The 70,126-nt window shown below is 37.0% G+C and overlaps 4 protein-coding genes and 1 long non-coding RNA gene across 9 annotated transcripts; 4 read left to right on the top strand and 1 right to left on the bottom strand.

The window, feature by feature from the left end:
- The first annotated feature begins 18,804 nt into the window (after nt 1-18,804).
- Nucleotides 18,805-20,859, top strand: LOC113697291 (uncharacterized). 2 transcript variants are annotated; one of them, XM_027216846.2, is made up of 4 exons: nt 18,805-19,285; nt 20,141-20,251; nt 20,364-20,444; nt 20,559-20,859. In XM_027216846.2, exons 1-4 carry the CDS (start codon nt 19,037-19,039, stop codon nt 20,631-20,633), a joined length of 516 nt encoding a protein of 171 aa, XP_027072647.1. In that variant the 5' UTR covers nt 18,805-19,036; the 3' UTR covers nt 20,634-20,859. The 2 variants fall into 2 exon arrangements, with proteins under 2 accessions (XP_027072647.1, XP_027072646.1); XM_027216845.2 differs by having other exon boundaries at nt 18,848-19,285; nt 20,364-20,453.
- Nucleotides 20,860-36,953: 16,094 nt separating this feature from the next.
- Nucleotides 36,954-41,463, top strand: LOC113697012 (uncharacterized). Its single transcript, XM_027216426.2, has 3 exons — nt 36,954-38,480; nt 39,365-39,575; nt 40,501-41,463. The coding sequence occupies exons 1-3, from the start codon at nt 37,569-37,571 to the stop codon at nt 41,037-41,039; spliced, it is 1,662 nt and encodes a 553-aa protein (XP_027072227.1). The 5' UTR covers nt 36,954-37,568; the 3' UTR covers nt 41,040-41,463.
- A 5,422-nt stretch (nt 41,464-46,885) lies between these two features.
- On the top strand, nt 46,886-48,656 carry LOC113695265 (UPF0481 protein At3g47200-like). Its single transcript, XM_027214290.2, has one exon. The coding sequence runs from the start codon at nt 47,072-47,074 to the stop codon at nt 48,470-48,472; it is 1,401 nt and encodes a 466-aa protein (XP_027070091.2). The 5' UTR covers nt 46,886-47,071; the 3' UTR covers nt 48,473-48,656.
- Nucleotides 48,657-54,368: 5,712 nt separating this feature from the next.
- LOC140009356 (uncharacterized) lies at nt 54,369-60,050 on the top strand. Of its 4 annotated transcripts, none has more exons than XR_011816756.1 (5): nt 54,369-54,775; nt 54,878-54,993; nt 55,141-55,852; nt 59,414-59,534; nt 59,683-60,050. It is a non-coding gene; the product is annotated as an uncharacterized lncRNA (long non-coding RNA). The 4 variants fall into 4 exon arrangements; XR_011816757.1 differs by having other exon boundaries at nt 55,086-55,852; XR_011816754.1 differs by having other exon boundaries at nt 54,878-55,852.
- Nucleotides 60,051-63,385: 3,335 nt separating this feature from the next.
- Nucleotides 63,386-64,000, bottom strand: LOC113695737 (ethylene-responsive transcription factor ERF024-like). The gene has a single exon (XM_027214874.1). It carries the CDS (start codon nt 63,998-64,000, stop codon nt 63,386-63,388), a length of 615 nt encoding a protein of 204 aa, XP_027070675.1.
- Between the last annotated feature and the right edge of the window lie 6,126 nt (nt 64,001-70,126).

The raw sequence follows: 70,126 nt of genomic DNA, 5'->3' as shown, positions 1-70,126 counted from the left end.
GTCAGTCCCACGATCAAAAGCATTTTCGGGTCAGTCCCAAGATCAAAAGCATTTCCGGGTCAGTCCCACGATCAAAAGCATTTCCGGGTCAGTCCCACGATCAAAAGCATTTTCGGGTCAGTCCCAAGATCAAAAGCATTTTCGGGTCAGTCCCACGATCAAAAGCATTTTCGGGTCAGTCCCATGATCAAAAGTATTTCCGGGTCAGTCCCATGATCATCTCCGGGTCAGTCCCACGATCAAAAGTATCTCCGGGTCAGTCCCACGATCAAAAGCATTTGCGGGTCAGTCCCACGATCAAAAGCATCTCCGGGTCAGTCCCACGATCAAAAGCATTTTCGGGTTAGTCCCATGATCAAAACTTCTTCGGGTCAGTCCCGCGATTCAAAGCCTGTTCGGGTCAGTCCCGCGATTAAAATCTTATTCGGGTCAGTCCCACGATCAAAAGCATTTTCGGGTCAGTCCCATGATCAAAAGCTCATTCGGGTCAGTCCCACGATCAAGAGCATTTTCGGGTCAGTCCCACAATTCAAAGCTTATTCGGGTCAGTCCCGTGATTAAAGCCTGTTCGGGCCAGTCCCATGATTTGAATTTTCTATCTCTAGTCAATCCCAATTTTATATTTCTGTCCGGGTCTATCCCGTGGGTCTATCCCAATTTTACATTTCTGTCCGGGTCTATCCCGTAGGTCTATCCCAATTTTAAATTCCTGTTCGGGTCAGTCCCGATTTCAAAATTCCTGTTCGGGTCAGTCCCGTTTAAATTCCTGTCCGGGTCAGTCCCGTTTAAATTTCTGTTCGGGTCAGTCCCGTTTAAATTCTTGTTCGGGTCAGTCCCGCTTTAAATTTCTTGTCTCAGTCAATTCCTTGTTAAAATTTTCTTTCAAAAGAGGTCAGTCCTCATTTTCAAAAATGGCAGTCGTTCGAGTCATTCGTGACCGAATGACACAGGTAAGTGTTTGGTGTCTACTTTTTTGTCTCAAGTTTTTCCAAAACTCAGACAAAGAGGGGCAAACTGTAGACACCAAATTTTTGGTGTAATTTCATTTTTAGTTTTTTATTTGTTATGTTAGTTTCATTCGTTTTTAGTTTATAGTTTTATTTTTATGTTTAAGTTTTTAGCATAGAATTTCTTAAAAAAAAAAAAAAAAAAAGAAAGAAAAAAGAAAAAGAAAAGCATTCAAAATATGATTTAGTTGTTTGTGATTTAATTTCAATGTTTTCTTGAAAAAAAGAGAAATCAGAAAGAGGGTGGACGGCGGACAAAAAAAAAAGAGAGAAAGGTTACGGAGAGCAAGAGGGGACGGCAGAGAAAAAACGGAGAGCTTTGTGAAGAAAGAGTGAAGAGAACAAAGGGGAGAGCTGAGTAGAGTTGGCGGCCGTGAGGGTTTAGAAACAAAAACCAAAGAGAGACGGGCCAGAAAAGGAAGTCACGGCCAGGAGGGAGATCAAGTGAAACCCAAGAAGCTATTCATCAGAATCTGCGGTTAATCTCCTCATCGTATCTAAACTGAAGCTGCAAATCCAAAGTTGTTGAACAGGTAGCCTTTGATCCTTTCTCTGTTCTATTTTTCATTCCATATGAAATCTGATTGCTAGATATATGAAGTTTCATGTGTTTCCCTTTCATTATAAATCCCAAAGTTGCTGTTTTTTTTTTCGTTGCTATTTTGTTTTTCTTCGTACCATGAGCTTCTTGTTCGCTTGAATGTTATGGAACCTGGTTTGGCAGGCGGCATGTTCTTGATTATCAAATGAATATGCTTCTGTTTCAGTCTAGAAATGCATAGTCCAAAGTCTTTTTACAGAAAAATGAAATCTTGCTTGGGATCGATTCATTAAAACTTTGAATATGATTTTCTCCAATCTGGCGAGCCGAAGGTTGTATCTTTGGTCCTTACTTGCGTAGCTTGGGTCTGTTTTTGTCTTTGGGAATCCGTTTGAAGGTTTTGCTTTAATAAGTTTGAAAGCCTTGACTTATTGCAGCAGTTTTTTTTGTTGTGTTTGGGCTGTTAGATGGCTTTCGGGTTGTGATAATCTGATTTTTGCTGGTCACTTAGCTAGAACTCCATGAACAACATTTGGATGTTTAATGGCCAATGACGTTGCTGTCCGAATTTAAAGTATTTGATAATCGGTTCTGAAGGTTCAATTGAAGCATGTGTTTGAATCTTAAAGTTGAAATGGCAGCAGTTTGGAATGGCCGAAAGCCTTTATAGCTGTTGCATTTTTCTGTTTCCTTTGACAAAAAGCTTAGTTCACATTCTTGTTTGCATGTAGATCCTTAGTGTTTCTGATTTCATCATTCCCCGGCATGCATGATATGAATTCGAAGCTGGTTTTGATTTGAGAATGAGTCTGCCATGCGAAAATGCCGAATCATTGGGAGCATTAATTGCTAAAGTTCAAGAACTCTATTGCACGAAAATTTTCCAGAACTGGCATAAACTCTTGCCCAGTTTTCTCGCATGTTTAGATGCTAAGGTCCAGTGGCCTTACCTGGTAGATTGGAGCTTTGATGTTTAATTAGGAAAGTTCGATCACAGCGTGTGTTTGAATCTGAAGTTTTAGTGCAAAAGTGAAATGACAGCAAGTTTTGAGCTGCAGCAACCATCTTCATGGGTTGTATGATGTTGCCTTGAGTTTTCTTGTACAGATGTCTGATATTTCGTTTGCTTTGTGGTCCAGTTTTTAGTATGTTTTGTTGAACGTTCTGGTTTGATTGTTTTGAGCAGAGGTTGAGAATTTCTGTTGTTTCTTTCTTTGTTCTATTGTTTGGATACTCTGTTGGGATCACTAATGATAGATGATTATGGCCTAAAGTTGTTGATTTGGGATTCCTATGAGTTGGGCTGGTAAACAAATGAACTTTGTGCATTTTTCTGGATTGAAATACGCATGGTTTGAAGCTGCAAAGGATTGCAGCAGGATTTTGCAGAAGCTTGTTTCTTACTACCTTGCATAGAACTTGCATGATTTCCTTATAAGTTGGGCTGGTTAGGATATGAAATATATGTGTTTTGCTGTGTAGTTCAAGTTTCTTTGAAGATTAGATGAGAAGTTGTGATCAAAGAGCTCCTGAAATCTTCATTTGAAACCAGAAATTGCCGCACCTTTTGCATAAAGCTCTCCAGTGTTTGAGTGATTTTTATGTGTTTTGGTTTGTTTGGAAGTTGAATTTGTGTGTCATGCTGCTTAGATTAAGTTCCTGGCCACGTTGGTTGAGAAGCTTTGATCAAAGTGGTGGTTAATGTTGAAACCTGCATGAAAAAATGGAAGTAGAGGTTGCGTTTTTAGTTGCAGGAAGCTTTCAGCAGAAATTCTTGTTGCAGAATGCGTGTTTCACGTAGCTTGCATGAATTTGCATGAAATAATTTTCTAAAAATTGCATTCCAACCCCTCAAGTCTCCTTTGGTTGCATTGTGGCCCAATTACATTCCATGTTCTTACAATTAGGTCCTAAAACACTTGCATTTTGACCCCCTAAATTCCCCCTTGCCTTGTTATGGTCCAATTAGTTGAATAATTTAATCACTTTTGTCATTCTAGAATCTTAATTGCTTTTGGTTTGCTTTGACATGATTTTGGGTAAGACGTTTAGTGAGTTTTAGGATGCATTTTGAGGTTCAATAAGTTTTAATAGATTTTTTTTAGTTTGGATTTGTGTTCTAATCGCATTTTTTGCATTTGATTTTTTATGGGTCTCATCTTAAGTCATCAATTTTGATATTTTATTTTACTCTCTTTTAGAAATTTTCATGTCCTTCTAATTAAGTCCCTCTTGCATTAATTGCTTTGTACATAGTTGGTTTGTCTATGTAAATACTTTAATTGACTCAATTTAGTGTTTAACTTTCATTTTTCATATTTAATTTTTGTCTCATGTGATTATTTGATAATTTAAGTGGTACCTTGACCTTTTTATTATTTTGGAGGGTAAATTAGTAATTTCACTACGTTAGGGCGTCGCTTCAAGGGAGGTACACTCTATCCTTCATTTGCACTTCATTTGACCCTACGTGCTCCTACGTGTTATGTGAATATGCATGCCTACTCCGCTTTCCTTACCTCCTTGCGTGCATTTACTTGCTTTTACTTTTATTTAAGTTTTATGGGGTATGTGTACACCTCTTGGCTTGTAATAGATAGGGCTCGGAGAGCATCTTGTCCATTTCCCCTTCCCCTTTATGCTTTTATGGGGTATGTGTACACCTCTTGGCTTGTAATAGATAGGGCTCGGAGAGCATTTGGTCCATTTCCCCTTCCCCTTGGTTGCTTGCTTTTGTTGCTACATGTTTAATTGCTTTATTAGGCTCTTGCATCTAGTCGAGCATGCTAAATGCTATGTGCTATGTGTTTACGAGTATTTTGGCATGTCTACTTGCTTTTATAGCCATGAATGAATGGAATGGATGAATGTACGTTTCCGCTAGTCCAACGCTAGTCGGAATTCATAGAATGGGCTAGTCCAACGCTAGACCCTTAGGGATTTCCCCTCATTAGCATATCATTTGCTTGTTCACTACATATCATGCATTTTTCCTTAGTTTTATCATCTGGCATGCTCCTCGAACCCCTTTTCCCCTCATTTTTGGATTTTTGCATCTCATACTAGTTATAGGGTTCATTTGCTTGAAAGTCCCCTTCTGATAAGGGAAACGAGCGAGTGTGGCTACTCGATAGCCTTAGCACGCTAGTTTTGCCTTCTAATCAAAGGGAAAATCGAAGTCGACAAGTTAGGAGTCATTCCCATACCCGACCTGATGCATTCCCTTAGGTTCATTCATTCTCATTTATCACTTACTCATTCTTTTCAATTCACATTTTCCTTACTGTTCATTTTGATTTCTACTTCACCAAATTGCACTTAATTACACCTATATGCACTTATCACTATATTTCATACACTTGCACACAAACACTTGGATTTTTAATTTCTTTCATACACTTCCACACTTGCACATTTGAGTCTCATTTGCATTAATCGACCTCTATGAGGTTTTCCTTTGTTGGCCGCCACAATTCATGTGGTTTGGGACCAAAGGCCTCACGAGAGACATTTTAGAATCTAGGATTGCATTTTTTCTTCCGTTTTGCATTCATATAGTCATATCCAACATGCGAACATACATTGGGTAGAAAAATTAGGAAAAATTGGTTTGAGTCGCGCAACTAGCCTTGGCTAGGTCAAAGGGGTGTCTTGGATTCTATCCTTGCCTTCCCCTTTGTCAAACGTGACCCCCGAACCTTTTTCTTTGGCTTACGTGGACTAGGAGTCGTTTTAAAAAGGGTTTTGCTACTTTGTCTTTAAAAAACACTTTTTGGGTGACTTGGTACACCCCAAATCTATACCAAGTGGCGACTCCGTTTTCATATTTAAAAAACCCTTTTTAAAATTTCATTTGGCCAAATCGTCGCTTTCTAAAGTCCCATGGCCTTTTTACTTTTCATTTTGCACACGTTCACACCACACTTCACACACACATCACTCACATTCACAATTCACTCGAATCGAAAAGTGGGGCGCGACAATTTAATAATTAAACAATATGAATATAAAATTTTGAACTAAGTACTATAAAAGTTAACATAAAAACTTAATCCAAACATTTTGAACCTCTAGCATTTTTTCGTGTGTAAATTTAAAATTTCATTTTGAAAAAGTAAGAAAAGATGCTAAAATAATTGGTAATGCTAAAAAATGAGTAAGTTAACAAGCTAAGAGAAAATAAAATGATAAGATAGAATCATCAAATAATAATAATAATAATGAAACAGAAGTAATTAACATCATGACAAAATGAAAATTTTGAAAAAAAAAAAGGTGGGGGAAGAGAGGAGGTTTGGGGGAAGACAATTCTAAATTGGTTAATTGGGTTTGATGGATTACCCAATAATATCCATTTAATAAATGGGTATTATTGGATAACTCATTTATATCCATATACAAAATTTTAAGATACTCATATCCATCTATTCATAGACAGATGTGGATAAATTTAGTTAAATGGGTTTATTTGACAGCTATACTTGTAAGTAAGAGATTACGAAGTTAAAAGAGTGAATAAGGAATCATAATTCATTTTCTTAAAAAAAAGAGAGAAATAAAAGGAAAAACATATATATCTACGAAAACTTATACAAGAGTGTGTAGAAAAGAAAAGTAAAACTTCCGTCACTAATATATTAAAACTTGTAAAGAGCGAGCATCTTTGCAAAATGCATGGGAACCCCATCAGCTAACTTGCAAGCGTCTAGCTTAAAGAATAAAAGAAAAGAAACTTGTATTTGTCTTATTTGTCAAATTTGAAAGAAATTCATATAGTATATTTATTCATAAATGAGTTTGAAAGAGTGAAAAAAAAATGATTGGAAAAATGTGTTTGAAATTTATTTTTCCAAAACACCTTTATATAGGTAAGAGTAAGACATTCCCAAACAAACTGAACTAATATAAGTTGCCTTTGTCTTCTGATTTGCATGCGCATAATGCCAATTAATGAAAGAGCATGAGATCAAGTAACAACTAGTTCACTTATATAAAATATAGGATATTAAAATGTATATTAAAAAATACGTGTCATTCTAGACACTAGTTTCATTGTTGTTATAGTCACTAGTGGGCCCCGCGTGAATGGTCCAGCGGTAGCGCCTCTCACCGGTGATCCTTGAGGTCCCAAGTTCGAGTTTCCGCTCTGCTGGATTCCTCCGCGCACTTATCGTGTTCGGGTCGGGTTGGGGCGCCGGGCCCGGTCCGCAGGGGATTAGTCGGGCCCCGTAAGGATTGATCAGGACACCCCTGTGTCGACAAAAAAAAAGTAGTCACTAGTGTATTTGGGTATGTGATTATTTTTAAACAAAAAAAAACTTGCGTCACAAATATGAGTTTTAGTAATTTTTTATTGCTTTAATTATTTTTTATTTTATATACATCATATCACAAAAAGTGCTATAATAAATATTCTAAAAAAATTTTAAATAATCTTTGGTGCACACACATTTTAGGATCATTGTCACGCCACAGTTGACATTTGGTGGACGCTTTAGAAAACATTCTAATTAGAAGGCGAGGGCACCACCATAGTCTTTAAGGCTTAATAGGACAGGAGGTTAAAGTTTCAAATTTTACCTTCCACTACTTGTCACTTTAAGTGCCTTAAATGTATATGAATGCGCAGTGTACCCACCTGGTCCAATAGTGATTCTCCAATAGGTTCAGTTGGATTCTTCCTTTTAAATTATATGTTAGAATAGATGTAGACTAAACAAGTGAAGATTGACAAAAAAAAAAAAAAAAAAAAGAAGGAGAGGGCAAAAATGGTAGATGAAGAAAGAGAAATCAATAAGCTGAGGGCAAAAGAGTCAAAATATCTGACGAGTGTTAAAATAGCACTCGATGTGATCAACGACCGTTTCAATGCGACGCGACTACTCTTTACCCGCTTTATGAATATGTATGTATGTATGGGCCCTTCTCTGGGCTGCTTTCTTCTGTTTTGTACTACACAACTTGCCCTTTTTTTTCGCACAAGGCCGCAAACCTTTCTTTAATTTGGCGTTTTTCATTTTCCTTTCTCTTTATTGGGAATAAATTCATAGTATTCGTAATTTTACCAAAATATACTATTTTATCTTTAAAAAATCATTCAAAACGTCCATCATATTTTGCTTAATAAATTTTTCCATCTTTCATTTTTAAAATATTAACTTTATGTAAGTTTTCGATCAATTTTTGAGCTAAAATCACCACGTGACCTATGTGCACTCATTTTTTACGTATAAAAGGTTAGATCCCATTATTTTAATGACAAAAAATGAATACGGATTGGATGCGATTATACTTTTTTAAGGAAAAATAAATATGGTTCATATCAAATATTTTTTCTTTTTGTTTAGAGATAAAAATGAATATGGATCGAGTCATTTGTTTAACTATATTTAGGATCATGTGTGGGTCACGTGCTAAATTGGAGGTGCTAAATTGGAGGTGAAAAGTGATCGAAAACCTAAATTGGGATCAAAGTTTACGTACTTGATTTTATAAAAGATATAAAGTTAACATTATAAAAGTAAATCTTTTCTTTATCTTATCTCATTCGGCTTTAGTACGGTAGTGTCACTATGTTGAGTATCTCTGCCTTAATTGCTCAATATTTATATTTGCTACTGTTAGAGGTTTGATATTTTGATCATCAAAAATTGCCAATCCTACCTCAAACACAGCGCTATTATTAAATTGAAGGTTGCATAATTTTTTCTTTTGTAGTGATTCACAGCAAAGGTTCCTATGTGGGATAAAAAAAATGTAATTCAGAAATGAGCTTAAGAAATATGTAGTGAAAAGCTTAAAGGTGCATTCAAAATAATTATAAGTATATTTAGAAAGGGGTAGGTGACTGGAGTCTCACATGCATCTCTCTTGAGTTTGACTGAAATTTCTTCCGCTGATTCGCATCAATAAAGAAGAAAGGATAAAAGAGAACCGTGCTGAAAGGAAAAAGAATGGCAAAGCACACTGACATCCTTTCTTGCCCTCGGCGAAGATTTCACGTCCAGCTTCTTGTAACTATTAAAGCAAACTGACATCCTTTCCAATATTGGAAAATATTTTAATTAGGGCCAGATAAGGTAAGCAGGCCAACTCATAACTCCTTAATTTCAAACATAAAATCTCGCCCATCAATTCCATTCACCTCTTTAAACAACTACCTTTTACCCTTGGAGTAGTTGGTCACCGGACAGAGTTTTAAGGCTCTTCTTGGATGTAGGTCAAGGAATTCGATCCCTTTCTTGCAATCATCTTCAAGATTTTCTTAAAGTTTTGCCAATGGGTACAAAGACATCCGATTGCTTTAATAGTTACAAAGACATCCAATGGGTTCAGTCTCTTTTAGATTCTTCCTTAGCCCACTTGGACCCGCCTCATCCCCATAGTACAGAGTAGGAATATGAGCAAAATAGCAAAGTTATCGGGTCGACCAAAAAAAAAAAAATTCCATTCAGCTCTTTACCCCACACTCCATCATTCATTATTGTCACTGATTTTCTTGTACCAAAAAGAATTTTTTTTTGGGTTTGACATTCATCTCAATGCATAACTTTTCTTTAGTTGGGCTAAAGGAAGCAGATGCTACGCTCTTTGCTCTTTGAAGTAGAAATCAATGGCAAACAATTGTAGCAAGCCATTAGGTAACAAAAATGAAACAGGAAAAGATATGGGTTGGCTTCTTTATTACTAGAGTATTTAGGTAAAAAGGAAGAACAGCAAAATACTGTGGGGGGCGTACAACTAGTACGATTAAAAGGAGAAGACGAAGAAGAAGAGGTAAAACAGAGAAGTGTAGGAAGCAGCAAAGAGAGAGAGCGGGATTCCTTGGATCAGCTGTTGTTTGGTACGGTCCGTCTATGCTAGCCGTCCAAGTCACCTATTTCGTCCTTATTTAATTAATTCAAGGAATGGTACTAGTACTATCTAGCATAGCAGTGGTAATTTCAAAGAAGTAGTAAAAGAAAAAGAAGAGGGCCCAGCTCACACCCAGGCGGGAGAGGTACAAACTCTCTTTCCTCCGACGTCGACACTGACGCCCTGTTTGGTTATGTCAGAGAAAAATGTTTTCTTTTTTGTCAGAGCAAATGGAGAGAGACAGCTGCTCACGTGGGTCCCCCGTGGACCTTTTGTTTTCTCTCTGTGTTTTTTTTTAATTTAAAAAAAACCTGAAAGATAAAAGCAAAAGCACGCCGGCACGCGATCTATCGCCCAGGGATAACTCACGTGAAAACACGTGACTCATCTTCTCGAGGCACTCACCATTTCTTTTCTTTTACGACTAGCAAAATGCACTACTGTACTATCATCAATTCCTCATATCCCAAAAAAAAAAAAAAAAAAAAAAAAAAAATCCTCATATCCTTCGTCCCTACAAACTCACGTTAAGATGCGTGGGCTGAGAGTCTTGACCTCGAATGTCTTTATTGTTCTAGCAAAGCCCAATATATTTGACCCCCGAGACCCAATGACTAAGCGTCCAACACTCTGATTGTCGTGGGCTGAGATAAGTTTAACAGAGTCCGACAAAAAAAAAAAAGAAAGAAAGAAAGGTACTAAACCATAGGCTACAATATTAAAAGATCTTTCCACAAACAGCTTGGGATCTGGGCTTCAAGCATGCCGAAGTGGATCCACCAGGGAAGCACAAGTCATCTCCACGTACTGTCAACAACCTAGGACTTGGCTCCTCTTCAACGAATCTGTCAACATATTGTGGAAAATCAGGAGAGCTTTTCTGTCGGGTTTAGGATTTGCAAGTTATAATCACTTTCGGAGGGAGGAAGGGAGGGAAATTCCTGTGCGGATGGTTGGGCTAAATGATCAAGTGTTAATTAACATGCAAAAGTAGGGGTGAACTTGACTTGACCGGCCACGCCAGTCCGTAAAATATGGCCAGGCCATCATGCTTAAGAGGAGGTCCAGTAGGCCCAATTCTCCATGGGCCTTCGGTGAGTGCTTTCTGGATTAACTTAAAGAGTGTGTAGTGCGTTTTTTTTTTTTTAACTCGTTGATTTTCCGTTTCTTCCGGGAATGATGTTTGCTTGAATTGATACCCCCATATTATTGCCTGCATTGTCGACTCGAGCATGAAGGTGGGGAGGGTACGTCGTCGCCGTCGGCATCCGACTACAGAATCCAGCTTAACTAAGTTAAATTATTTATACGAGCTAGATAGACATACATAATATTTGGTCAAAAGCACAAAGGCTAGCTATATTCGATTAGAAACAACTGAGACAAATCTGATATGTTTTCTTGTAGTATATTTTTGAAATTTTATTTTATGCAAAACAACTTAGAGTGGAATAATTCATTATGATAGAGAGTTAAAATTAGTGGTTACTAGAAATTTATAATATCATCATCCAACTTACATCAGCAATGAAGAAAAATATCATAGAGTAGAGTAGACAAATAGGAATGCAGCTACCACCACGTAAAGAATTTTTTTTCTTTGTGAGATGAATATCGGTACACTCGGAACTTCAAATTTTGTTTGGCTTTTGGACAAAGTAAATTAAATGTTTTTGAGGGGTTTTGTCTTATACCATTGATAGATAGGACAAGAAGAGTACCGACACACACATGTACATCTATATATATAGATGGCAACGAGGCGGATTTAGGGCGGGGGATCCCTCCCTCGTCCTCCGTCTTGTTGCCATAAAACTCCTCTCGCCCTCGCCCCGTCCCCCACCTCCGTTTCCCCCACCCCGCCCCGCTTCACCCACTGGTATCTGCAAGTGATAATTTGATTTTTTTTAGAAGCTTTTATTCAATAGATCAAAATTAAATTTAAAGAATAAAATAAAATACGGAACTGAAAAAAGTGAAAAATGAAAAATGAAACAAGAAAAGTGTTAAAATAAAACACTAAGAAAATTAAGAAACTTAATTGGATTGTATAAATAATATTTGTGAATACTCATAGAACGCGTAATATGCTTGTGCCAAATATCAATTAAGAATTTGGATAGAAATGAGATAAAAGTTATGCTTAGTTGCCATTCCTACATATATATATATATATATATATGTATGAGGAAGGTATTGGATGTAGGTAACCAAAGAATAGAAATTGTCGGATAATGTGACGGCAATTGCAGGCCACTGGAATCCGGAATCTGCTAATTGTCGTTATTAAATGTATTAAAATTCGGGAGGGGCAACCAAAAAAAGTAAAGAAAAGAAAAAATCGCTATCTGATGGATGAGTCCAAATGGATGCAGGTACTTGCACAACGTCAAATGAATGCACATCACTTTCCATGTTACGTCTTTCAGTTTTTGAGTAAGCCATACTCTTACTGCCTTTACCTTTAGTAGTATAACTATAATTAATGCATCAGCGGTGAATGATCTCTGGACCTTCCTTCCGGTATCGAAGAAGGCTTTTGCCAACTTGTTTGGTCAACTATAAGTTAGCTCTCCACTGAGTATTAATTGTTTATAGGCATATTGATACTATTATACATGCAGGACTTTGAGACGCGAGAGCATCAAAAACTCAACAGTTCATCCATCTGGTGTAAGAAAGAATCTCTTCTTATCAACATTCAACAACTTGATTTGCCCCCAACAAAACATGTACCTTTCTAAACCCCACAAAACGGTCCAATCCTTTTTTCTTTTTCCTTTCTTTTTTGGCAAAGAGACAGCTAAGATAACAATTATATGATATTCAACGATAGCTATTTCTGAAAAATCACCAGAACGTTTCTGCAAGAATGTCCAGAAATACTTGCATAGCAGTCCATCTCCGGGACCCCATCTTTACCCCCTCCCCCTCCCCCTCCCCCAACCCCAACCAACAAAGAGAAAACACACACACACTCTCTAATAAATTCTGCTGTTTTTGAAAGGAAATATAATAATTTGTCATGCTGTAGGTGTTATTTGTGGCCGTGATATTTTTTATGGTCGCTTTGCTTTTATCTTCTACCTATGGTTGGAGCGAGCATCTTGGTGGCTTGTGCTGTGTGTTGTTTTTAACGTCTTATCGGGGCATAGTATAGTCTTCGTACATCATAGCTCTTCACTTGCCAAATAGACTTGGAGGGCCCATGAGGAGGGTATTTCCAGCTCGGATAGTGCTGGGGTTTCGCCCTGTGGGGTTTCGCCCTGCCGCACTACTGGAACCCCCGCCCCGGCAGTCACTCGGGCCATGACTTCGGCCCAGTTGTCACCTCGGCCTGGGTCTTCTATCATAAGGCCGAGGCAAAGTATAGAGACCTGACCACCGGAGCCGCGAGACATGACCTCGGACACCTCTGACACTTCTGATAAAACTGCCCTGACATGCGCCGCCTGATTCTGATAACTGTTCCGGCGCGCCTTTTCGCAGAAGCCCATCACATCAACTTGATATTCTACCATGGCGGATCTCTAGGGACCCGTGCCAGCAGTCCCTCTTTCCTGCCCATCCTTTATAAATACTCAAGACTTCTACTGAGAATAGGGATGACTTTCTTGGTAAAAAATCATACACTGATTCTCTCTATTAAACTATTTCCCAATCCCGAACTGACTTAAGTTTCGGAGTTCTACCGGGGGATTCAGCCCCTTTTGTAACTTAAGCAGGTGACCAAGACCGCTGTGACCTCTTCAGCTGCAGCACTTTCAGCCCTCAGTTCACTATCGCTGGTCAGAATTCACCTCTTCAATTCACCTCTTCATTTTGTTCCAATTCTACAAATTAGTTGTTTTTGGTAATGACTAGTAAAATGACTCGCAAAAGTATTACTAGTATTGAATCCATGTGCTTCCTTCTTTGGCTATAAATTTGTGAAAGTGCTAAAGACTAGGACAGCAATTTAATGTAATGTTACACCACTTCAATTTCCAGCGCTTAGCTGAGTTCAATTAATGGTTTCAAGGGAGCCAGCATGCACGACGTATGTCATTGTTTATTGGTTCTATAAATAGAGAATCCTTCTTGTTACTTATAAGTATATGGTACCCTTGAAGCAATCATGAGAGGCTAGGCAGCAAAATTTATGATAAAACCGCCTCCAAGCCCTATGACTCCGAGGTAAGTGCTGGGGTGGATGATATATCAAGAGTGATTACTTTTTTACTTTACTTTCCTACCAAATTGTCAAAAAAGTTTTAGGCAAATTTCTCTTCAACTGTACTTTTGAGATTGGCCTGAGTCCGGACAAACCCCGAATGATTATGTCCGATTGCATATGTCCTTTCCAAACTCTGCAGAGTCCCTACTAATATGATACAAGCAACTACATTAAATTTAATTAGGTACTTGCTACGGGAGTAACCAATCTGCTACTGTTAGCACGCGAATTGACATGATTACAACCCCATAATAAAAAGGGTTAATTCCACTTTGTCCCCCCAAACTTTGGACGATTATCCACTTAAGTCCCTAAACTTCAAAATGGGACACTTAAGTCCCTGAACTTATAAATACCTCCCACTTAAGTCCCTGAACTTATAAATAGGGACACTTTAATCCCTAAACCCTCATAAAATGGGACACTTCGACCACCAACGGCATTCATGATTTGTTAACAATTTTCCTTAAGTGGGAGGTATTTATAAATTTAGGGACTTAAGTGTCCCATTTTAAAGTTTAGGGACTTAAGTGGGTAATCGTCCAAAGTTTGGGGGGACAAAGTGGAATTAACCCTTATAAAAATGGTCCAGACATGATCGCATTTGATCGCGCAATCGCAACCGTATAATCCTCAGGCTGGCTGCCTATCCAGAAAAGAAACCTTCTTGAAAAGGTCCCCCCACAGAAAGAGAGAAAAAAGAGAGACAAAAAGAAAAGAAAACCAAACCCCCAATTAACTTTGTGTGATTTTAACGTTTTAAAATTTCTAAAAGTAACGGCTTGACCAAATCATACCAACTAACCCGATGTACAATAAAGCTCCAGATGATAACAAATTAGAATAGAAAAAAATTACCTATGCTGCCACCCAATTATTCTCGGGGCAACATTTTGGTCGATAAGTTACTAATAATAAGCTTTTGATCTCATCTCAGCGGACGTTTGGTTCGCATATTGGAATTTGATACAAATTTGAAATCATTCATCTTGAATTTGGAATAAAATCAGTCATTCAAATACATCTGTTTGGTTTAGTATCAGGAATGTATATCATTACTATAATTGATATTTGGTTCGTTGGCTCTTTCGAAATGGGATATAAGAAATTTCCACTAATTAAATGTATTAGTAGAAACTAATTAATAATTTTATTAGTAAACATATATAATTATTAGTATAATTAATAATACCAATTATATTACATATACTAATATACATTATATAATTATACTAATGCTTTAATAAAATATATTATTATAATTATAAATGCTATTTATATATGTATATAATTACATATTATTTTTTTTAATGGGTGGCGGAGTAGGCCCAGTTTCTTCCCCTCCCCAACCCCATTAGCTCCCTGTGGGGCAGGTGCCCCAATTACCATCTCTGGTTTTCGATAAATTAGATAGGAATCAAATTTGGGTTTTGTTCAAAACCCTTTAGGTTATTAGGGAATTCCAAATTTTTAATATATGATTCCAAAATTTGAATTCCGATAGTAGCAATCCAAACAACAATTATAGAATTTATTCAAATTCTCCATTCGGAAACCCTCATAACAAACTCCACCTCATAAATAAATAAATGGTCATTCCCTCTGTTATAGCCGTTACATTTCTTTAATTAGAGAAAGTTCGCGGGCATTAATGTCCATACATCCCCAATTTATTGGTTCAAATATTTTTCTGTATTTACACTTCATTCTTTTTGTGTTATACTTTGATATGTCTAGGCGTGAGCGTCACTAGACTTAATGGAATAGAGGAGACTTAATTGCGAAAATGGACGGAATGGCCAGTAGTTTACGAGTCAAGAAGAAGTTAAGTTTTATTGAGACTTTTAATTAGTTAATAATGGTTAGAAGTACGGGGATCGTAATAGTCTTTAATGCCCTCTGAGATGTAGCACACCTTTTTCAATTAGTAAATCATAATAAAAGAAGAGATTGGGCCTTGGAATTTGGATATCGAAATTGGAAAGGGCACTCTCCTATTTGTCAAAAGGTAAGCAAAGTCGCTGTCTGCTGGAGCAGCTGCTCCGCTGCTACTTGCTTCTTAAGGCTTTCTCCTTTGTATAGTATCGTATTGTATCAGCGTAGGTGGGAGTCAGATAACCCTTTCCGTCCACTCCATACCAAACTTTTCGCTTAAGCAAGTGATAGGATTAAAAATTCATCTGTACAAATATCTGAGGGTCATTTTAGTGCGAAATTCTTCTCCCAGGCCAGGGCCCAGGAGTAGAAGAAAACCTTGAGCGGTAAAAAAGAACTGATCAACCTACAATTCGCTCTCCTGAGGGAGAGGATTTGACGTTGAGTCGCTCGAAAGCGCTCACCAATAATTTGTTCAAATCCGTAATTATTTTTGAATGGATCTGAATAGATATCCAATTAAATTCATTTGATGATGGATAGTGAGTTAATTCGAGTCATTTATTTATACTCATTTAAAAATAATTATACATTTAATATCAACTTTTTAATGAATGTCGAGCAAATAAATATCAATTTTTTATCAATTTAATAATAATAAAATATCGTTATTTTTTTTCATCAAACAACATGCCAAAAAAAAAAGAAGAAAAAATAAGTAGAATTTCAAGTGACCATAAATGAGTAATTGAACATACCCATACCTACTATTTATTAAATGAACATTTATTTAAATACATATAAATAAAATGATTCAATTATATCTATTACTCAATTATGATCCGTCCAGATCCACGACGAGCCACCCGTTTTGACAATTCCATTTGTCTTTAATTAATAAGGATAGATCTGTAGCTTTTCAGTCCCTAATATAGTAATTCCGTACCGTACTTTTTTCCTTAGGAATTGATGATGTTCTTGAGCACGACTCAGAAATGGGCGGGCGTTGTGGCCGTGTCTGTCGAGAATCACTAGTACTGCTTTGTCACCCTAACAATCACTATAGCTCTCTCTTCTGGCAGAAAAGGAAGAGCAGAGCAGCAGACAGACGAACTGGTTTTATATATTGGAAGGTGAAGTGAGCTGCTAATTTAACACATCAGATTAGAGGAAGGAGGCAATCGATCTCAAGAAAAAGAGGAAGCAGGTAATCCGGCGGGATTATTAGCACGGAAAAGAAGGAAACAAGAATTTCAGTAAGAATCATCAACCTTTAGACTTTGAAAGCTTTAGCAAAGACGGAAGCAGAACACTCAAGTGCACATGTCAAGCTGCCCGTCTTTTGGGCAGGCAAAAAGATTGCGTCGCAAAATGGTTTTCCCTTTAACTTGTTGGATCGGTAGAAGATGCCTATTTATGCAGATTTTTACAATAAAAAGCAAAATACTAGTGTGTGTGTGAGTGTGTATATATATATATATATATAGAGAGAGAGAGAGAGACAGAGTATACCGCCATAATACTAGGTAAGTGTAATGAGGATAAATCAAGGGCTTCTGTCAGTGGTGACACCAAGTGGAAAGAGCAGAGAATAAAAAGTTTTAATAATAGTTGAAGTTGCCATGGTACCAACTCGTGAGAATAACTGCCTAGCATAGACGCACTCATCATCCATGATCCAATGTGCATTGCTCAACAAGTTTTCTTTTCGTACGAGCAGAAAATGTGACCTCATCTTACAGATTTTAATCCTTCTCTAATCTTGAAAAGTTCCTCTAATTTTTATTTCTTCTGCAATATGTGAAATGTTTCGTGGTGTTGTTCCGATTAGAGAAATCCAATATTTCTTTTAATTTGTCGGTAACAATAATATTTGTATAACCTAATCTATAAAAACTGAGTAAGAGATTAGTAGGTTTACAAATCTGACTAGATCACAAGAACGTTCTAACACCACATTTAAATCTTTTTTATTACAAGAAAATTTTGATTTCAAAAATTTGATTTCCCGACTTATAACTTAAAGAGGAACTCTAAGCCAGTTTTTTTTTTTTTTTTTTTTGTGTGGCCATTGAGCTTTTGCCTAGTGGTTAATTAGAGAAATCCAAATTAGGAATTGAACAGTAATATCATCGCCGCCAACAGTCTATGACTTGATTACTGTGCCCTGCCTTATCTGTACGAACAATGGGTGCTTCCCGTAAAAGAGAAAAAGGTTGGAATTTATAGTTCCAATACCTTGTACTACCTCCGAGGTTGAGCTTCCTTTTGGTCTGTGTTACTCGTGAAAATTGGGCCGACATTCGTTAAAATATATTTTAAATGTTATATTTTTTAAAATATAAAATTAATTAAAAAATAAATAAATATAAAAAATATAGATTAAATGGAAAACATGTATAAATGTAAGAAATGATAATAATTTTAATATATATGTATATAAATATGATAAATTATGTGAATATTTTTGTGTTAACGGGTGCCCAAGGCACTTGTTAGAAAAATCCACGAAAATCTTACAAAAACAAAAAGTTTCCAGTATGTTTTTAAAGCTACCTCTTTATTACACATATTAATTGATCTAGAACGCTTTGAAATAATATATGTATGCTATCCAAACAGATAATAAAATTCTGTGTCATCAAAATGTCCTACGCACATTTGTAACGTCTTTGCTTTGAGAGGGAATTTCCCATTGGTTATCAAAATTTAACAAAATAAAATAGTATATTAAGAAACTTGAAATCTTTTAATAAAGTTCGATTTCTAAAAATTAAAAATTAGACACGCAAATCCCAAATACGCAAAGCACCGTGAAGGCTGAGTAGAACATTTAGACCTGCCCCACCACCACTCCTACCACCTCCCCCCTCCCCAGCCCAAAAAAAAAAAGAAAAAGAAAAAGGCCTTCATTCATTGGGGGATTTTTATTTATTTATGTTTTCCTCAGCAACGGTAACATCCCTTCATTCATTAGGGATGAGCGGCGGCATAGACACATTTCTGGGCAGTTGAGACTTGGTGGTTGGGTCATTTCACTTTTGTGCTTTAGCAAATGACAATATGACATTACAACTTTCGTAATTTATATAAGCTTTATTATGAAAAAAGAAAAAAACAAAATATTTATTTAGTAAAAAATATTTTAGACTAGTACTTTGGGGAGGGGGGGGGGGGGGCGGGGTATAAATAAAGAAAGGAAAGCTAAGCTGGCTTGACAACTTTAAACGCCAAGGCCAGCCAGCCAGCCAGCCAGCCAGCCAGCCTGACTTGTTCATAAGCACTTGCAAACAGGAAAGAAAGAAAAGATAAAACAAACCCACAGGCCCCGGCCCCCCCTTTTACCCCCCACTCTCCACACACCACAACCCCCCCGCCCCCCCGGTGTAGAAAAGCAAAAGCAAAAGAGAGGAAAGGAAGAAAGGAAAGGAAAGGGAAAAAAGACGAAGAAGAATAGCAGAGAAGATAATACTACTAAGAGGAAGAATTGAGGGAAGAAGAAGGGTTTGTTTCTTCTTTAGCGGCTGCTGTCTTGGAGGAAGAATGACTCAAACTCAGAGGCAGGGATCTGAGCAGCTGCAAACGCTGATGCAGTCTGGTCAAATTTCTGGGAGCCTAAGCTTTAATGGGACCTTGAGCAGAGAAGATGAGGAGATGTCAAAGTCTGCTCTCTCTACTTTCAGGGCTAAGGAGGAGGAGATTGAGAAGAAGAAGCTTGAGGTCAAGGAGAAGGTTCAAGCCCAGCTTGGCCGTATTGAAGAAGAGACCAAGCGCTTGGCCACTATCCGTGAGGTGCTCATCCTTTCTTTTTTCTTTTTTAATTCAAGATTTTGTACTGATCTAGTAATTTTTCTGTTAAAGAAGACTGCATGCATGATTTTAATTTGTCTCCGCCCCCCTTCCCCTCCCCCAAAAAAAAAACCTTAAATTTGACGAAAAGAATTACAGAATTGGGGCGTATTGGTTATTTCCTCACCGCCTCAAGTATAAACTGAAATTCTTCGTGATTAGTCTGTCTCTGTTGAATTAATTTGTGTTTTTACTGTTATTCCTGTGAACTTTATTTACGGCAAAGGCAAGCACCTTTTATATTGTGTAGAATTAAATTTTATGGTTTTACCCTAGTATGAAGGCGGATAATTTCTGGCATAAATTATTTGTTTTGGGCATGGGTTTCAGGCGCCTAGAGAATTGAGGTGAAATTTTTTCACAAGACCCGACTAATTGAGGTGGTTTTCTGTAGTCTGCCAAGGGGAAAGAGTATATCTGCCTAGAAAATGTAAAATTACATGAAGTCTGCCTCTTTAATTTTGGGGGTTTTTCTGTTTTTGCTAACAGTAGGGTCTGGTCTGAGTGTCTCACATCGTATTCCTGTCTATAATTGGTATTACAACAATCAATTCATCAATTACGTAGACAAGCCGTTCCTTCTGATTTGCGGATTTTGAAAAGTGTGACTTGCTTCTGGTCAATTAAGTGCTGGGATCTTGCAACAAAGTTTCAGGGTGTTCTTTTTAGGCATCTCAAGTTAATAACTTGTGCCATCGATTTATCACTACTATCCGCCTATTTTTCGTGGTATCTGAAGTAATTACTTCTGGGCTGTTCTCAACACTTACCTTGAATGAAACATGAATCAATTACCAGGAACTAGAAGCGCTAGCAGATCCAATGAAGAAGGAAGTTTCCGTAGTTAGGAAGAAGATTGATGCTGTCAACAAAGATTTAAAACCACTGGGCCAGACTTGCCAGAAGAAGGTGAAACATGTCACTAGTGCCTTCAAAAATTTGGGCATTCTTATGATGTTACGTGGAGCCTTTATCTTGCATTTCAAGAAATAAAGGGTTAACTTCATCATCTGTTTCTCAGGAGAAGGAATACAAAGAAGCTCTGGAGGCTTTCAATGAGAAGAACAAGGAAAAAGTACAGCTGATTAGCCGATTGATGGAGGTGAGCAATGTAATACTCTGGCCGATAATTTGTGTGCTTTTTAATTTATGCTTGAATGGTAGCCTTAGCGGTTTATTTGTCTTCTTATGTCGAATTGGGTTTATTTTACTGCAGCTGGTCGGCGAGAGTGAAAAGTTGAGGATGAAGAAGTTGGAAGAATTGAGCAAGAGCATAGAAACAATACGTTAAGATAGTCCAAGGTCAAGAACTAGTTAATATAGGTTTGTGTGATGTATTCTAAGGAAGACATTTCTGTTTATGCACGGTTGCTTGGAGTTTGGTTGTATTTTCTGCTTTCGTCGTCTGTAGTTCTTGATGGACCTTTCTGATTGTAGGACAGGGATATATACCCACCCCAGTGAACAGGTTTGTGACTAAAATTGTAAAACAGGTCTCTACTTTGCATTCTTCTCCACTTTCGTTTCTTTTTCCTTTTTGCGTACCATTTCAACTCGTCTCTCGTCTCATGTCAAGTGTTAATAGAGTGTAGTGTGCAGGGAAGAAATAATGTTCGCATTTTCTTCTGTTGACTCTCTTACTTTCTCAAGGTTTTGGTTGCCCTTCTTTCAAAAGCTTGAACTGGTGGCTGTGCCGTGATGAGTATGGCGGCGAATCCAGTTCCAGTTTATTGGGACGTGGATATTTGTTTCTAAAATCTCTTTCAAGTTGATTGACCGTTGCATGTGCGGCCGAGTTGGTGCTTGTTCAATCATTATCAGCTAGTTGTTGTTCATCAATGGTTATTGAACGCGTGCATGGACAGTTTTTGGCTAGCCTACTGACATGTCTCATCTGATGTTAAATTCTGCAATTGCAATTTCACAGGGTAGTCTGTTAGAGAAGGACACAAATTGATGTGGTCCTTGAATGGGGGGGGGGGGAGAGAGGGTCTTTCTTTGTTTCCCTGCCTCTCTTGGCGTTAGAAGCTATAAGTTGCTATCCAGCATGGCTTGTGGTACCCAGAAAAATCTTAATCAGACTTACAAGAAGTTACGTGTAGCTTCAGGCGTCATCCTAATCTGTGTGGCATATGAATGAAGGCCGAAAGATACAAGGGACCGGTTAAAGGAAAAATCAGTAACTAAAGAATGTAGCGAGTCAAGAGGGGTTGGTTTAGGGGTCTATTTTACGTTGAGACGGATAAGGATGGCAAACTGCCAATGAGTTTTGGTGTATATCTGATGTCGAAAAATGATCGTTAGAATTCGGGCAACAAACAGACAAGAGGGACAGCCAGGTGCTTTGCTGGTATGCACCTGCACTGAACCTGAATTATTGCTGGTTTACTAGCTTAGATGTCTCCATGTACGTACGTACAATAATGCTAATTAATGATGAGCTTTACAACGAAAAGAGGACAAGAAAAAGGATGGAGATTAGCTAATTTATGGCATCAGTAGCAGCATAAGATAAATATACGTAGTCACAATAATTATGGGATCCGTCAGTTTTTTCAATCTCTATCCCGATTGAGGATTCTAAGCACGCATTCAATGTGTTGGTTGTTTTATTTCATCTCATGACGAAAGATTTACCAACAGGTGTCCGTGTCAGAGCTTGGCAGGTGCAACGATCAATCAATTACTCTTCCAAGGCTGAGCTCAACATGGAAACGGGGCAGGAGCGGCTGTTAATGGCCATGATTTGGCATCAACAAATTGTGCGATCCAGATCACAAGTTGTGTATCGATTTTTACACCGTATGTGGAATCCACAAAATTTTATACTAAAGTTACACGTTGTATAAACAAAATTACGCCGTATGCAATCAAAATTAGGCGTTGTTAAACATGGCCAAAACCGTTGGGGCGTGCAACCGTCCGTGCCCCTTGTCCAACAAACATATTTGGTTGTACTATTACTACATATGCAGCGCTATCGTTAGTTTTTTGATATTTATAAAGAAAGGAGGAGTAGAATATGATTAATTTGCGGATTGATTGGTCAACTGTTATAACCACTCCAACTACTACCCCTTAAAAGAATTTTCTTCTTTATTTTTTTGAATAAACTTCTGTCTAAACTAAGAAAAGGAGGCAAGGGTACTGAGGAACCCGCATGTAAATCTTAGTTAGAGTGGATAAGTAAGACAAAGCTGAAACATTCCCCAATGCTAATAATTGTGCGGCGAGTGCCTTAGCCTTTGGTCCACCCCTCATTCCCTCAGAGAAGGAACCGAAATAAAACAATAGTGGGAAACACGGAGTGGCCCCTCCGGTTGGTGCTGTGTGCGTTTCAAAAAATGCAAACATCCCTTCCTTCCTTCCTTCCTTGCATTTACAAAAAGCATTTACAAAAAGGTGATAAACAGACTTGATCAGGTCAAAAATTTTCTCAAGACACATATAGGTTACTGTTCTTGTTCCAAAATAGACTAGAATTTTTTGGTCCGCTTGTTCTAAATTCTAAAATTCGACCCAAATGGACCGCTTTAAAGCTGACCAATGCTTTCAAGTCCGCGTAGAATGACCAACATTTATTTTCTGGGAGCATGAGGAGATGTAGAAGTAGGGGTGTATTCGAGCCGAGTCGAGCTCGAGTACCGCTATACTCGAGCTCGACTCGGCTATAATATAATTATACTCGAGCTCGAGCTCGAGCTCGATCGAGTCGGAGAATCACAGCTCGAGCTCGAGCTCGATCGAGTCCTTAAAAAGCTCGAGCTCGACTCGATAAGGGTACTTACCCGTAATTTCTCAGAATTTATTTACCTATATTAGTAATTTTATATTTATTTTTTTATTTTTTTTTATGTGATACTCGATAAAGCTCGTCGAGCTCTCGAGTATCAAATTTCTGAGCTCGAGCTCGACTCGATAGCTCTAACGAGCAGCTCGAGATCGAGCTCGAGCTCGATGAAGCGAGTTCGAGCTCGAGCTTCTGATCGAGTACATATCGAGCTCGAGTCGAGTAGCTTGACTCAGCTCCACCCCTATGTAGAAGAAAGGGACCGTGCACTTTGGTTCAAAAACAAAGGCCGCTGTTGTGTACTTGGTACTATGTTGTTTGTGCATCGTAACGGCTATAGAGGAAAGATATTCGGTACAGCACCGGCTAAGTAGAAGTTATTATCGCCATATGAATGGCCGTTATGCATCTTGTGAAGCCCTTACAAAGAATTACAATTATCGGAAAATTAAGAGTCAACCTCAGCATTCACCGACTCTTGCCGCCAAACAAAAGGCCCAACTTACATTGCTAAAGTGCTAATCCCTCGCCCAAAAAAAAGGGTTATTATCACTTTACTCTCTTAACATTTGACATTACTATCAATTTCCCCCATAAAATTATTTGTAGTCATTTTACCCTCAAAATTAACGATCAAACTTAACGGAGTTTATTAATTCAAGTGATAAAACATGTTTAACTTTTAAAATTATTATCACTTTACCCTCATAAACTATAACCTTATTATCAATTTACCCCCTATAGTTATTTTTTAGACAATTTATCCCATCAATAAATCAACTGGACTAGTTGAAAATCTTGAGAATATAGTACCCTCTCTTTTGTATAATAAAAATAATAAAAAATTTAGAGTGGATCTTCTCCTTTTTAGTATCAAGAAAAAAAGTCAAAACATTAATCTCTTTCTTCTTGACAATCTTATTGATATTGAAAAAATAGAAAAATAGGGGAGGAAGAGAGAGAGTTCAATTCTTTGTTTTAATACAAACAAGAAAGAATTCAATATTTTTATTATTTTAAAATTATTTTATTTTTCTGTTTATTACCCAATTCCAATCCTAATCCCGAGGACATTAAAGTAATACGATAATAGTATATTCTTCCTAATTTTCTTTCTTTGCAGGTATTAATAAGTGTGAAAAAATTTGAAAAACCCATTTTATTTTTATGTTTTTGAAATCTTAGAGTGAAAAAAAAGGAAAAATAATTATTCCGTCTTATTTATTTTTAATTATATATAAAAAAAGGTTAATACATTTAAACATTTTTTAACATACTTTTTAGATTAACAATAGGGTAAAATACTTTTTTATGTTTGGATAGATCAATTTTGCCAAATAATATTTGACTTGCATCACAACCACATTCCCAACTCACTTTTTTATATTATCAATCACCTTTTTATCTCACATGTATCACATCATAAAAAAATACTACAGTAATTATTTCAAATAACATTCAAATAATACTCTATCCAAACACAATATTAGAGAGTAAAGTGATTATATTAGGGGGTAAATTGGTAATAGTGATATAGTTTAAGGGAGTAAAGTGATAATAACCCAAAAAAAAAACCTTACTTTTTCCCTACAAGATTTAAGTGTATGAATGTTCCAATGACTTCTAGCAAAAGAAGATGGCTGGGTTGGATAGTAAGGTAGGAAGGATGGTAGGTAGGAGGTTTTAAATTCAAACCTTTCGTTCACCCTACTCCCCAAAAAAAAAAAAAAAAATCTAGCAATTGGTCAGAAAGGTGGTTTAGTAAGCCCACTGATGAAGCTCCATCTATGTCACTGCCGGGAAATGATGCAGGCCCATAATGCTTGGGCTTTTTCAAGTGGCTGTCCAGACTTTTACAGTGACTTAATGCGAGACTCAATATCCTGTTAACCGTAGCCTTGGGTTATTTTTCAGAACTCTGGGAATTTGGGAGGAAAGCAAGGTTGAGATCGGTGCCTTAACTCAAAAGAGAGTGGTGAAAGGCTTTGATCAACTTTAAATGTAGTGAATAGTGTAGCAGGATTAGGGGATAAAATGAGAATGAGTTGTTGGCCAGGCAGACGTGCTTATGCGATGATAAATTGCACGGTTTCAGGTCCGCCCAGTTCAATCAAACTATAAAGAAAGGGGCTTTGTCCAATAAGATTTGGGCTTTAGAGATGGAGACGGTCTCAAATACAGCGCCCGAAGGACTTTTGTAAAAAGGCCAGCAGAGGATCACTCAAAAAAAAAAAAAAGAGTTTCTAAGCGACTGCTGCTCTGTAGATTGAGCTTTGGGTCCGACCGGGAAATTCTACCTCCGATCGAAATGGACTTCTCTATCTCCACAAAAATCTGTTGCTCTCTTTCGAGGGGTTAAAAATATGTTTATTTGAGTCACTGCAATCTTTTCTTTTTTTTTTTCGAAACGATATTGGATAATATTAATTTCAAAAGCAATACAATTGTGAGCAAAGAATCGAGTTAATTTTACAGTCAGTGTACTTGATACTGAGGAAATATGATATTTCTTCGTCTAGTGTGATGTGTAAAGCATGAGTGCTAATCTTAGAACTGATATGATTCTTATCATTTTTAACTAAACAAAAGGAGTACATTTGAAACTACTCTGATGTCCGGTGCCTTGTGTGATCGAATGTGGTTGAGCCATTGCAATCCATTTGATTTCTTTTGTTACCTACAACACCTGAAGGCAGGGCAGGCGGGGGGTTGTAGTACTTCATTTCGTTGTCTTCAAAAATCATTGAGCCAAGTTTTAATTAGCACCGCCACCAGCACCAGAGCTCCAAATTCAGATTTTGTGCCAATAATTACCAGTTGACGTGAAGTATCGTCTGAAACCCTTCTTCGTTGACAAAATAGTACTACTAGAGATCTTTAAACTACTGCCCACTCAAGATGTTCTTCCTTAACTGACGCTGCTTTAATTTATTGAAATAGCAGCATCTTACGGCTTTAACCCCGAGAATAATTGAAGGTGGCTTCGAACTAGAGACAAAATGGCATGTGAACATATCGGTCAATGGCCATGACAAAAAATATATATTAGGGTAATTACTACTAATTAGTGGAGCATGGTCTAAGCAATTGCTTGCTCTAAACTAAATTCATCAGCCAAAAATGCTCGTTTGGTCAGGTGGCACTAGCCGCCAAAGGTACCATTTCTTTCATTAGATCATGAGGTATGGTTAGGCATTCCTATACAAGCCAACCGTCCCATACTTTATGAAGACGTCCAAAAAAATCGTAATTGTGGCCTTATAACACGAGTAGATGTCAATTTCTCTCATCCTACCAAATTTTTGTGCTCCAAACACAATTTGGGTGAGTGATGGAGGTAGTCAGCTGCTTTTTCCTCCTTTAATTTTTTGCCTCCTTCATTTATTTATTTATTTTTATCAACAGAGTGGGTGTTCGGATCAATTCTTACGGGGCCCGATTAATCCTATTCCGGCCCGGGAGAAGAGGCCCCTTCAACCCGAACACGGTAACCACTGGGATTCCATCCCTGATGGGAGAGTTGGACAACGAATTTCAAGGGACTGTCGTGACCAAACGAGCTGTCCAGGAGGGGCCTCCTTTAAGGGGATGCAAATGTATGCTCGCATGGTAGAAATTTCTCCTCTTTTTTTTTTTTCTTTCTTTTGCGTTCTTTTCATGTCAATGAAAATCTCTTTACGCTCTTTTCTTTTCCAACTATTATATTATATCCAAGATTCGAATCATAAATTTCATAATGAAAAAGAATTTTAAAAGCCATTGACGACCTCATGATGACTACATGAAAAGACCCCGTTTATGGTCGAATCGATCGGCTACATTAAATTGAACGTGTGCATATGTCCGAGAGAGTATGTGAGGACAAAGTGCGTTGTCGTTTTGCTATTCTACGGAGGATTTGCATGTCTCCTAGGAGAGAGACGTGGTTTCGCATAAAAAATATAAAATAATCTTGCATCTGAATTTGTGCAAACGTTTTTATTTTGTTGTTGTGTCTCGTCCTTTCTGAATGTTAGATAAAGCACAGATTGAAAAAAAATGCTCTTCTCTTTTTTTTTTTAAAAAAAAAAATCTTTAAGAAAAAATACTGCCCAGATTTGGAAACTTCTTGCATCTGAGCCAGGTTGATTATTTTGACTTGGAGTTTAACTCTACTGCACCCCCTGCCACCAGGTGTTACCTTGTATTTTTTTTAAAAAAAAAAAAAAAGAAAGTACGTTTTTATTCTAGTATCTTCACTAATAGCAGCAAATATATCAAGTATAACACAAATTCACACGGATCTCAAATCAAATGCTACGACGGATCTAAAAAAATTCATAAATTTGATCATAAAATTGAAATCCCAAGAATGTTTTCCATCAAATGATTTGATTTTTAATGTAACCAATTGAAAAAAAAAAATTACTCTCACAAGGAGATTCTAGGAAAAAAAAAATAAAACTAATACTAGAGAAGATCTAGAGGATAAGAAACTTAGACTGGAAAACCTTAGGAAAGAATTTATTCAGACAAAAGGAAATAAAACTAGCAAAAGAGACATCTGCCATGGGAGAGACCAAAGCCCAGCTTACGGGGGAGAGATTATCTCTCGTTAGGTATTTCCATCATTATCGTGCTAGAGAATATAATATAGAAGAAAATGCACTCCATCATTTTAGCTATAGAAAACAACCGAGCAGTAAAATACTTCCAAGAATTCTCGGAGTCTTCAGCCTCAAATGGGAATCGTATATGATATGAACATCGTGCAGCAGCAGAGAAGCAGCAAAGTTTTGTTTTGACATACCTGGTGCGCGTGCGATTGTTGGCCTCCGCCACCCAAAAAAAAAAACATTGCAATTGGCCAAAATAGAAAATGGCGCAGGGAAAAGTGAAAAGAAAGCACCACTGTGACTGGCACAAGAGTACAAATTTAGGAAAAAGAATCCAATGTGTAGAGAGGGTTACCAACCACTGGCCAATGGCTCAGTGGCCACCAGAACCCTCACCAGCAGTGAAAAAAATCTAAGGGTTGTGCCATAGCACTCCCTTAATGTGGTTGGGTCTGTATACCCACTAGCCCCTACAACAGCCTCCTTAGGCTCCCCTCCCCCCTAGATTATGATAGAGTAGGTTATACACATGTATCGTTACTGATAAAAAAAAAGTGTAGAGAGGGTTACCGCTTTGACCTTGGTGTGGAGTGTGGACAATAAAAGACCAATGTATCGTGGAGGTCCTAGCAAATCTCCGACATCTTCTGACACGTGGACAGAATTGACCCGCGTACACGTGGGAAATAGACCACCGGATTTTGGTAGGGATGAATGCACTGAATGACGGTGCATTTGTGCAATGAGACAAAGTAATTTGTTTTTTCTTTTGCTAATTTTGCTATTTTTAAAGGGCCCACAAGGGTAGGATAGCCAGCCCTGCATCAAAAATTGGCTTTTTATTCAAATAGGGAAATCATTAATTACCTTTTATTTCTCTTGGAGATGAAATATATTATCTAGGCATGTCAATAGATAGAATTTGTATTGAATTCTCTTGTTTCATACTCAAATTCATTAAATTTAGTGAGATCCAAATTCGGATTCAAACCCATAAAAATTATCTTAGTTAAATTCAGTTGAAACTCGATTCAGTGACATGCGTACATGAATTCTAAACATGTAGAGAAATTTTACAATGCAGCGTCACTATATATGAAATTAACACGTACGCTTCTTCTTTTTTCTAAAGAGCGCAGCAATAGATGTGGGTAACTGAGGATCGGACTTGTTACACAGAACACGAATAGCTTCACTATTATCTTTTTATTGTTTTTTTTTTTCCTTTTTTACATAAAAAATTGAATTTTTAGGACCACAAAAGGTTCAATCTTAAATTAATAGTTATATTGTTCATGTAGATAGTGTGACTAAACGGAGGACCACATGGATATGACTTGAAACCGTTATGTTGATGGAAATTATAATCTAAGAATATTTCAAATATCAAGAATTAATAAAAATGAAAAGCAAGATGTGAAGAACCTGCTTTCTTATTAGATTTTTTTGGTGTAGAACATATTGCAAACAAAATTTGGAAGTAGTTATCATTTCAATTTGCTTGGATGACATCAACCAGCAAAATATATAAAACGTCAGTTGTTATTAGCATATCGAGCAATTTCTTCGAGTGCATGTCTAAGTTTAGATTGCTAATTTAACAAAATTCGCATTTCCATGAATATTTTTTTTATACAATTATCAATCACATTTTCCACTTCACATTTTCTTTTCTTGATTTTACCGTTTTGATGCAGGCATCAATTTTCCACTTTTTAAATTTCTGAGTATCATTGTACAATGCGCTACAGTTTACGGTAGAAATAATTGAAATTTGGAATATTAAAATTGTTTGGATAGGGTATTATATGAAATATTATTTGGAATAATTATTGTAACACTTTTTTTGTGATATAATGTATATAAAATAAAATGGTGATTGATAACTTCCAATGCAAAATGATACTGCAGTTAATCCAAAACTAATTGTTTCTTTTGTTGCAGGAGGCAAAATTCGTATTGGCCACATGGTTCTAGAAATGATGGGAGGGATATGGATGAGATGGTTTGAGGGGAGGGAGTCCGAGCCGTCTCACTTACTTACACTATATATATTTAAAACAAACGAAAAAAAAAGAAGGCACTTTTGAAAAGGTATTCTTTCGATCCGAAAGGTTCGAGGAATGACCAATCGAATCATCATGAGTTTCAGATCAAGTGAAATGAGGACATAAAACATGACACTTAGTCAAAGAATCTGATGCAAGAGCTCCATAGATTTAACTAGGTTGCATTTAAAAAAAAAAAAAAAAAACTAGGTCGAATTTTGTTGCAATTAATTAGGATGCTAAGTACATGGATAATTAAAGCTTCGTTTACGCTGCCGACGACAAATAGAAATTTAATCAAGTAAATAAACGCAGAAAAGGACAAACAACACGAACATGGATGATTTATTTCCTTCATACTTAATGTACCAGTTGGACTAGTTGGTCCGTCAACGTGGAGACCTCTTTGCGCCCTCCGTCCAAACTCCCTCTTTAGGTGTCAACCCTACTTCTGCTACGTGACGAAAAAAATTACGCACATAATTACTGACACGCGCTTCAAAAAAAAAAAAAAAAAAAAAAAACGTTGCTGCAAAGTAGAGACGGATACAAAGTGTGGGGGCAGCGAGGGAATTGTCCCTACTGACCTCACTAAATTTTTATTTTTTTATATAAAATTATAGTTTTATTTTTATGCTTAAATAAAATTACTCTCACTATCCTTCAACAAATTACTCTTACTATTCTTCAACAAATTACCAATAAAGAATTGACTTTGAAATGAGGGAAGAGGGATGGATCAGGTGATTTAGATGGAAGGAGTATAAGTGAGAGTTTGTGATTTGAATTCTCGTACTTGTACTTTAAAGAAAATGTTGATCAATTCCAAGCAAGAAATACCAATAAAGAATTGGCTTTGAAAACTACAACTTTTTATATTGTATCATGATCTTTAAACGTTTTAAAATTGACTTGTGAACTTATCCTACAATTTGATTACATCTACATAATATATGGCACATACAAAATATACCTACCCAATAATTATTATAGTTTATAAAAATTAGTGAATATCAATTTAACATCTATAGTTAGCATTTTCTAACAATTCTTTTAGGTAATATTTCAAAGACCCATAAAAATATTAAATTCGTAGACATAATAATGCATTATAAATTAGTTAAAAATATGTATTTTTAAAAATAAATAAAAAATAATTGTGTAAAGTACAATATATGTAATTTTTATGAATAATTTATATAGCAATAAATATGTATCTCGCCACACAACTGTAACAATTACCTGGCGTAAACCGTGACTTTAAACCATAAATACAATAAGCTACTGTATCCGGCATCGGATCCTCTTTGCAGATTGCAGACGTAGAGGTGCACGAGAGAGAAATATTTAAAACATTAAGGAAATATAATTAGTATATAACTAGCGACCCGCATGGACAGTTCGTCCCGATCACTGAGCCCTTAGAACCAGTACCGCACCTCTCTGCGTTTAGCATGTAGATATGCCCCCCATATGGAATTCAGTTGATAGGTTAAGTAGCAGTAGCATTCTCCAGTTGACCAGTGCGGGCAGCTTTTACCTTTTTCTGTGGTTAAATGGGAGTTATAATTTGTATTTGGTACTCCAAAAGCAGCTGCTTTTGTCGCACGTCCAGCTTGCTGAGTATCCAATCTCAATAATGAAATGCAATCAAGATAAAAGTTGTTCACTTTTGAGATGTAGAGCGCATGCAAAAGGGTCCAGGTGCTAAATTATCCTACTTCTATGGTCTTTTGTTTTTCAGGGAGGGGGAGGGGAGGGGGGGGTTGGGTGGGGGCGGCGGGGTACTATTGGGTAAAAGGAACTTTGAACATGTTCATAGGAGTTTGTTTCCAGTAGTCTTTGCTGTCTCCTACCTCCTAGTTCCTAACTAAAATTGTATAGTGATCTGGATCTGCTTTGAAAGGAAGAAAAGAAACACTCTGCCGCAACTTTTGGTGCGACTTCTAACTCATGGAAGCTACAAGTCGTCAACTATATAACTATATATATAGCTAAGCTAATGACCAGCCAAGAACTTTCCGTGTCTGCCAATCATTGGAGAAAAATAGTGCTTTAAATTCTAGCAGTCAGTTACTTTGATTTGCATCTTCCAATTAGTTTTCCTCATCCACAAGAACTTGTGTGCAGGTTCAAGAATTCTTTGAACAGATGTCTCCTCCACAAAATTGCAGTTTTGTTTCTCAAAGTTCAGGCATTTTAGGCACTGTACCGAAATAGTTACCAAAATATTGAAGAAAACAAATTTGGCACTGTAATTGGCTAAATTCAATTCAATCAGTTTGGTCAGAATTTTGAGGTATCAGAAGCCAGATTTACATTATTGTTTGAAACTTTGAGATCACTTCGGTGTCGTACCCAAATTTTTGTAACTAAATAACTGCACTCTCGCCCTCCTCTATCTATCTTTATGTAACTTCTACTTTCTACTTTTTCTCTTTCTAGAAATTAGAGACAAAGCTTCGGAGCAGGCAATTGTCTATTCCAATTACTTTGAAAGTAGGATACGTAGTTTTGGGAGTATCCTCCTCCTTTGTTTTTTTTTTTTTTAAAAAAAAAAAAACTTTGTGGCACGTATGAATTTATCGAGGTGAACTAATTATCTTTCGTCTAGACCACCGTGCAAACTGTTATTACCTCTTCGACCAGACTTTACTATAAACCCATCACAAGTTTGTTTTAGAGTAAATCCTCCAGCGAGCCCTCAAACTACTGCGTTTATACATTTTTGATCCCTCATCTATTGTTTTAATGTTGTACAGATAGTTAAGCGTGTCTTAAATTTTGTTCAAATGACATTAATATTATATCGTGCAGAGAAATGATCGAACTGGCAATTGTTTCTGTCCCTTATTCATGATGATAGTTTCGGTTTCGGCGACTAGTACATGTCTTTTTTTCTTCCATTATTTTTTTCCCCCTTTTTTTCTGTTGTCAAAGGACGAGCAAAAAATCGTCCGAGTGTCAAAAAAAGATAGGTCCTTAGGTTGTCTTTGTAAGTTCTACGGCAGTCCCCAGAGTGACAGGTGTGTCGCAAGTTATGAATTTTGAAGAGAAGCGGGAATGCTTAGGTTGTCTTTTGGATTGCATTTTTCGTGATTTTTCATGGAAAAATTACTGTAGCAATTTGATGTATGTGAGGGAAAAAGATAATAGAAAAATATGATCACGGGAAACGACATAATTTTTTGACGGAAACCGACAATCCAAATAAAGCCTTAACTTTACTACTAGTATTAAGTAGTTACTCTCTGTTTTAAGCAGACAGTAAAGGAATGTGGGTTGGTGGGTAAAATGCAGGGTACAGCGTGATTACGTTGGGTTGGGAGTTTTCGTTCATTGACAACAAAGTTCAAAAGAAAGTTGATTGACAACTACAAGACAGGATGAATCCGGACAATCTAACGCTGTTATAATCACAACACTACTAACATTCATGTTCCCGGCTGTAAAAAAGGACGGACATTAACTAGACTATAGCAACTGGGCGTGTTTTTTCCAACGGAGACGTTCTTAGGATGCCGTTTTAATGACCAAATAACAATAATAATAATTCTTTAGTTCCACTTTGATGGGTTTAATTTTTTTCACACAATTTAAAAAAAATTAATTTAATTTTACCAAAAGAATAAATCGAATTCACTACTATCTTGCTAAAACACTCCTACATTAAATGAATATGACTAATTAACTTTGTATTAAATGAGTTAAATTGTACTCAATAATAATCTACATTAAATAAGAATATTTTTAAAAATTTATAATTTGAAATGAAAAATATTAAATCTATTAAAATAGGGAGGAGAGAGTAATAAAAAAAAAGAAGGAGGTTGGTGCTTGTAATTTACTACTAGTACGAGTCCCTTAATTATCAAAAAGTGAATGGGAAAATAAATGATGATTACAATCAACGGGGCACGTTAAAAAAGAAAAGGAGGAGATGGACCCAACAACCTCAGAGACACAAACAAACATTCTCAAAGTAATAAGTTAATGAAAAAAATTTTTTTGTTTCCTGGTAAAAAAATCGAAGCTGTAGAAGTAGGCGCCAGCGGAAGCTGTTAAATCGGGAAGGGTGTGGGTCACGCGTCACATTCTCCAAGTCACATATCCCAAATACAACAACAACTATCAATATCAATCAATTAATTGATACTCACTCCGTCCCACTTTAATAGTCCTGTTTTTCTTTTTCATATGTCCCAAATTGTAGTCCGCTTTCTAATTGAAGAATGTAGTTATATTTTAATTTTTCTAAAATGCCCTTATTCAATGTAAGTTGTTGTTACTATAAACCTATCCCATTTAATGAGAGTTGATTCTTTTTTTACCATCAATTCAAGTTCCCATAAAGTTGTACTCTATTTAATGTGAGGATATTTTAGGAAAATAGCAATTTAAATTTACTTTTTCAACAAAGTTAACTATTTTTTTTTAAAATTGTGTGAAAAAAAAACATGACTATTAAAGTAGAACGTACCGAGTACATGCATATGCTGCTACACATATATACTACACTATCTTTTTTCTCTCTAAGTACTAACACTGCACCGCACTGCACTGCACTGGTAGTGGCAGCAGCAGCAGCAGTATTTCAATTCAATTTCCATATCAATAAAATAAAATAAAAAAAGTGTGTGTAGTTTGGTTACAGGAAGAAGGTACACTGGCACACTAAAATAAGAATTCTTTAGTTTGAATTAAAGCAGAGGTCTCAATGGTGCAAGCAACTGAAGTGGACTGGACATGAGGAGGAGGTACGACCTGTATTCAAAGCCACGTTCACGCAGGGACGGACAGTGATACTAGTGCTCCTCCTACTATTTACTACTACTCCTACTAACTAGACTAGACTAGTACTAGTAAAATGTCTTTTTCTTTTTCTTTTTTGTGCGTAGAGAAGCAAGTACTTTACCTGAATTAATAATGTTGCTGCCAATTCTTCAGAAAGCAGCTTCAAAAGAGCTCGAGTGCCCCCTTTGACCCTTCGAATCATTTATTTCGTGTGTATATATATATATATATATAGGTATATATAAAGCTTATGTGGAACTAATACAATCAAAACTTTTTGATTGTTTACGTTCGGATTTAACCCCCACCACCGTGACTCGAAAAATAGTTCAATCAAAAAAGGAGGGACAAGGACTCAACAACAAAAAAAGTTCCAATTCTTTGTTTTTCTTTAGTGCTAGTTGACTACCGTAATGATTTTCCATCATATCCTCTCTTGTTTGTGGACTGTGGGTCCGATTTATGCGCATCAATATCTGCTTGGATTCGGTGAATTATTCGCTAATAATAACATTAGGTTTGTTTGGATTGAAAATTATTAGTCAAAATTTATTTACTTACATGATTATTACAATTTTCAACACATCTTTTTATCTTTTCAATTACCTTTTTATCTCACATACATCACATCATAAAAAGTGTTACAGTAAAAATATCTCAAATAATTTACAATCTAAACATATAATGCAGAGTATTCCCCATTTAAATTAACAGTGAAATAAAGAATTTTTTTCCTTTTTCTGGTTCAAGACAAGATTCTAAAAATTGACACTAAATGCTCTTTCTTAAATCAAACGCTCCTTCTTAAATATTGATGGGTTGCAAAATTAAAAGTTTAAATTTTACCTTTTATCACTATTTTTTTTTTAATTCATACGGATATGTATACTCATTTAATCTGACATTGGTTTAATCTCCGTTGATTTTCATTTTGTGATTTGACTTTCTTCGTCGGAAAACAATTGGGGGAATGAAGAAATTCAGTATACACGGCGAGTTGACCGTCAAAGATCTCGTCAAATCTCTCCTCTTGTCGTTTTCCCGCATGTTTCGGCTCCATCCGGCTCAGACGGAAACCACTTTATTCCGGAAATGTATACCAGCTCGCCGATATATTCACATTGAATTTGAAAGGCGGACCCTTTTATACTGCTAGTAATTAGTAGTAGCAGCAGTAGTAGTAGTATTTCGCTGTTCCTGCATCGAGGTTTACGTTAGCACCACCGGCGGCGGCGGCGAATCATGAAGAATATATCTGCAACTGTTTCGATGTATAGACTAGGCATCGGTGTGACTGTTCAGCGTACGGCAAAATATTCTGCTCGTCGTTGTTAACGGAAATACAACTGGTTGGTGGTTGTTGGCATCCAATGAGTTAGTGACACCATTAATTTCTTCAACAGTAATTAACAGTTTAATTTAGTTCGGGATTTTTGCAAATTCTATTATTGTTTGCATTTGCATATGGGTACAAAAAGATAGGAAAAGTGATGATAATTGACTTTGAAGTTGGCGGGTGATGTTGCACGAGAAATATGGCAGAGTTAAAATTCTTCCTGCACTCGTCCTCAACTCCGTCAACATGCAAATTGTTTCTTCTCAATTAAACCTAGTATCCATTTGACTCCACGAATAATTAATTCCCTTCAACCTCCAAAACCATTTCATATTTTCCCTATAATTTATACTAGATAATAAGAGAGTAAAAATGTTGGTATTAATTAATCATACGTTTTTTTTTTGGTCAAAATAGCCGTCTTTGATTCTAAAGGTAAGTTGTGTCCATGCGGTATTTTAATAACTAAATATGTATCTAGGATATCTTTTTTCTTAAAATATCATTCGTCATATTAGGTAATAGTTGCTATATATCTACAAAATTCATTTGTTATTGCATTTATAAATGTTCTCATATTTTCATCTGTTTAGTCTTTAATCTTTTTTTTTTATCGCTATTATAAGCTTCATAAGTATAATAACATAAGGCAGTATTGGAAAATAAAATTTATCCCTCTAGCATTTCCTCCAAAGAGATTAAAATGTTACAAACAATAATGCCAATTCAAGGGAGGTAAATAAAATTTAAAAAATAAACTTAAGAAGTGCTATGTAATATTACGAGAAACATCAGGAAAAATTTCTCAGATCATCCCTAATTTAAAACCTCCTAATGTATAGTTGTGGACTGGGAAAGCACGTGGAAAGTCCTTACTGGTCCCGTAAAGGCTGCGCCCAGTTCTCGGGTAATTTATGAATCAGTGCACTTTTATCACTGTTTCACGGCAAACCACCGCACCATTATGCACAGCCCTCGCGGCCCAACCACAGCTCTCTTCTTCTATTACCCATTCCCACGGTAACCACGTACACGCCACAACAACGAAAACAAAAAGGCAATTTGCAGAGCGAGAAAGAGAACAGAGATACCCATCCCCCACCACCCCTCGGCCTCCCGAAGTTACTCTGGCCCGAATTCACTCTTTGGCGTGTCCTCCAGCGGTCAATTCTGCCCTGAAATTCGTGGTACTTAAAAGTTGCAGCCATTTCAACAGCCAAACAAATGCTAAAAGTATGCTCTCTCTCTCTCTCACTCTCAGCACTATAGCGTCTTACCGCTGCAACTGTTGCATTAATCTAGTAGCCTACTAAGCTTTTCAATAATTTATCTATCACAATCTTGGCTTGCCTCGATCTTGCAAATTGAACCCAAGATTTGAATCCGGAAGTCTCCCCGTTCCATCCTTCCTTATCTCTCTCTCTCTCTCTCTCTCTTTTCATAGTACTACTACTTCGTATATTACCCCTTCTCTTTTCAAACCCAACCCCACACCACAGCTTTTCTAGTTGTAACCCCTCCAATCTTTCCACTGGTTCTTTTCTCATGCAGCTCTTTAAACTCCGAGCCCAATTCAAAAACTGATCCCTGCATCATCGTCTCCATCAAGATTTTATAGGGTTTTCCGTCGTGGTGGTACCGGTGCTCTCTCTATACCCATCCCATGGCTGCTCAAAAACATTTACACGAACTTCTGAAAGAGGATCAAGAGCCCTTTCACTTGACGAAGTACATAGCCGATAGGCGCTGTCTGCTTAAAACGTCCAATAATCCTCCTCCCAAAACGGCCTCCACATCACTACAACTCAAGAAGGGCAAGCCTATCATCGAAACCAGAGCAGTCAACAAAAGCAATTTATGCAGGCATGCTTGCTTCTTATCTTTCCATGGTTCTCCGGTGGACGTTAGAATGTCTCCTTTTCTTGATTTGCATCCTTCGCCGGCCAAGAGTCCTTGTAGAAGAAATCAAACCAGTACAGTTTTCCTCCACGTCCCAGCCAGGACTGCTGCCTTACTTCTCGAAGCTGCAATGAGGATTCAGAAACCGCAGCCTTCTTCTTCTTCTTCTTCCTCCTCTCTCGCAAAGCCCAAATCACATCAGGTTAGAAACAAGGGCCTCGGCTTATTTTCTTCCATTCTTAAAAAACTCAAGGACCGAAACAAGAACAAGAAGGTTGGCATTCGAGACGCTGAATTCAAAATTCCGCGAAAAAGCGATGCGAAAATGGAGGAAAATGTAGCTGCCATGGAGAGTACCAATATTGAGGTTGGAGCATTTTCTTGTTCTTGCAACAATAGTAGGCTTAGCAGTGCAGGATGGTCGGAGAGTAATGAAGACAACAAGTCTTTGGACATGGAGACTTCTACTAGTGGCTGTAGGTCCGAGGAGGACTTAAATGATCATGAAATGGTTTTTGTTGCTCAACAGAGTTTAAATGGTGCTTGTGCATCTTGTGATAATCTTTTTTGCTCCAGCCCTTTTAGATTTTCCCTCCAGAGAAGCCCCTCTTTTGGTGGTAGTCGGACACCGGATTTCTCGTCTCCGACAGCATCTCCCAGCCGCCGCAAGGAAGAGGTTTGTTGTCCCTGTCTTACTGAATTTAGTTTGTTTTGTAGTAGTAGTAGTCGGTATCACAACATACTGCTGCTGTTATTTACGCAAGAGCTAAACCACTCACTTCTACTTGGATCCGTACGACAAACATTTTTGGAATGTCGGAGAAAAATTTTTCACATTTTAAAGTAGTAAAACTAGCAATTTTTGAAGCAACATCATAAACTCCTCAGCTAATGATAGATTATTAAATTCGCTAACATTTGCTCCAGGAAAAGAAAAATTAGATAGTTTTTGTTCTGTATTTGAATGATCTAAACAACTGGGTAAATTTTGATTGATCTTGGACTCAGATGAACAACATTTTGATTGTTGTAAAAAAAAAAAAAAAAAGGAAGGAAAAAAGAGATGATGAAGTTTCATGTAATTTATTTGTCGGCAAAACAACCTTGCTAGTCTGATTTGGTGGCCGGAATGTCGACCGCCAATGACCAAGATACCCTTAAATTTTTGTGCCCACATATTAGTGTAGTAGCTGAAGATGCTATTTGTGTTTTTAAAGGGTTATTGATGTCATTTTACCTTTGGCTAGTCGCACGTCAGTGTGGTGGTTGCTACAGTATGCATTATGATCAGGTTACCTCTGCCACCCAAATCTTTTTCGCCAAAAGACAAATCAAGATTTTGTTTTATTTCTGAGACCAAAATGAATAATAAACCCTGAGAAGAGGACTCTTGGGCGACAATAATAATTGGTATCGTTTTTGATATACAAATTTTGACTTTCATGGTTTTAAAGTCAGCAGTCAACTTTCAAGACCGATAATTCATGGTAATTGCTGTGAATTTTGAGATTGTATAATTTGAGCTACAAGTAAAATAATTAAAATTTTGTCTCCATGAAGGACAAGAAGAATAATAAATATGAAGGCAATGGCTATGAAAATAGCGCTAAATTGAAATTGGAAGAAGAGGAGGAGGATGAAAAAGAGCAGTGCAGCCCAGTATCTGTATTGGATCCTCCATTCCAAGATGAGGATGAAGAAGATGAGGATCGTGGTGAAGAAGACGAGGAAGAAGATTACGATCTTGAATGCAGTTTTGCTATTGTACAGAGTACGTAACCCCAACTTCTCTTTTTGGCTTAGGCACGTTTAAGCATTGAATTTGCTTTCATATTCCTATAATGTTGCGAGGTCATCATCTTCCAACCTACTTGCTATTGGAATTCGTTTGGGGGTGGATACAATGGGATTGTAAGGGTCGTAATCAGGTAGATTTTTGCTGATTTTGATGCATAAATTCAATTTTGTGGGATCCATTGAAGCAATTTCATAATTGATGATCAGGAGGGACGGACGATGTAGTAGTACATCCTTCTTGCTGTTTTGTACGTCAGTTTTGTTTTCTGTTGCTCTGTTACTGTTTGTATGGCCTATTCTGTTCCTTTCAGCAAGTACAGGAACAGGGGTATTGCTTGCTAACATGCGCATTACTACTCCTCTGACCCACATTTAGGTGGTTGGGCTCATCCTTTGATTTAATTTGGTGGATTTATAATTTTCAGCAGATATGGAAGATAATACTCGTTCAATATTAATTTAGCCCAGTGGTCTTAATTATTTAATATTTGCCGGCTGCTACTTTTCGAGGGCGATTGGTCTTCTGATAATCCTACAATAACCAACCTTTTCAGTAAGTTTATGATAATTATGCACGGGAGTAATGATTGATGGAATTATTAAAAGTTTTTTCTTTTGGCCTCTGCTTTTCTATATTGTCTGACTTTGCATTGTATGTGAATAATTTGTTATCAAGAGTAGGTCTTCTTACCTAGAATTTTCAATTCTTGAAAAACTCTAATTTTTTTTTTTTTAATTGGTGGGTGATTTAGAAGGTCCCTATTCAATGAACTTCGATGTCTGGTTTTTTTTTTTAATCGTCTAATCGATGGCCGTTCCAAAAAAAAAAAAAAGTGAAATGGAAAATTGGTTTCTGAAAATTTTTAACTCTTTTTTTTCGACTCTTGCTGAACTCACAGAGGCAAAGGAGCAGCTTCTGTACAAGCTTCGGAGATTCGAGAAACTTGCAGAGCTAGATCCTGTTGAACTTGAGAAAAGAATGATGGAACAATTAGACGATGATGATGATGATGAAGATGAGAATGAAGAAGAGCGAGCAGAGGAAGAAGAGAAATGTATGGAGAATGACTTATTGCCATTGTACAGAGGCTGCAGTCTCGAGTCATTTGTCAGCGATGTATGCAGGAAATCAAGCCTCCCGAATCGAAGGAAAATTCCAGCTGACATGAAGAGGCTAGTTTCGGACTTGATTTCAGAGGAGAAGAGGGAAATCAAGAGCTCGGAAAACAAGGAAATCGTAGTAGGAAGAGTTTGCAAGAAATTGGATTCATGGAAGGAGGTGGAGTCTAATACCATTGACATGATGGTCGAATTGGATTTCCGAACTGAGTTTGATCTGTGGAAGAGGTTTCAGGAGCAAAGGGAAGAAACTGCATTGGAAATTGAAATTGCCATCTTTGGTTTTTTGGTGGACGAAATATTGGAAGAGCTACCATAATCATCCGGTCTTTTGTCAAAACCTCTACCGTGGTTTTGGTTTTGCCTTGACGACTCTTTTTTGCCCTTTTATGAAAAAAACGAAGAAGAAGAAGAAGAAGAAGAAGAAGAATCGGAGGATGATAATCTAACTTCATCTGGGTTGAGATTGTAATGATACATGAATATTGTATTATTGTCCTGTGTACTCGAGCGGATGCTTTGCGCGTCCTAATCCTTGGTCGTATCAATAGTGAAGATGCAACCGGCTGCTTGTTTTCCCCGGGATCAAAGATGAAACCAACCAAAGCACTTTCAAGTACCATATGATTAAAGGGTGCGCTTGATAAGATTAAATTTTGCATTTTAGAATTTAGAATCTGAATTCATTAAATTATCGAATTAGTAAGTACTGAATAAAATACAACTTGTGATTTGAATCTGAACATTGATAGTATCTGTATTGGGTAATAATAGACAATTGAGTACTGAATTTCATATATTTTAAATTTATGTCCTTGTGCTGGTTTATTCATTAATGATGTTGTTAAAATGTATCTTTTATTAGCAAGATATATGATTTAATTTTATTGAAAATAAAATATTAAAAAAAGAGTGAACCAGAAAATAAGTATAAAAATATTATAACAAATTTATCTGGGATGAAAGCAAGTTTATTTGAGGGAAAAGAAACTTCGGTACAATATTCAATAGTTTCTTTTGTTCCTTTATTAACATATACTAATACAGCAAAACAATTATTTTGGCATAATAAAAGTAATAAATATTGCATTTACATTAAGTGATAAGTGAACGGTTTATCACTTATTTTTGAGAGTATGTTTTTGCTTAGATAATTCAGAATCACTTAACTAATTACCTCTAGGACAAATGTTCTATTTTTAGTTATCAAACACTTTTGAACGTATTAATTTTACGTACTGAACTAAATTATTAAACAGGGTGCACTCCTTTGCTAGCATCGCTTCTCAATTGCTACACTCCATATTGAAAAAACTTACTGTTTTATCGTTTTTGAAATTGGTCACATCTATTGCCTTCGTAGGTGCATTTATATTTACAGGCAGATATCATTTAAGCAAAATCTGAATCTCTACTTGTATGCTTTGAGATTTTAAAATGAGGGTGAAAGTATAGGAATAAGGAATTAAGATAAGGATAGACTTGGAATAAGTTAATGGCTAAGAAAGTCTGTAATTTACAAAGTTACGACATTTGTAATATTTCTATTTTCTTTAGAGAATTACTTGCAATTAGTTAAATCAATGTTTTCCTGCCAAAAATATGTAAATAAAAAGGAATTGGCAAAACAAAACCAATATATTTTCCTGCCGACAGTGCACTACAGAAATTTAACACTCAGTTGCAAATTTTTAGCCAAGAATATCATGCCAAGCTTTCTCTTGTATCAAAGACAAATGCACGTTACTTTCACAATATCATCAACCTTTCCTCCGTTTGGCTGATAGGCCTATCTTTTCTTTTCTTTTTAATCCCATTTTCACTGCTGGGTCTACATTTTAGGTTTCAACAACCACCGCCAGCCAAAGAAAAAAAATCAATTGATGAGGTCTGGGATAGTCCTTATTACTTGCTACAACATCAACAACATTATACACTACAAAAGCTATTGTTGATTTTAGGATTGAAAAAAAAAAAACTAATTTGAGTATTGAGTTGTTGGAACGGAGGCAACTGTCGTTTGTAAAATAGCTGGACCACCTTTACACTCTCACAGTTGCACAGAAGTAGAGAGTACTAATAAAATGTCAAAAAGCTCAGCTAGTGGGTGGAGCTGGAGCAATTAATTTCAGGATGAGGTTTATGGCACAAGATTGATGTGAAAGCATTTATGATTCGTCATGAAACAAGTGATTAACGCAAGCTCAATCCAGTGGGTCATGCGACTAGAACCACTCAAGCTTTATTGTACTCCACTCCCATAAAATCCAAAGTGGTGTCTAAGCCTCCAAACAGGACGAGGTGAAGGGTAGAATTCTTGATTACTACGGCCCAACAACCAAGCTTATTAGAAAGCTCAACAATTTGGCATCATTATCTACCGTTAACCGCGATTAATTGGAGCCCCCTGTTATCAATCAGCCTTCGAGATCGTTTCATTTCTCTTATACGTCTGTCTTTGGGTGTTAGGCACTACCTCCAAATCACTGCAATAATTGGGCTCGACTATTACGCGCTTTTGCATGTAGAGATGATTAGGCTTTTTTTCATTTGTTGTGGATGGATGGATGGCGCATTAAAATAATGAGTGCACACAGTGCTTTCATTGTTGTGGCCCTAATATGAGGATTTGATAGGCCAACTAATTGCGACACATATCTCCTTGTCTACGGGCCTGCCAAAAGGGGTGAAGTGGATGACTGGACGCCAAATGATAAAACTGAAGTTTAAAATTTAAAGGTATTAAATTACTAAATTGTATAATTTATATTATTCGTTTAATAACTAATTGGATTATAATACTAAATTAAAATAGCACACAAATATTGTTTGGTTGCTGGTTTTAATGGTTCCAGCTAGCTGCCAGTTAAAATTATCCCATAGTCCATGATTGCAACTTGAAATGTGGCAAAAGAATGCTGCTCTTGTCATGCAATGCATTTATATTCTTTTACTTTCGATTGTCAAGAATAACTTACCCGAATAGGGAAAATCCGTAGACAACAATAAGGAGAAGAGATCAATCGAGATGTATAGCATGTTTCTTCTTAGAAGTCCAGAAAGCTTTTGTATATCCAATTTTTTTTTGCTCGTAACACAAACACAATTTTAATATTTTTTTTATATTCTTAATTATGTTTTTATTTCATATACATCACATTAGAAAATATGTTATAATAATATTTTTTCAAATAATTTTTTCAAAAAATCTCCAAACACACACACAACAAGAAGACTATCAGAGACGCTTTTCTATTGTCACAGCTCAGTAGTCACATATGCTCCATATTTCTTTTTTTTTTTTTGGTTTTATATATAAGTTGATTATTAACTTTGTTTTGTCAAATTTTAGGGTCACACCTGCGGAGAGAACATCGAAAAACTTTTATGCGGTCGCGCGAAATTAAAAAAGGCTACGGTACACACGTCCTATAGATCGACTGTGGATCAATTGAAAATGTAAATTTGTAAAAGGACCCAGTCTGCTCTTGTAATGGATTATCCCTCTCTGTGCATTCTAGTACCTAGGTCGGCGAATGTAGTTGATACAAATCCTAGCGAGAAGCCCGTAACCTACCTCTGGATGTTTAGATGATTCAAGACACAATGGGCTGCACCATTGGGACCAATCCACTTGTTTGATGGACTCGCAAAGACTGCTGGTGGAATAATTCAGTCCGTGATTTTCAGCTGTGGAAAGCAGAGTTTTCGTGTTTGGACACAATTCCTTTTTGGGAAAATCGCCAATTTAGTCCTTAAACTTTTTTTTTCCGTTAATTTAGTCCCTATACATTATTTATAGCCAATTTAATCCCTAAACTTATATTTCGATTCCAATCAAGGAGCTTAGCGGCGGCGCCACCGCATAATTTCCATCGGCTTCCAAATCTAGGAACCCAAAAGGGGTATTTTAGGGACTTCCATATTTTTCATATTTCTCTTTGACTTTCATCTTATGATACTACTACTGCTGTGGAAGAAGTGGTGCTACCGGAGGAGGAGGAGGAGCCAAGAGGAACACTACTACTGCTGCTGCTGCTACTACCAGTACTACTAGGAGTAGTGGAGGTATTGGAGGAAGTGGAAAGGAGACCGGTGCTGTTGAAGCCAATGTAGTAGGCCGAGGAGTCATCCGGCTTGAAGAGGCCGTAGTTCCTCTCGGAGGTTGGGCTGGACTTCATGTTCTCGTTGAAAAGGGCGAAGACATAGATGTTCAAGTCGGCGTTGGGCCTCATGGGCGTCCCCTTCTTCCCGCACACCAGCTTGTTGATGAGGTTGCCGTTGTACTTCTTGGCATTCTCCGGAGTGGCTCCGGCCTCGTCGGTGTCCCCCTTGGAGGGCCAGCCGGTCTCGAAAATACCCTTTTGAAGAACGCAGCTTGCATGTAAATTTTTTTTTTTTTAAGTAATTTGTTAAATAGCCTGCCTGAAACCCGCTTGCGGGTTTCCTGAGTGAATAGACGAAAATACCCTTTTGAAGAACGCAGCTTGCATGTAAATTTTTTTTTTTTTAAGTAATTTGTTAAATAGCCTGCCTGAAACCCGCTTGCGGGTTTCCCCCTTATGTAAAATGACTAAAAGCTGCGTTTCTGTTCTATTTATATCAAACACATACTCTCAAACCCTCACCTGAAGGGTGAGGATGAGAGGGGAGGTTTGCTGGGCATCCTAGGGCCCTCCGATGGGCATGTGCAACTCAACGCAGCTTGCATGTAAAAAAAAATTTTTTTTTTTAAGTAATTTGTTAAATAGCCTGAAACCCGCTTGCGAGTTTCCTATAGCGGAATCCTGAAGGAATTCAACTTTGCAAAGCATTCGTAGTTGGTGCGCCCATAATCTAAGCCGGCCCTTCTTCGCTGAGCACCAGACAAATTGTATGTGGTGCGTAATGATGAGTAAGGCTTTGGATATACTATATATTAGAACTATACATTATACAATGCCAAAGCAGCTATGGCACGCACCCCATTGATCTTCTTCCCAGCACTTTAACAAGCTTTTGAAGGAGATAACTCTGCATAATTCATCCCGATGATGAGGAGGCAAAGATGGAAATTCTTTAATTTTTTTACAAAGTTTCGAGGAAACTGGGGTTTATTATAATTGTTTACACTGGAATAAATACAGTAGGGGTGGCGGGATCGACGATCCCGGAGTTGGGCTGGAAAAGGACGAACTCCAGAGGGACCTGCTTGGGGTTGGCCTTGTAGGCGAAGTAGGGGTAGGCATTGATGAGGAAAGGGGAGCCGGTCTTGAGATGGAAGTTGAGGATGGCAGTCAAGCAGGGGGTGAGGTCCGGGTGGAACCTGCAGGCGAAAGGGAGGTAGGAGGTCTGGAGGACGGCGAGGGAGTGGGCAGTGGTGATGGAGACCTTGTCCTGGAGGTTGAGGGAGCAGAGGACGGAGTAGACGCTCTGCATAGCCCGGAGTAGACGCTCTGATGTGATAGAGGAGAGGGAGGTGTCGTTGAAGGTGAAGACCATATAGAAATAAGATGAAAGTCAAAGGGAAATATGAAAAATATGGAAGTCCCTAAAATACCCCTTCTGGGTTCCTAGATCTGGAAGCCGATGGAAATTATGAGGTGGCGCCGCCGCTAAGTTCCTTGATTGGAATCGAAATATAAGTTTAGGGATTAAATTGGCTATAAATAATGTATAGGGACTAAATTGACGGAAAAAAAAAGTTTAGGGACTAAATTGGCGATTTTCCCTTCCTTTTTAAATATTATTGTCCTTGAATTATAAAAATAATTTCTTAATTATATTTTTATATTTTTAACTATTTTTTTGGGTCTTACATAATATCACATTAAAAGAAAAAAAATTATTGTAATTATTTCAAGTAATATTTCAAATGATTTTATATCCAAACACACTCAATTATAATTCCTCTACAGTTTTGCACCCCAAAAAAAGAAAGAAATATCATGACAAATGTCTAGAACATGGCCTTGAAATCCATGTTGCTATCCAATTAGAAAACGACTTCTCGTAAGATATTAGTCATTAATTCAAGAAATGAAGACACCTCGCAGGAAGTGGTCCCCAATCCTCCTCTGTAGCTAGCCTGCAAACGACATGCAATTTTGCAAATTATACAAGCAAACCAAATCAATTGATTGACATGGCAAGGCTTTCTGTTAATCCATGTTTCGGGATTTTTTTTTTTTTTTTTTGGGCAAGGCACAGCTGCCAATCAATGCCTCCCACTTACCCAAAAGAAAAGGAAAAAGGCACAACTGCCCAATCAATGCTTGACTTTGATTAGTAAAACATTAGCAAGGCCGGGCCGCCCCATTCAAATACAAATCCAAATCCGTCTCCTGCTTCTGAATCACTTGATGTCTCTGCATGTCGATAGATGATAAGAGGTATTTCTTGATGGGCAGCAATTGGGTTGAAAAAGAAAACAATCATCATCATCACCATCACGCCGTTAAGATATGGGAAGTAAACAAAGATCGGTTATCATTGATGCAACAGAAGATATCTGCAGCTCCTCAAATTCTGAGCAAATCAGCCGGCCGGAGCTCATGTTGCATCTTCAGAGTACCCCGAAGCCTTAACGATGTCAACGGCCAGCACTATCAGCCTTACATAGTCTCTATCGGTCCTTACCACCACGGCATGCCCCACCTAGCTATGATTGAAGAGCACAAATGGAGATTCTTGGGCGCTCTTCTGAAGCGGACGCAAGAAAAGGGCATCGGGTTGGAGGACTATTTGAGGGCCGTGCAGCCCTTAGAAGCCGAGGCTAGGGAGTGTTACTCCGAAACTATAGGGTACAGCAGTGATGAATTCATAGAGATGTTGGTTCTTGACGGTTGTTTCATACTGGAACTCTTTCGAAAGTTTGGAGGGTTGGTGCCGGCCGATCCAGATGATCCGCTCACCTCGATGTCGTGGGTGTATGCATTCCTTCTAAGGGACCTCTTACGACTCGAGAATCAAATTCCATTTTTCATCCTCAAGCTTTTGTTTCAGCTGACAAACCTGGCGCCCGATGACGAAGGATCAGGGCCGTCTTTGGGCCGGCTGACTCTGAATTTCTTCAACAATGCGCTGCAAAGGTCTGAGCCAGTTTTGTCCAGATACAGCAGCCTCGAGCTCGAAGGCAAGCATTTGCTGGACTTTCTCCGCGCAAGCTTCATCCCCCGGGAGCACGGCGAACCCAAGCCCAATGAGTTTCCGAAGACTCGCGTAATCGAATGCATCTCATATCTCCGGCGCGCCGGAATTGACCTTAAACCCAGCGAGGAAGAGAGCTTCTTGGCCATAAAATTCAGGCAGGGGGGGGTAATCGAGATGCCAAGAATTGCTTTGGATGATTTCATGTGCTCGTTTCTGTTGAATTGCGTCGCCTACGAGCAATGTCAGGCGGGTTGTTCCAAACACATGACGACTTATGCTACATTCTTGGATTGCCTGATAAATACGTCCAGGGACGTCCAATTTCTGTGCGATCGGAACATAATCGAGAACTATTTTGGGACGGATGCTGAAATTGCCAAATTCATCAATAATTTGGGGAAGGATGTGTCGTTCGACATCGACGTATGCTACTTGGCCAGACTGTTCAATCAAGTGAACCAATACTACCACAACAATTGGCACGTTCAGTGGGCGAGCTTCAAGTACACGTATTTCAACACTCCATGGTCATTCATCTCAGCTTTGGCTGCGTCTGTTCTTTTGGTCTTGACCGTGCTTCAGACCCTCTACACCATCCTTGGCTATGTTCATCCGCACTGAAAAAGAAAGAGAGAAAGAGTTGCACAATATTCAATGCCCATCCAGGTTTCTTTCTTGTATCAATTCAGGCCTTATAGTACTAATAATAATTTTAATCTTTTCTGCTTCTGTGTATCATGTGCATGACCGCATATGATAAAACAAATGCTAAAACTACTAAATAAGTTTGATTTGATTTTGTCAACATATCTGTCTCCCAAGCCAACTTTGACCTATCGCGCCGCGTGGACCATTGACAATGCAAATCTTTATGAATTAATCCAAAACATAAAAATAAAAATTCATGGTTCATTTTCGTTAGGCTTTCATGTTCGCCCACGTGTTGTTTGCAAATGTGACTTTAATACAATCAAGGATGTCGTTCTCGACATTGGGGCGCTGTTTAAATTGCTATTTTCTAAAATATATTACAATAATTTGATATATGTGAAATAAAAATATAATTAAAAGTTATAAAAAAAAATTTTTTTAAAAAAAATTACAATTCAAATAAGACTATTCACGTACGTGCTCAAAAGGTGCCATCTTATTACCTTTATTTACGTGCGGCATGGCATCTTTCCTTGGCATTGAATTGCCAAAATTTTCACAAACACTAAGAACCAAATGTTAGTCATCCCCAGGAAAAAAAAAAAAAAAATCTGTATGAAAATTTCCCGAAGGTTGAGAGGAAACTCCTTATGTGAGTGCCATTTTCTCTTTTTCTCCTTCATTGACAATTGAATTTGGTTCCACTCAATTAGTAGTAGGTGCGTCAGCTCCACAAAAAAGTTTCACTATGAAATTTTCACGTAAGTTGTACCATCACTCAAAATGGAGCCCCTTACTCGATCGCAATGGTCAATGTTGCAAGCTTTCAAAGAAGCACACGCGGTGGATGTAATTCACAACATGAAATGAAATCATCACGAGCGGCCACTTTCATTCCACAACGCAGCCGGTTGTATGAATATATAAAAACCCAAATGCTGTGATTCCGATATAACTCATCCCAATTCGTAATATATACATTCGTCTTCACAACTTCAAAGCAGACACTCTCAACAATACGATTCTCTCACAATCACAGAAGATCAGAGCGATACTTTTATAAGGAAAAACTGTTGCTTTGATCTTCAAGATTTTATTAGTTGATTGAGTTCCTTCAGCAGCCCAGAAAAGCTCAGAAATTTTGCTACCCCGCAAAACCTGTGGCCGCTGAAAGCGGCTGGGCTACTAGTACTACCCAATCATGAGCTCAAGAATCTCAGGGCGGTATTAGAAAGTATAACGACTGAGCTAATTCTAATTCTTGTAGAGTGTTTGGAGAAAGCTGACTTCAAGGAGCCGGGGATGACTGCTGCTGAAATTCTTTTCTGAGGTGGAAAAGGAGCATAATTTGGAAGGCTTCATCGTCGATAGGCTTAAGCATTAATCCAAAGTAAAAGCCATCTCCGAGTTACGTGAGAAATTTACCTCTGCGAGTGGAACCAGGGGACTGAGATGACCATATCATACCAAAATCAGAATGTGGGGGCTTCCTGAATACGAGGGGCAAGAAAGGCTAGAGAGATTCAAAGTTAAAACTGTCATGTTATACCTTTGATGGGATGGGTGTGTTTTTCAAAAACTAGTTTTTCAAATATAATAAAAATTTTTAAAAAGTACTTTAAAAGTTAATCCAAAAATTAGTTTAAATTTTTTAAAAATTTTAAAAAATATTTCAATATATATTCTAGAAACTCTTCTACTCTTAAATATTTCAAAATATTTTCTGAAATTATCCCAAAATATAATCTAAAAACTCTGCTACAGCAAAATTTTTCAAAAACACCCTCAAAAACTGCTAATCCAAACGGAGCTATAATATTGAAAATACATATTTAGCACGTACATCCAGTTTGTCTTCTTCCTCCTCTTCTTGGTTTGCATTTTTTTTTTTTGGGTTTAATGTGATTATGTCATGGATAATTATATGAATATCATGATTCTTCTTGATCATGATGTTATTTTTTTTTTGTTAATGTGAATATGTTTTAGATAGATATGAATAACATGATTCTTCTTGGTGAAGACCCATTTTAGCCACGATATGAGCTGGGATATTATTTTGTTTTTCTTGGCATAAGACACTTTTACAGACTCAAAATCTTTTAGTAAAGAACGGATGCTACTAAACAAGTACCCAATTAGAGACAGAGTCAGAATCTGTACTCGTGATTCTCTGGACTATTCTTAGAGCATCACCTTCAAGAATGAGATGTGATATACCAAAATCCGTGGGAAAACGCAAAGCTTGAAGGCAAGCCAAACACTCAACAATGTTCTGCATTGAAAACACCATGAATCCTTTCGGCCATGATCGCATCTATTTGCCGCAGTTGGATCCTCACTACTGCATCAGTTCTAGCTCCCCGTTCTGAGAAAGCGCCATCAGCATTAATCTTCAGGAGGCCTTCCTCAGGTGCCACCCGCTTGGGATGATCACTTTTTCTTGTAGTCCTGAAAGATATGCCACTGCATATGCTCCAACTTGTGTCGCTTCCCTGTCTTTTCCTTAAAGATTGTTTCGTTTCGAGATCTCCAGACAATCCATGTTATAACTGCAGCAAGTTCTGCTACTTCCTGTCCTCTTAAATGTCAAATCCAAGCAAACCACTCCTTAAAATTGGAAAAAAAAAAGATGATATATTCACAATGTGATTCAGGTCAACACTTCTCCACACTTCCAGAGCAAAATCACAATCAATGAATCAGGTGTTTATCTGATTCCACCCTACAGCCACAGTTCCTGCATCCCAAAGCTTCCCCTTCCAGCCTATCATGAAGATTCAGTCCAGTCGCTAGTATTCCTGAACATGCCTTCCAAACATAAATTTTAAATTTAATGTTCAGGTGCCACAAGCCATTCCATAAACTCTTTCCCTTGCTATTTTGTCACGACTCCCTCCACTTTTTATGCTGTTGTGTAGCCCCGGGGCATAAAATCATAAAATTAAGAGCGTCGTACGTTTTATGATTCTCCATATTCAGTATTTGACCGCTAGCTTCGATGATCAAACTTCAAAGCAGGCAGACAAATAATACGCGGGTTCGAAGCATTAGTCAATCCAGAAATTCTTTTGTCCCATCGGAAGAAAAAAATTTAAATAGAGAAAGGAAAAATTACTGCTCCGACATCCACAGGGTCCATCTTTAACAGTTTAACTGTACTAAAGTGTTAAACGTTCCTTGCGCCAGAATGCCAAAAGTTTATAGGATTTCTTGATCCAGTCGTTTGGCAGTCCTTCTTGGTACTCCTGTCTTTAGTATTTACCTCAGTTAAAAGGGATTGTGGATTGTAAATTTGCAACGCAATTGTTGAGAAATTACCCCAATTTTGGGCCATATGGTGTGACAAGCTGACCAGAATTACAATAGGCATTATATGATAATGTGGTAGACGGTCCAATTTAAACAGAACTATACGGGCTAATACAATTCAATTGGATATTCATTGCAGCTAGCCTGTTCGAGATAGTTGCAGACGAGATTTTCTGTCCAATATTTTGTGTCTATTTTCCTATCCAATATAAAACTACGTAGTTTTACTTATTATATCCAAATTTTTTTATGTGTCACATCAGCAGATATAATAAATGGAACTATATAGTTTTGTATTGGACAGGAAAGTGGACATAAAATATTAGACAGAGGATCTCATCTGTCATTTACTTTTAAGATTGATTCTGCTTCGATACAGAACCTTTTTTTTTAACTCTTGCCTTGTATAGATAGTTACTGAAAAAGGTGAGTAAAAAATATGTTTGAAGTTTTTCGAAAATATGTTTATGTGAAATGGGTCTAAGTAAAAGAGCCTTTCTATTCATAAAACTCTTATACAACATGATTTTCAACTATTTTTTTTATTTCATATGTAATCTTTTCAATAGTATAATACATTAAAAATTTTTCAAAAAAATTCCAAAAAAAATAATCATCTAAAATCAGTGTAACAAAACAAAGGATTTTATGGAGAACTGTGGCTGATGAATGCATCCTATTGTTGACTCTCTGTCACCCTAAGAGTTGGGGAAGAGGAGCATGGGATCTTCCCATCGAACAACTCGTAAATTATAACTACTGGTGCCAAAAATTGAATATCACATACAAGATGAGAAAAGCAATAATTTGGAAAAGGATTACTTTGCTGCTATATAATGACGAGATAATTCGCTGATGATAAGAAAGATGCTAATCATAATCTGTAAGCAATACGAGGCATACTCATATAATATAATTCTGACTAGACATCATTAGTCACTGCTTTTCTCATTGATATACATAAATTACTTATACGTCGCTGCTAACTCTTGCGATCATGCTCAGAATAATAAGTAATAAAAAAATTGTAGCTAGCCATCATCTTTAGCAGTAAAAAACATAATGCTTAAAGTAAATTTCCGGTTTCCACCATGAAGATTATTGGCTCAGAATAATAAGTAATAAAAAAATTGTAGCTAGCCATCATCTTTAGCAGTAAAAAACATAATGCTTAAAGTAAATTTCCGGTTTCCACCATGAAGATTATTGGCCAATGTTAGAGTCTGCTCTCCCATCCAGTCTAATCGTTATCTTAATGGTAGGGGCTACGGTGAAATAGTGTAATCCACTGTCCGGCTAGTCTGTTCTTTCTGTTTTTTTTTTTTTTGGGTTGACATGAGCAATTACAACTATTCTCTTAAAAATAAAATTGTACAGTACTTATTAAAAAAAATTTATTCTACAGTCTGCATATTGTGAAGGGTGCAGTTCAAAGACTTTTTAATCTTTGGAGAAAAGCCGCATTTGCATTTGATGAACTATGAGTCCAATAGTTTGAGAGAGGAGCTGCAATTGGCATATTTGATCCTATTGGATACACACACACTGGGCTTTGTTAAGCAGGACCCAAATCGGATCCACTTGTCCCATGTCATCGTTCCAGCTGTCTTTCTGTGTCTACTCTGTTCAGATTGATTGAGTGCTAAAGGCGGCACTAACTAAGACCCATTTATTTTTTTGGGTTAAGAAAAAAAAATTGAATGAATTCGGCTCTGATTACCACATCATTTAAATGTGAGGTGCTTGTAAATGGTTCATTAACATAATTCTCATATCGATAACGGATTTCGAACATGTAATTTTTCGTGACGAATTGATCAATAACGAATTTCAAATACGTAATTTTTCGTAACGAATTGATCTGTTATTATCAATTGAGTTAACTTGTATTAGCACTGAGACCAACATTTATTCGCGTGCACGCTGTTCAGATTTGAGTGCTAAAGGCGGCACTGACTAAGACCAATTTGGTAGCCTGTACCATCAACTTGCCTGAATAAGGATAGCATGGATTGGAATACAAAAATAATTAGCACTAGCAGGAAAGTTGATAACTAGGCTGACGCGGGAGCTTAAGTCATTGCTCTTATCCTTAATTATCACACACCTGACTATTTACAAAATTTAATGGGCGTATTTTCTAGTTTCTACCAGAGCGGTCCCTCCGGACCCTGCACTAAACGCCCTTTTCCATGATTTCTCCAACCCTAACAGCGTGCAGCGGATTCGTCAAATTTGGCAGCCATTCTTGTGAATCTGAATGTTGATTTTTTATGAAGTTTCTTAAAGATGCAGTAATCATTCCCCGCATAATCGTAAAGGGTAAATCTTTTTCTTTTCTTTTCTTTTTTTGGTTTTAGCTTTTGTTAGGTCTAAAGCTCAATTTTTTTGGTCCACTGTGTAACTTGTGCAATCGAGTCACAATGTGTGACATGTCGTTTGTGAGTCTTCCCAACCTGTAGCTGTCGTAGCCTTTCGATTATATTTTCAATTTTTTAGATATCATTTTTCTTAAATGATGCAGAACCTTTTTCAACATAACATACAATGCACCAAAGGGTTTCGTCGTCGTCATGTGCTGCGCACGTGAGCTGTGTAAGTTTGTGCTTCCAGATGCTCCGTTCAAATGGATCGGGTAATTGGGTCGCCCATGGGTTTTCTGCTTTGGAATTAATTGCCGTACCAGTTCCTTTCCATTTCCGACTCTCACAGCTGCATTTGTTTGGAGCTGACAGCAGAGCTTTCTCAAGAATGGTAAGTGGCGTGATTCAGCATGGTTGTGTCTTCTCTCTCTCTTTTTTTTGGGCAATGTTGCTCTTTCGCTTATCCAGATATATCCTCTACTTCCACCTTATCTATTTAGTTTAGGGTTAGATATACAGAACAACAAATGCTTCTCCGCCGCTTCTCCTCTCCACCACTTTTCTCACCAAAATTATACAACCAAAATCTTCAGCAGCGGTGAGCCTCCTTGCTCTTAGCTTCTTTATTTTTTTTTTGGTCAATTTGCAACTTCCTTATTTTTTGTCAATTTGCAGATTCCTTATTTTTGTCAGTTTGCAGCTTTGTTAGGCGATGGCAATTGGAGAAGCTGGTATTGAAATCCTCCGAAATGTGTTGTGGGCATCATTTCTAGCTCAAAGTTTGAGATTTTTGGTTGACCTTTGCATCGATTTTGGGTTAGAAAATCTTTTATTTTATCCCATTTACCTTTCTGATCAAATTATTTTTTTATGTTGTTGTTGTTCCGTATTTTTCTTGCCCTTTTCAGATCGAGTGATTTTTTTGATGTTGTTGTTCTTCATCTTTAAAAAAAAAATCTACAGGAAACTGTTATCAACATAATCCAGGTAACTTTTTCACAAAATCTCCCTTTAGTTTTCTGTTAATGCTCATTTTGGTTTCATTTCATAGTTCTTATTTCCTTTTTGTCCCAGCTTAATTTACGTTTGCGGGGGGGTTGTAAGTACATTCTAGGGTTTTATTGTGTTTTTTTTTTCAACTCATCTTCTTGTTTCAGTTAAGTACTGTTTTGTTGTTAGCATAAGACTCCTTTTGTTGATGTCCTTTTGTTGCCACAATTTTGTGGAGGAAATAAAATGTTTGTCCTGTTTTGATTTCACAAGCTATGTTAGAGATTGGAGGGAATACTGATGACATTCTGGAGATGGGTTTAGGAGTTTGATGGTTTGATTGAAGGGTTTATGATTTATTTATTAATTTTGATTTGGGCTTTAACAGTTCTAAATGAATTTGTGGTTGTTGTGGTTGCAGCAATTAGGACTTTGAAAGAGGAATCGATGAAGCTTTTTCTTTTTTTTTTGTCTGATTAGTCTGTTGTTGATTTTTTAACTTGCTTAGATGAAATATATGTCAAATGGTAAATCTTCATTTTTTTTGAACTTCTTGTGGCAGGTCAATTTTGATGTTGTTTCTTTTTGTCAATAAAGAAAGATAAACATCTTGGATTGTCTTTTCGGCCAATTCGGGCATTTCATCTGATCCATTTCGTTATTAAGCTACAGTAAGCTACCTGAGGTTGGCCTAATCAATACTTTTTAGAGTTTCTTTTTTTTTTTCCTAATTACCGGTTTGGCAAATAGGTCGCTGACAGCATTGAAGATGAAATTTTCTAGCTTGGGTTGGGCTATTTGCTGAATTTTTGGGTGGGAGGTTGTAATTACATTTTGTCGTTGCCTCGTATGCCTCTGATAAAATTTGGGAGGATTCATCTTCACATGTTTGTTGTGGTTTCATATTGTTCGATGTGATTTTCTCATTTCTTTTTTTACCTTTAAATGGTCAACCTGAACATTATTTTTGGTGAAGAATATTACAGATTTTTGTGAGCCTATTTTCTATATTCTAGCATTATGTTTGCGATCAGGCAAAATTTACTGCAAAAATAAAGAAAACCCCACTTACCCATGTGCCAAATTTGTAAAAGAAAGTAGAAAATTGAGAGGAAAAAGTGGGGAAAAGGTATCAGTGCCAATATCAATGTCAAGGGTCATCTTCTCCTCCTTAAGAAATCTCTCTGCAGAATCCTTTAATACTCTAAAAAGGTATAACACGTCGCATATCTATGTTGTTTTTTGGCATATTTTGATAGATTTTTTTGCAATGTTTTTAAACTCGGACCGGTCAGTGAACCGGAGAGGTGGCCGGTTCACGGTTCGACCGGTCCGACCGGTCCAACCGGCCGGTTCAAAGGTTCACTGTTTTTTTTTTTTTTTTTAGTGTTAAGTACTAAGCAGGTTTCATTCTACACTTGAACTTTACCAACATAACTTAATTTAAGTTATGATAATAATAAATTTTCTAAAAGTTATACACAAAACATGGAATGATAAATATAATTAAAATATCATAATTCACCACAAGTTTTCATAAATTCATTATAAACATAAATAGATACAATCCAAATGTGCACCAATTATCACAAATAAAAACACAAAAAATAAATAAATTAAATATTGAAATTCTTTTACAACCCTTAAAAAAATCCATAAAAGAGTTCAAGTTAAGACAAACTATTTGAATAGCAAACTTTTATCAGTGGCATGATAAGCAACCACACCACCTTCACAATTTCATCAACTTAAGCTGAAAAAGTTAAAATTTTATTATAAAAATATAAATCTAATTGCTCAAACTAAAAAAAACTAAAAATTTTTGAAAAACAAATATACAGTTAAACACATAAAAAATTAATTGCTTCTAAACATTACTAATTAACATGTTATATTAAATTCAATGATCCTATACCATTAATTATTTTAAATTCAATTATCAATAGCTTCGATTATGTGCCAACTACCATATTTTTGACCAACCCAATGTTATTATTTGTAATTTCTACCCAATTCCTACACGGATGTGCACTACTTTTGCAAAAATTTCATCCTTAATTAATCGAATAAAAATAAAACAAAAATGAGGGAAACATATGAAAATTGAGGGGAAAAAGAAGAAAATGCAAAAAATCAACTAAAGATAATAATATAGAAAAAAACCTTGAAAAGAAAAAAATTAAACTTACTAAAATGTTGGAAAACAAGAAAAGTTGAAATTTTCAACTTGTTTACAATCTGCTAAAGATAATAACCTGATAATAATGGTGAAGATTTGAGAAAATCTTGTTGTGGATATTTGGGTTAAAAATGGTTAAGAAGAAAAAATTGAAAAAAAAAATAAGAGAAGAACTTGATGTTTTAATATATTTGTTAGTCAAGTAGAATTCTCAACAAACTTAAGTACAGTCTAGTGGTAAGATTGTCATATTTAAACTTGGAGACCCAGGTTCGAATCCTAGCTACACCATTCTTGATATTTTGTTGAAAAATTTAAAAAACCGCCGGTTCACGGTTCTTAACGGTTCGCACGGTTCGTCCGGTTCGTCCGGGTTTCAACGGTTCTCCATGAACTTCCGGCTTTAACATTAGACCGGACCGGTGACATGGCCGGTTCGCGGTCCAACCGGTCGAACCGGCCGGTCCGGTCCGGTTCTGAAAACATTGTTTTTTTGTGGGTATAGTTTATTTTCATGTTTAAGCATGTGAGCTTTGTTTAGTAATTTATTTCAGGTGATTATTTTTGTTTGTTTGATTACTCTGCAATTCAACTCTTTAGTTTTCTTCTGGGTTGAGTTTAATTTTCAAGTTTTTCTGAGATTTCCTTAATGCATTATGGCCAAGGAGAAGTTTGCAAAGTCTCGTTGGAAATGGGCTCATATAGATTTTTTGTCAATTTTTCTTAGCTTGAGCGGTTGAAAATGCGAAATGGTAAATCTGAAATAATGAAGGCTTAGAACGTACAAAATAGCATGTATCTTATGAGGTTTGTTTGTTTGATTTAGAAGATTATGAGATTCCAAGGTAGTATTCTACATTACTTGTTGGGCAATGTGATTATTTTGCATGACTTCATTGTTCTGCCAATCCTTGAACGTTTGCCATATTTGCTGATCGAATCAACATAAGAGATCTACAATCGATTATGCAAAAATATTCATTACCCTTATTTTCTCTGTGTAGATTATAGATATCAAAGTTTATTATCTGTGCGATACGATTGAGAGATATGAAAGCATATTTCATTTCAATGATAATGAATGCGTTTAAGGAGGATATCCAGTACTTGTCATGTTAGGCATTTTGGCAGTGATTTTTTTTCAATCATTATCTCTCTGGTGATATATTACAGCGGAGGTGGATTCTCATCAAGATATGTAGAAATAAACTGATGATGAATTTAGTGTTAGTGGACTCGAATAAGAAACAGAGTATTTTATTATTGGTCAGGTTGTCAGCTATAAAAACTGTCGTGCTAAAGGATGCCAGATGGATGGTTAGAAACTGCCATTTCCTGTTTAAGTTACTGATGAAGGTTCTTTGTGGAGGTAGAGACCAACTTGATTTTTCTGAGATATCATCAGAAATTTCATTTTGCCAGTAATTTTACTAAATTTTTGCGTGACCTGGATGAGCGAGTTTCTTATGGTTCAATCAGAACATTTCAAAGCATGTTGAACTACTCTAGGAGACTTCTGCAGGATATTGAAAAGAAAATGCAACTCTCTGGGTAGAGATATGCCTCTGATTCACCATTATTCCTGTTCTCGTGATTTAGTACACACAAACTTTCATCAATATATAAAGCTTGAATGTTTTAAGACTCGGACTTGAGGTTTTTGGGTTTAATGAGGAACCTATGGATTTTTTTTTAATGTACATGACTACTTTTTCACTGTACAATCTTGTTGTTGACATTGATGGCGTGTCAATTTGTTGATGCTTGTTCATGCACATATTCAAATTGAGGTGAATTGACTTTTGTTTATATGGTTGGGGCTCAGTATGTGCAAGAAAAGTGATATAGTCTAATCTTGAGGATATTTGTTAGAGTTTTTCAAATAAGACAAAATGTTGTGGCAGAATGAAGTTGTAAAACATAAATCCTCATCTAAGCTTGCAAATCTTCTTTTCCTTCCTGGGATCTCTCTCTCTCACCCGCACACACACACACACACACACAGCCCTGAACCCCCTTCTTGGCACATTAAAGCTAATGATATTGTTTCTTTTCATACTGCTGTAGGTTTATTCCCTGTAAGAGTTTCCACTAGAGCAGATGTTTGCAATCAGCAAAGAGCACAAACTCTCGTCCTTTATTGCCTCCAAAAACCACGACCTCTCATTCCTGGAGACCTTATATTGTTGTATGCTAATTAACTTGCTCTTTTTTTTGAAAACCTTATATGACTGAACTTTCTTGCTTTCTTTTAATTCTCCTGTTCATACATCTTTTTATTAGTTTGTTTTTTCCCTGCCATTTTGATTCACTTAGTCTTAGTTTGTCTTTTGCAGCATGGTACTGTTTTGGGTGAAGTTGGTGGGCTGGCATTTTTTCTTCACTACAATGACGAGAAGAGGACCATCGTTAAAGATTTTATTACTTCGACGTTGTAATCACTTCGAAGTCTGAAACTAAAGTTCTTCTCCTGCATTTTATGAAATACTTACCAAAGGATTTGTATAGCTCCATAGGTGTTAGTATTGCAATTGTAACTGTTGACCAAAAAAGGTATACATTTGTTTGTGTATGAAAAAGAGAGACAGATAGAGTGTGTGTGTGAGAGAGAGAGAGAGGGACAAATTGTGTATGTTCTATCTCTCTCTGTCTCTCACTATTGGTTGTTTATCCATCTTTGCACGGTGTACAACACATTCAGACATACACTCTCTCATAGTTTATCTCTTCTATTTCCATAGTTGCATAATCACAATATTCGAACTCGATTTGACTCACTGCTATTCCTAAGCTTAGATTTTATTAATGGGATAAAATATTTTTCAACTCGTAACGGGCTCCGTCAAATGTCCCAATTGGTATATATCGTGCAAATATAATAGTTTAAATTTATGAGTTTTTTTTTGGAACTTTAATTAAACCTGTCATGTGTTACATTTTTTTTTACTCCAGTTTCTTTATGTTTCAAATAATAGTAATGTCCTTGGAAATTTAGATATTTTACAGCTTTCCTTTTTTCTTCGTACTTTCTTACAGTAATCGACTTTAAGATATGTTGTACTCATAATATTTAATCCAACCACACCATCACCATCTATACAAACCCTTCTTAACCCCGTCTAAATGGGCATGCATGCTGGTTACTCCACCGCGCAACGCCGCGGTTATACCTCCTAGTCCATACCTACATATCAACAGCTTCAATGGATGTCCCCAGGCAAGAGATTACCTGTTAAACTACGTATTGTTGTTAAAATATAGTATTATGCCAGGAAAATTTATCATAAGGTGTAGGTAAGTCTCAGTGTTGATCCTCTTTAAGAAAAAAGGGAAAATTCTTCTAGCCTAATAGTAATAATTGGTTGTACATATTATTCCCGGTGTAAGGATAACTATGGTTCCAATTACCTTGTTAATCACTTCATGAAGGCTTTGTTTTTTTTTTTTTTGTTTTAAAAAAATCATTTATATATGTAGAAGTCAAAGGGTACAATAGGTTTCAAAACTTAGTAATGACATGCCATTTTATGGTAAGGCACTTGAGTAAAATTCCTTTTGCGTTGACACTGCCGTTCAAACGTTTATGCTTTTGTGAAATCACGAGGATGAAAAGAGTGCGCTCTACAGCGGCGGAGCCACCTCGATGTGAGGATAGCCAAATGGCCCCCACCCTCAAATTTGTAGAAATCACAAAATTGGCTTGAAAATTTTATAAAATTTTAGATTTTTCTCATAATTGTCCCCCTCTCTCCTCAATTTTAAAAATTACCCTTACCTCTTAATATTACTTCCCCTGTAATTTAAAAAATAAGCATCTCTAAACAACAGATTTCTTTTCTTTTAAGCATCTCTTCTATGGTCCAATTGTTTCGAAGCTATTAATTAAGATATATTTAATTACTACTTGAACAGGAAAAATTATAGGAAGTAGAATAAAAATTCAAAAAAAATATTATTTTCACAATCTTGGCCCCACACTGAGCCTAGGTCTTGGCTCTTGTCACTAATTCTCTACAAAGCCAACATATATAAATTTTATATTACCAATCGTCTCAAATCAATTTCGTGGACTATATATAACAATAGGCAGATATACCGCTATTAATTTGTTAAAGCGGCTTCTCTCTCTCTCAGTTGCTTACACATTCTTGTTCCGTGCCCTACTACGTACATGCAAGAATTAATGTCTTAGCACATAATTCCCAAACCAATTGATCTGGATTTCCTTTCACGCAATTAATCCAGTTTATATACCATAAGCAGATATGGTTGGTCAAGGCGAATAATGCATTAGTCACCCGGAGCCGTCTGGGACGTATAAGTGCAGCAACTGGAGTATGACTCTTCATCACAGCCAACATGAACAGAATTCACCTAATAACTAACACTCATTAAACTGTATGAGTATAAAGAAACTGTACCTTAAATTGTTTTGTTATGACTGATGAGCAATTAAACTAAACAAATGGGTTGCTTCAAATTACAATAGGGATCGTGTGTGTGTGTGTGATAAATGGGGTAAAAGTAAAATGAATGGTTTGAATTGGTAGGAATAAGAATGTAAGACCATCATTTAGAGAGGATTGTTCCGTTTTCTCATGCTGCATGGCCCTATGTCCATAGCTTGCTAGCAGTCTTGCACCGACCGTAGGGGTATAGGAACATAGGTCGGGATTGGAATGGGGAACTTTAACAAAAGGCAGGCCAAGTGTCAGCATCTTGATGGCACTTAGCTTTGCCAAGTCAGCAGAGAATGACACGTCAACCAACTGTAGGATAGGGCCCCTGCTTGTGTTGTAATACTAGCTAATTAAACAAGGCACTGGGGAGGACTCTCATTGGTGTGGGTTGAGCTATAGTTAAATTATCTCATGTACTGTCGTTTGTTGGAAAAAAAAAAAAAAAAACAAGGCACTGGGGAGGACTGAGTGGTAAAGTGAGATAAATTGTAAGTAAGGAGTTTGGATTCATAATCTTTTATTTATTTTTTTATTAAATAAAAGGAGCGTAAACAGTAGTATCTACGTATTAAAAATGCCATTCTTTCCCCTGCTTCAAATAATAGAATTAATAAAGGGATCGAAGCACTGCAGCGTCATTCGGTTGGTTGGACGAAACCCTAAAAATCAACTTTGTAATGATTCCGATTGACAAAACTTCCAAACTTGATTGCTGTTCTCAACCAAACAATTATCTTCTGATTTGAAACCTCATATTTTATGTTCTAAACCACCCAATAAAGATGAGATTGTTATGTTGTACTTCAGCCGCTTTATTAATTAGTTTCTTCACTTTCTGAGTTCATCCTGTTCCTTCCAAAACTTAATTAAACTGCTATTCTTTTCCTGCTCATCTTTGCAAATGGTCCTTCTCTATCTAGCTATCTCCAATCTCTCCAGTCTTCCACATGACGGCAACGGTAAAAGTAAGGCAGATGTCTGTGTTCTTCCGGTTCTATAAGTATAAGCCCATTGATTTTCTGTCCCTTTTTGCAACTTGGAAATCATGATTGAGCTTGTCTTGATTACACTCACGAAGAAAGAAGGTGAGTGGGATTTGAAAAATACATTGAGATTCTTATTTCATGCATGTACATGATCGAGAAATCTGGATTATGGTTGCTGGCTTATGATAATCCTTTCCTCCATGGCATCACAATGGCCAATATGGACAAGTCTATTTCCAGGCGGACGAAGTCAAAGCGACAATCCGTTAAGTTGCTTTTCTTAAAAATTAATACATTGGTGTTGAGGATTGGGATCGGCAATCACATTTTGCTGGATGATTACCTTCATCAAGGAGGATTATAAGCACCATTTCCAGGAAAATAGAGAAGATAAAAAGCAGCAGCACTCCAAACCATATATAGTCCTTTACACGTAAGTACTGATAAAGAAATGCAAGGCACTCGGTCGTGAACTCGAACGAAATTCCTATTGGTCCTATCAACATCCTGTTATGCACGATTAGTTAACTTCTTATAACTGGTGAATACTGATTAAGAGAATAGTTCAATGACCAATAGGAACGGTGACGGGATTAGGGATGATTCCAGAGATCGTGGGCACCCATGCTTTCAGTGGAAGTTTCATCACCAGCAATGTCAAGGCGTGGCGGGCTTAGAAGCATTCCTTCGGCCATGTTGGTTAGAACATTTGGCATATCAAAGATTAAGTCCTCATCAATAAACTCATGATCCTTTTGATGATCAGGTGGTGTTGGACTAATGTGGGTTTCTGTTTTATCGGCTAGAGCGTGGTTCATTGCATGGAGGGCAGCAGCATTACCAGCTAGAGCGTCCATTGCTGCACCAGCAGCCGCGGCCGCACTAGCTGCAGCAGCCTGAATGTCTCGTGGAGAAGCAGAGGCAGGGGCAGGCAACGAGGAAGCTGAATTAGGAAAGTTGAGCTCAGCCTCGGGACCCTTGAGAGCAAGTGCAGCCACATCATAGGCCGCCGCCGCCATTTCAGGGGTAGGAAACGTACCAAGCCAAATTCTATTAGGTGTTCTTGGCTCCCGAATCTCCGATACCCACTTCCCACTGCTCTTTCTACGCCTCACCCCACGGTACATCGGGCGTCTCCCAGGCAGAGGAGCCTGTGAAGTGCTGCTGCCACTGTTACCACTGCTAGTGCCGCTGCTCGAGCTTGACATTATCAATTTGTAGAGTATCTCAGGTTTATTGGAAGAGTTGTGATGAATGTTTGTCGGATGTAATATGGGACAGATTTGGGGCGTAAAAGTTGGTTTGAAGACGAGGACGAATGCAGCCATTTATGGAATTGAGAGGATTTAGGGTTTCTGGTTATAGTTTTAGTTCAGTGAATGTGAGTTCCAAGTGCCAACCAGTTGTTACTGAACTGCGAGGTGCAAGGATTTGGGGTGTAATCCAGCAAGATGATGGACATCTGGGTTGGAAACCGTTTCTTCGGCTGAACAAGGATTCACCAACGTCAACAACAGTCACGTCTTTGTGCTTCTTGAGAGATTATGTAACAGTGTCCGGAAAGAGAGGAAAAAAAATAATAATAATAATAAAAGCGATTAGACATATAAGAGAGGACTAGCTTTTTTTTTTTGTTTAATCTATTGCATAATTAATTAAAGAACGTACACACGACAGTGTGACATGTTGATATCCCATGATATAACATTCTCCATATCCTGGAGTTGGGAGTTGGGCGTTGTGGCTTAAGATGACCCCACTCACGATCTCGGAACAACTAATTAGTGTTTAGCAGTCAGATGGATTCTCCATTATGCAATAAAGGATGATATTTAAGTGGTATACTTTTTCACATCTTAATTGATATATGTGTCTAAAAGCGCTGAACTTTTCACCCTTGTATGCATGTAATTCCCGAAATTCAATCTTCGAGACTCCTTTATGAATTTTTTTCCCATGATCTCAATCGGACCATCATAAAGTAACAACTGGTTGATCCATCCATGTACTATATATATATACACACACACACACTTGCATTTGAGCACGAAAATCCATTGACGACTCAGCTCTGGGATTGAATCTCCCTTATATATATAAACCCTTCTGCGAGATCTAGAAAATTTTGGTCTTAATTAGAGTCACAATTTGAGTAGTCTTCAAATATCAAATTGGGTCAAGTTTGATTAACAAAATGAGCTTTTTGCATGTTCCAAATGATTATTTTGGGTGCATAATAATTTCCAAAAGTTTTGAATCTATAGTCTTTTATAGTTTCACTTAAAACCAATTAATTGTCGCAGATCTTTCTGCTCTTGGAATCCCCTTAAGAATGTGTCATTTCATCAGATGTTTGGTCAAATATTAAGAATGTATCAAATTGCTGCGGCCAGATCAACTAATGCATTTGCGACCACTGCTTGCACGTCTTGATTCCATTTTGCATTTCTTATCGATTAAGGTATCTGACCTACAACTTTGAAAAAAAAAATAATAATTATAATAGTAAAACGGTGATGTTTGGTTACAAATTTGAACTCTTTATCTGTACTACTCACGAGAAAAAGAAGAGCAAAAAATTGCCACAAGAAGTTTGGAGTATGGAAGAAACTAATTACATGTTACTATATGATTTTCTGATAATGAGTGGCATGTCTATCATTCGTGTGAAACATTGAAACTAAAATATTGCAGTCTTTCTATGTAAACACGAACCCTTTTTTTTTTGGTTTAAGCGGCGCCACTGAAATGATGTAAATTATTAGCTCCACGACTTTACATTACAAAGTAGCCAGACGTATGGTAATGTTATATATCTTTCCTTGTACAAATTTTCTAACATTCCCGGTCACGAAGCCTGGCCGCGTCAGATTATATGACAATAGCTTGTATAAGGCTTTTTTGTTTATTTTTCTCCAATTATCCGTCCTTTTATTTTTGCGCAAGCACTATAATATAAAACGTCAGCTTTCTTCAAGTAAATCAGCATTGGAGACTCAACTCCAAGCCATCATAAATTCTATCCTTGACTAATAGATCGGTAATTAAATAATTGTTGTCCTTTAAACGGATGATAAAATTGTAATGAAGATATTTGATGGTTTAAATTCTACCATATATACAATTGGTGTTGCATGTGAACATTGAGGAACATCAACCATGAAACTGAGAATGACTAATTGGATCTTCAACAAATTAAATGTGCTAAGGTTGCATTATTTAGCTATAAATAGAGGAATTTATTGTTCTTTTTTTTTATTATTTGAATCCAAAATTTCTTATTTACAGCTTTTTCCATTGTACCATGGAAGCCAACCCTCTCCTAAATTTATTGTACACTTGATTTAGGTGGATTGTAATGTGTATAGGCTCCTAAGATACACAGGCTGACGGACACAAGTATATAAGTGTGAATATTTTTTCCAAAATGTTTCCCTGCTTGTTGCATTGGAGCTTCTTTTTTAATGTCTTTTCTTATGTTTCCCTACAACACGTCTATATTTGCTTTAGTCCATTGTCTTTTTCTTTTTTCTTTTTTTTTTGTGGCAAGACATACACGCTTAGTTGACTTATTATATTGTTTAACATTTGTCAGAAAAAGTTTGCTAAGTAAGAGAGTACACTTAAAAATGGATGGAGTCGTTTATTGACCTTTATGATTAAAATTGTTCGATTATATCGCCAAATTTGGTACCTTTAAAGCGTTTTCTGCTTGTTTTTACAAGCAAAATTGATGGTTCTCTGAACTGCTAAAACCCCTGCGAGACATGTAGCTAAAACGCTTAGGCGCAGATGAAACACTAAAACCAAAACTTTCGAAAAACTACAAGTCTTTTGGGCACAGAAGAAAATGCTAGTTCTTTAATACACATAATTTTTTATTTTTTTTACTCAAAAAATGATAGCTGAGAAAGAGCAGTAACACGATTAAACTTGAGTTGCGGGTAAAGCAGTAAGAGAAACTGAAAGATTCCTGACGTTAAAGCTAGCGCACTATGCATATCTGAGTGTGATGGAGCCCTCTACCGACCTGATCGTGATTAGGCTAATCACCCTCTTGCACCTCAATCCTAAACCATTTTTTGCCCTTTCCAAGTTAAACTAAATGGCCCTGAAGACCAGTAAAATTTTACTGCTTAGAGCAATCTTCTGTAATACTCCACAGCGACTGATAGACGTGGTAATCAGGAAGCTTCGCTCTCCTGTCTTGATTTGGCCCCTGGCTATCGTCCACATTTCTCTTTAATTTCGTAATTTTACCTACCAAAAAACTTAGAAAAGATTAAACAAGGATAATCTTAAGAACAAGGATAGCCCCTCCAAATTTTGAAATTACGACGAATTCTCATTTTCAACATCTTCTTTCGATATTCATGTGACCAGAATATGTTTTTGGAATTTCATCCTGCGAGCACGGAAGGTTATCAAGAAAAGATGGTTGGTTATATTACTTTTTTTTTTTGGTAAGAGGTTGGTAAAATTATTATGATTCTACAGTACAGGTCCTCTAAGTATGCCAGGCAATAAGAGAGGTCAATCCAATTAGTCGAAATTGACAGGCAAAATTGGTAGGTCCAAAAAAAAATTGAAATTTGATTGTGCAACTCGGGATAAAAATAGTGTAGCAAAGAGAAAGTTTCACTGGTTTTGTTCCTAGATTGAAGCGGAACAAAGTAGATTACAGATTACTGAAAGAGGAAATATATGTCGCAGAAAGTTTCACAAACTTTTATCCCTAGATTTTATCGCCAAAAAGTAGAAAACCAGAATACCGGAAGTGGAAAGATAATGTTGTGGTTATATGATGGGAAAATCGCCATTTTAGTCCTTGAACTATTTTACTTATGCCAATTTCATCCCTCAATGTTTTTTTAGCCTAATTTAGTCCTTCAACTTAAATTTATTGTCCAATTAAATCCTTTCAGGAACGCACCACCAATTACAATTTTTCCGGCACAAAATCACCACCCAATTAAGGGCAATCCAGGAATTACAAAGCAAGGGCCAAAGCTAGAACCCAAAAAACTAAAAAGGAGAGAAAAACAAAATTTCGACCAAATTGGGATAGAAAATAGAGATCGTCAAAAGTTCTCTCCAGGACCATCACTAGTATCATCAAAAATTCTAAAGAAATTCGTTCAAGTCGTCTATCTACCTTCCATCAAATAGGGGTTGAAAAACTTGAAATGCCTCCTTAGCAAGTCTAGCCTGTCTAGTGTTCGCATACCCAGAAAACCATGGTGATTCATGAAACTACAATTCTTTTAAGCATTTCATCAAACACTTTTCCGGCTTTTTCGACAAAATGCAATCTAGAAAACATATTGAGCAAAGAACTACACACAATGTAGAGTGCATATTGAGCAAAAAAAGCTGCTCACAAAAATATCCCACAAATGAGTTGTTTTTATGACAATCACACAAGATTTTACCCCAATTAATGAATCCTCTGGAAAAAACAATGCAGCAATTAGGAAAGGGCAATAAAGGAAACTTGAGAACTATGGCCAGAAGGAAAAGACCAGTGGTCGACGGCAAAAGACACAAACATGTTTTTGTTGGAGATGGGTCAGGGGCGGCGGATGAGATGTTTGAGGCGGCCAATGAGGAGGATGTCCATAAGTGCTCCTAAAAACAGGTCGAGGAGAAAACGATTGGCGGTGGCGGCGGTGGTCGAGAGAGGGTAGAGGAGGAGGGAGAGGATTAGAGGGCAGAAGAGGTGACCGTTCCCTGAGAATTCGAGGAATTTGAGGAGACTGTAAGGATTGTTGGGCGGAGGGAAAGGGCAGTGTCAAATTTAATGAGGTGGTGGAGGATGATGGTAGAATTGTTGGGGACGTTGAACCCATTTTTTGCAGGTTTGGATGGGTGGATTCGGCGGGCTCGCCACCCCACTCTCACTTCTCCGTCGGCCGTCACTCCAGGGAGTCGTCTACCAGCCATTTCTCCGGCTCCCTCAAGCCTGGATCGAGGAAGATCAACCCAAACGACGGCGGATCGGGTGGGAATAGGCACCCTAGCCATAAGGGCCAAAAACTGTGGAAAGAGTGTGACGTGATTGAGGAGGAAAGATTGCTGGAAGACCCAGAGTCACGAAAGCCCCTTCCCAGGCGGTGCTATTTTCTCACCTTCGTTGTGGGATTTTTCTCGTTTGGTGATTCCGTTATCTGCTGGTTATTACGAAAGAGTGTAGTTTCATGAATCACCATGGTGATTCCGTTAACCAGCAGATAACTAGTTTGCCGGATTCCAGCCACTTCTTTTGCAGATTTTTGTTTTTCTCCCCAATTTAGTGTAAAATTTTTGTTTTACCCCATTAGATGAAAATTTTTCATATTTCTTTATTTTAACGTAGGACATGACTTGTACTTCCATTCTTGCCCTTGGTTAGGTAGCGTTTTTTCATGTCGGAAAAGGTTTAGTGGGTGGCACCACCGTAAAAGGATTTAATTGGACAATAAATTTAAGTTGAAGGACTAAATTAGGCTAAAAAAACATTAAGGGATCAAATTGGCATAAGTAAAATAGTTCAAGGACTAAAATGGCGATTTTCCCGTTATATGATTGATCAGTTTTCTTTAGATCACTGAAGCAATTTTACGTCAAGGGATGTAAAATTGCTGAAAATGTGGGGAACTTCTCATCAGATCAAATTCTCATCCCATTTCCTATTTATATTCTAGGGATAATTCTAGAAACCTCCCCGAGGTTTGTTATAATATTACTCAACTCCTCTGATGTTTTTAAAATCTCACTTACCTCCCTTGTCAACTTGACAATACTAAATATTCCTATCAAAGGTCACAAATTGACAACATTACCCTTACTCTTAATAGCTATTTAACCAAAAGGCCAAAACAAAATAAAATTTTAAAAGAAAAAATGTAAATTAAAAAAAATAAATTACTAGCTAATAATGAGCCATATTTCTTTATATTGGAGTCATGGTGGGACAGTAAAGGATGTGGATAAATTAAATCTAATCGAGATCAACCACTTAAGAGGATTTTGGTGAGTAATTAACACCTTAAAAAATTTCGTGCACAATTACAATTAAGGAAGTCAAGATAATTTTTTGGGTAAATATGTTTTCATTCATGGTGTAGCTTAAGTTGTATTAAAAACTAAAATAATCTCTTCATATGTGTGAATTTTTCAAGGTATAAATGTAGCTTTTGTTCTAATACAACTAAAATAAATAGTTTACGTTAGGAAATTTACACCTTATAAAAATTTAACCTTATTTTATTTGTATTGTCATCATAAATTTCATAAGTAGGATAACATAAGGGTGGTATTGGAACAAAAGTTTTATTTTTATTGTATTTCCTCCA

This window comes from Coffea arabica, chromosome 6e (genome assembly GCF_036785885.1).
Source record: "Coffea arabica cultivar ET-39 chromosome 6e, Coffea Arabica ET-39 HiFi, whole genome shotgun sequence".
In the NCBI taxonomy this organism is placed as follows: Eukaryota; Viridiplantae; Streptophyta; class Magnoliopsida; order Gentianales; family Rubiaceae; genus Coffea; species Coffea arabica.
Note: the sequence above shows the minus strand (reverse complement) of the source record. Positions and strands in the feature narration are given on the sequence as shown.

Excerpts from the sequence above, each read along its gene's own strand:
- LOC113695265 (XM_027214290.2), top strand. The coding sequence starts at position 47,072 with ATGTCGATAGATGATAAGAGGTATTTCTTGATGGGCAGCAATTGGGTT.
- LOC113697012 (XM_027216426.2), top strand. The coding sequence starts at position 37,569 with ATGGCTGCTCAAAAACATTTACACGAACTTCTGAAAGAGGATCAAGAG. Across the intron at positions 38,481-39,364 it reads CCAGCCGCCGCAAGGAAGAG|GACAAGAAGAATAATAAATA; the intron begins GTTTGTTGTCCC and ends GTCTCCATGAAG. Across the intron at positions 39,576-40,500 it reads CAGTTTTGCTATTGTACAGA|AGGCAAAGGAGCAGCTTCTG; the intron begins GTACGTAACCCC and ends CTGAACTCACAG.
- LOC113695737 (XM_027214874.1), bottom strand. The coding sequence starts at position 64,000 with ATGTCAAGCTCGAGCAGCGGCACTAGCAGTGGTAACAGTGGCAGCAGC.
- LOC113697291 (XM_027216845.2), top strand. The coding sequence starts at position 19,037 with ATGACTCAAACTCAGAGGCAGGGATCTGAGCAGCTGCAAACGCTGATG. Across the intron at positions 19,286-20,140 it reads GCTTGGCCACTATCCGTGAG|GAACTAGAAGCGCTAGCAGA; the intron begins GTGCTCATCCTT and ends ATCAATTACCAG. Across the intron at positions 20,252-20,363 it reads GCCAGACTTGCCAGAAGAAG|GAGAAGGAATACAAAGAAGC; the intron begins GTGAAACATGTC and ends TCTGTTTCTCAG.